Genomic DNA, 72,089 nt, shown 5'->3' with positions numbered 1-72,089 from the left:
TGCTAATGCCAGACCAGCTGTGCAAGCAGAGCTGCTGGCCCAAAGGTTATGCACTGCAGGCTTTTTTCTATAGCTGTTTTTCCTTTCTATTTACAGTTCTCCTGCACTGCATCACCTTTATATCAGGCTTACAAAAAAGTATTTTCTCCTCTTATTACCTGAAAATTTTGAAACAGTAGCTACTGTTTGTAGGTGAAGAAGCAGGCTATATATATTTGTATACACTATATACAAAAATGCTGCATTGAAGGATCTTAAGAGGCTAGAGCACTTGAGTTGGCCACTCAAGAATTAGGCAGAGCAGGATTATCTATGCAGTTATCCTTATATGAAACTGAAGTGCTGAAGTGGGTCAAGTAATTGTACCTCATGAGACTTGTAATTTATTCTCCTTTGTCTCATGTTAAACTCTGAATGACCACATTTCTGACAACCTACTGCAGACATGTACTCCATGCTGCAGTGTTCTTTCACCAAGAAAAGGCATGGTGATACACTGCTACAGAAACTGGTAAGCAAGGAAAAATACTACTTTTTTATGAGGAATTTTATGAGGTTTTTATGAGGAATTTTTAAAACAAAGTTTCGGCTGAAACGTGGTCTTTAGAGAAATCTGTCATCCAGGTTACTATGCAATACTCTGACAAAAGCAAATACAGGTTGGCAGTTCCATTCCAAACCTCACATTTAATTTTTAATTTATTACGTTCAAAAAAAGACCTGTGAATGTATTTGCATTAGGAAAGGCATATTCAGAGGTTTTAAACCCATGTCCCCTCACAGAAAGGGAGAGAATACGTGGGTCTGAGGGGACTGGGGTTTTCTTTCTTCTCCATCCTCCCTTCGTGTAAGAAAAGCATGTGGTCACTAAGGGCAGGGGATGAAGGTTTGTGGCTTCCTGCTGGTCCCTTAAAGGAAGGTAGCTGGGAGAGGGGGAGATGTAGAAGGTGGATTTCTCCAAACACCTCAAGACTGGCACCAGGACTCTGTTACTGAAATAAGTGCAGACCTCTTGCAGTGTTGTCATAGGGCTCCCCTGTGGACCTCTGCACTGGAGGTGGACCTCTGCACTGGAGGTGGACCTGAAGGTGAACACTGCTTCAAGGGTAGAATGAAGATAAGAATTCAAACCAAACACATTAACTTCCCCACCCATGCTGGACAAGGACCAGAATGGCCTCATCCCAGTTCAAAACAAAAATGTAAGTTTCAGAGAAAATCTTGGTAGGAGGAGGGACTGGATGAGAAACCTGACTTTGTGAGAGAAAATTAAAATGCTTTACATCATGACACAGGCCTGAAACACCACCATCAAGTGTGTACCAGCTGTTTGAGAGGTTTTACTTCTGAGAATGATACAAACACTTTACATGCTATACTATGGAAGTGTAAATTCGAAAATCCCTCACAGGTCCAGCATTTTTGAATAAATATTCACATTTCTGCAGAGTTCAGCTCAGTTCTGATTACATTTTCTATTCTTCCTCCATTCAAATAGAACATTATCTACTCACAGGATCAGATTATATTACAAAGCATCTGTCTTGGTTTCAACAGGGATAGAGTGAATTTTCTTCCTAGTAGCTGGTGCAGTGCTGTGTTTGGCTTTAGTCTGAGAAAGGCACTGATAACACACCAGTGTTTTAGTTGTTGCCCAGTAGCACTTACCCTGATCAAGGACTTTTGAGTCTCTCATGCTCTGCCAGTGAGGAGCACGGGAAGCTGAGAGGGAGCAGACAGAGGACACCTGACCCAAACTAGCCAAAGGGGTATTGCATACCACAGCACATCATGCCCAATATATAAACTGGGGGGTGCTACCCAGAAAGGACCAATCATTGCTTGGTGAGCAATGCAGGTGGTGAGCAGCTGTACTGTGCATCACTTGTCTTTTTGGGGGTTTATTCCTATTTCTTTTTATTATTGTTGTTGTTATGATTATATTATTATTTGTTTCAATTATACTGCTCTTTTCACAACCCACAGGTTTTTATCTTTTTATTCTCAATTCTCTTCCCCATCCCACCAAGAGGGAAGTAAGTGAGCAGCTGAATGGTACTTTAGTTGTTGTCTGTGCTTAAACCATGATAGCGTGGTTTTCATTCAGTGTCCAGTTCACTCAGATAATTTCAGATCTAAAGCTTGAAGAGCTGATTTTGCTCTAATTCTCTGAGCAAATACTGCATACTGCAAATGTCTGCATTTATGTCAGAGGTGTTTACAGTTCTGTACATGGAGAGAACCTTCACCAACAGGGAAGCTACAACTGCTTTCCAGGATCAGAAAGGTCTATTCCCTGGCCCTCTTGAAAATCCACAGCAAAATCTGCCAAAGTTCTTGGGGTCTGGAAACTAAAAAACTAAATATTGTGGAAAATTTAAGGAAAATGTTAAAGTATACAGAGAACATTGGCAATAGTTCATTATGATTTTCTAAGTTTTGAGATGTTTAAGTTCAGTTTGATAAAGCAGATTACCTAGAATTCAGGGTTTTACCCCATTTGTTGATTTTGTGTGAAAATCAGTTGTTTCTATGCTTGCATTTGTATTGACACTTCAATTATTGTTTAATTCACTCTCGCAGCAGCCTTGACAGTAAACGTAGTATAAAATAAAACAATAAGGTATAATAAACCAATACGTAAAGTGACTGTTTGTCAGATCCTAATCTTCAAAAAACAGCAATTAAAAGCAAGGTGGTGGGACAGCACATCAGATATTATCCAATCAGGTGGACTGAAACCCCAATTCTGCAGATACTAATCTCAGCACTTCAGGAGACAATTAAATACTGTCTTTCACAAAGATGGAAAGCTGTCCATGCAGCTAGGTGATTGTCACCAGTGTGACCTTAGTACAAGCTGGAGACATTCCAAAAAGGAGACACTCTGTGCATGTGCATCTGCACACCTGCAAGTGGTTTGAAAACTTTGGCCTGAAAGTTGTTGTTAGAAGGGATTGTGTATCTGTACACAGATCAGAGGTTTCATTCTTACTTTAACCAAATATTAGTTGTGAGAGGAACCCATAAGGGGATTTATAAGCTGCTGAACTATATGCAATTCACAAAATACACACAGTAACACACACAGATTATGGTCTGTGACTTCCACATCATCTATAGATATTTATAATTGTTCTAAGGTGTTCAATTATTTCCTTAGTGCCTTCGGAGAAAAATAAGGCTTAGGTTATTTCCTAATGGCAGCAGTGCCAGAAAAGGTCCTTTAGCTGAATGTCTCAGACACAATGCATTTGATAAAGGGTCATATTTTTTCAATATCATATAGGAAAAAAACAACAAATGTTATTCCTTTGTCTAGGCTTAAATTTTGGGGGATTTCCTGCAGATGTTACCAACTAGAAATTACATATTCTGTTGTTATAAAGGAGAATCAAAATTAAAAGGATTTAATAAAAAGAATTTAATTTAATCAAAGGTTTTAATTTGCTGGTTTTCTTGCAAAACCTTCCCAGGTAAATAATAGCTTTATTCTCTAATTTTTCAATAATAATTTTTTTCTCACTGCTGGATAACAAAATGTATATTCTGAAATGACAGTCCAGTGAAAAGAAAGAGTTGAGAAACCTCACCTCCAACAGCGAGGGTGCATTAGCTCCATCCTGGTCGTCATCCACTTGCAGATGATGAAAGCAACAAGTGGCCTCCCTGTGCTGCCTATCCTGTGCTCAGAAGTCAGGGTAACACAGCTACTACTTGCCATCTCAGTGACAGTATGTGTCAACACAGGTGTAATGGGAAAAAGCAAAGCTTGTCTGAAGTGCTGAGGTTCCTTTCATGAGTCTGCTGAGGAGCTTGTCCCTCAGACTGCCCCGGTTAGTGGAAACAAGTAGGAATGATTCTAGAATACTACTCTTAGCCAGCAATTAATCTGTCTGTTAAACACCTTTATTAAGCTGGTACGAATCAAGCCCTAGAATAGACAATGTTCTTCCAGAGTTGGAGAAAGTTTAGTCTGTTGCAGACATCTGTACCAGCAGATATGCATTTCCTGTCACTTGTCCCTTCACTCAAGAATGCAAATCAGTCAAAAAAGGCAAAGGATGCACCCACCTTCAAAAGAGGTCAGAAGGACAACATGGGGAAATACAGGTCATTCAGCCTCACATGAAAACACCCTACCTGGGCAGAGTGTAGAATGAGGCCACTTGTAGAGCATTTCTGAGCATGAGAAGCAGCTAACTGGGAATGGCTGGCACAGATTTACTGAGGATAAACTCTGCCTGATCAGCCTGATTGCCTTCTGTAACTGACCAGATTTTTCAAGAGGAAAGCAGTACAGAGTGGTAAAATCAAGTGCCACGACTCAACTTTTGACACTCTCTCACAGTATTCTTCACATTCAACATGTGCCTTGGCAAAAATCAGGTGGGTAAAGGCTGGCAGGCTGGTTCCAGGGGAGCACCACGGGGGGCTCTGCTGGGACCCATCTGCTTAAGATCTTTATCAGAGGGTGGAGGTGACTGTCCTTGCAGATGATGCTAAACCAAGGAGAGCCTAAGTGAAAGGGCTGCCATCCACAGAGGGACTGCGTCAGAATGGAGGAATAAAGCATGAGAATTGACAAGGAGAAATGCTGAATTCTGCCCTTAGGAATGAAAGACCCCTGTAAAAACCCAGCCCAGACTGACTACGGGGAGCTGCTCTGTAGCAAATGCCCTGGGGGTTCCATTGGGCAGCAAGCAGGACATGAGCCAGCAGAGAGTCTTGGCTGCAAAGACAGCCAAGGGCAAGCTGGGTTGTTCAACAGGACACAGTTGAATATGGGGAGGATGAGGGATATGAGAGGAAAAAGAAGGACTTTGAAATCTGCATCATCAGTCAAAGGAAGGCAAGAGGAAATGTGGGCTACCTGCTGAGAATATGGAAAAGGTACTCAGTGCCTTCTCAGTTTTCACTGGTACAATATGCCCTCAGGAATCCCAGACCCATGAGAGCCCTGGGGAAGTCTAGAACAAGGACAACTTACTCTCGGTAGAGAAGAATCCAGTACAAACCACAGAATTTTTTAGGTTGGAAAAGACCCTTGAGATCATCAATTCCAACAATTAATCCAGCACTGCCAAGTCCACCACTAAACCACGTCCCTAAGCTCCACATCTACATGTATTTTGAATAATTGTAGGGATGATGACTTGAGCACTTCTGTGGCAGCCAGTTCCAAAGTTTGACAACCCTTCATGGGAAGAAACTTTTCCTAATATCCAGTCTAAACTTTCCAATGTAAATTCAGGCTATTCAGGGTGCATTTAAACAAATTAGACATAAACAAGTTTATAGGACTTCATAGGATGCACCCACAAGTGTTGAGGGAGCTGGTCAATGTCATTCAAGGCCATTCCTAATTATCTCATAGGGACTGTAGTAATCAGAAGTTTCTGAGGACTGCAGGAAAGCAAATGTTACTCTTACTTCAAGAAGGGTAAGAAGTAGGACTTGGGGTGTCTACAGATTGGCCAACCTCACCTTAATGTCTGGGAAGGTGATGGAACAAATCCTCCTGAAAAGCACTTCTGGACCCATGAAAGACAAGATGGTGAAAGGGAGTAGTAAGCATGGATTTACAAAGGGGAAATCCTGCCTGACAAACCTGAGAAAATTCTGCAATGAAAAGACAGGTACCGTGGTTGAGGGGAGTGTAGTGATGTTGTTTATCTCATTTTCAGCAAGGCTTTCAACACTGTCTTACATAAAGCAACAGATGGAGGTACTAGACAAATGGACTGAGGTGGTTTGTGAAAACTGGCTGACAAATCTGTGTGTGCTTGGCCAGCAGCACGAAGTCCAGCTGGAGGCCAGTCACCAGTGGTGTGCCACAGGGGTCAACAGTGGGGCAAACACTGTTTAATATCTTCATTAAAGATACATATGATGGGATGCTGTACCCTTATCAAGTTCACAGACAATGCAAAATCAGGAAGAGTGGCTGATACACCAGATAGGTGTGCTGCAATTGAGCAGGACCTGGACAGGCTGGAGAAATTGGCCAGTGAGAACCTCATGAAGTTCAATGAAGTGAAATGCCAAGTACAAAACTGCATTATCTGACTTGAATTGCTTCTGGCAGGCCCTCATCCACATCTGTGGAAGGCAGATGGCAGAACAGTATAGATCCAGAACTGCTTCTGCAAGTCTTCTGTATTTCACAGACATCTGATTTATACACAAAAACACCCCTTGTGTATCACATTCATTCATGATCAGGCAGTAATGCCTATGTACTGGAGTGCTCTTTCAAACTCCAACAGAAGGATTATTTAATGCTTTATCATTTAATAGGTGATTACCTGATAACAACAACAAAAAAAGCCACTATTTTCCTCAGATAAACTGAATTTGCCTGCTTAATGGCAAATATAATCTTGTTCTATGTGTCGTTCTATAATCTTATCCTGTTCTATACAAACATAGACTCATAGAATGCTTACAGTTGGAAAGGACATTATGATCATTCAGTTCCAATCCCCTGCCATGGGCAGGGACACCTTTCACTAGACTATGTTGCCCAAGGCTCTGTTTGACCTGGCCTTGAACACTGCCAGGGATGGGGCAGTCACAGCTTCTCTGGGCAACCTGTGCCAGTAGCTCAGTACCCTCACAGTAAAGAACTTCTTCCTTATATCGGCTACTATTTAGCAAACATTACCAGCAGAAGGTCCCCTCATCAACCAAGGGATGAGCTGCTCAGTACTGCAGAACAGGAGACTGGGCGCTAGCACTGCACTGCACTTAGAGCATCAATACATATCTTTCCTTGTTTTCCCCCTTGGAAACTTCATAGTGAGCCTATGCAGAAAACAAAATATCATTTCTCTCCATCTGCCTTCATCATTTTCTCTTTGGCTTGATGCTTGGATTGAGTTTCTGCAAAGAGGTGCTTGCTTTCTTCTATATTTGTACAGCAATTCATTACTTGACATTAAGTATAAGCAGCTTTCCATTAAGTGTTCCAAAAACTCTGTAGCCTGGCTGCTACATTGGGGTCACTTGGTCATTTTGAGATTGTCACTGAACTCAAGCAACTGCCAGACTGCATCATCTGGCTTGTCTTTAAGGCACCATCTCCCTGCTAACAACCATCCTTCTCCAGATGGCAAAATTCGCATCCAAGTGCACGGTTTTTCTAATATTGGGGGTTTATGTTGGATATGTCATTGCATTTCTTTTCTACAGTTTTGAATCAGTACACAGAGCAAACTAGCAGCTTGCCCAAGTCCAGATCTGGCAGAAAGTGCTGCAGAATTTCCATGCTGATTCAAGATGCATAGCCATTCATTTGTTACACTGCAAGTTGGAGAAGTTATTCATAAATCAGCAAATTCAGTTGGTTCCCATCTTGTTTTAATAAGATTTCACACCTGGTTTTTTTTTCCTTCCTTTATTGTAATATTTTGTACTTTTTCTTCATTAGCAGAGAGAGAGCAGTTATTTCTGAGCAACAAGTAAATCTCTGGACTGCCCTGATCCTTCTTTTTGGCTTCTATTGCTGGCACGCTCAGATGTTACTTAATTTTTTAGTGCTTGCTAGAAATTGTCAATAATGTTCAAGAAATGGAAAACTCAGACTGCATACAGTAACTGATTTTTGATGGTGCAGATTGTAGCTAACAGCTTCCAAATAATCATCAAGAAGCAATTTTTTCACAAGCTCTGACTTAACAACTCCTATTAACCTTTACAATTTCATCTAAAAATGCTGAATTAGAGTGGTTTACAGAAAATTCCTCCAGTGTTATCAGAAAGAAATAATTGCCCCTTATCTAGTTTGTACAATCATAGATGTTTTCTGTTCCAATAGGTTTAGCTCTGTAAGGATTGAATGGTGAAAAGCAATGAGCCTCTAAGCTCTTTCTGTAGCTTCGGTCTGGGAAATAGAAGCAATTACATATGATGGTCTAAAGTGAATGGAAAGCAGATAAGTAAGATTTTCATGAAACTGTATCTCCATAGCAACACTTGGTCATTGGGTTTAATAGTGACTTGCAACATTTCTAGCTATATAGACAAGCAGTTTTCCAAGGACTGTTAATAATTATTAGTCTTCCTATTCCCTTCTCCTGGCAAGGGCAAAGACAAATGAAGTTACTGCTCTGCTTTCCTCTCATTTTTAGACAGACTTCTGAAATACTCTTTGGTTAGAGAAACAAAGAAGAAAAATGCTACAATTCCTCTGCTTAAGATGGAAGACTCCTCAGCTGCAGACCCCCCAAAACAGCAGTGCAGAATCTATTCCTGCCTCCTGCATGGTGTCTGCACTGGGGACAGAGAGCAAAATTACCCCATGCTCCCTCTGCCAGCACCAGCACTGCTGTATTTAGCTGGCTGTAAGCTGGCATTCTCACTGAAGTCAGTGCACTCTTTCCAAAGCAATTATCAATTACATCAATGGAATTGCATTCTTGAAGTAATTTTCTGAGCTGTCGCCAATGCAGCATTGTTCATTGTGCAAAGCTATACATCACCTGTTAAAATCCCCAATGACAATATAATAACCTGACATCCACTGCCCAAGCTGTTACTGATCTTTTTTTAAGAATGTATAATATGAGGTGATAGATTTTAATGTACTGAAAGCCACTTAAACACTTCCATTTAAAATTGATTTTAAAATAAACATTTTCCCAATTTATTGCTGATATTAAAGCTTTCACATGTTCAAAATGCTGTGCTAGCTCTTAATCATTAGTTGCTCAGAAAAGACACTACCCTATTTACGTAAGTCAATACTGAATTTGTTATCTAGGAGGCTGGGTGAAGACAGCTGAAGCCAAAACCATCAACAATCACTTTCTATTCAGAATAATACCAAAAGGAGCAAAGTGTCTCAAATAAATAAGAGGAGCCTTTGCCCAAATCACACATTGCATGCTAACGTGTTAGAAACTGAGCTGCATGAAAATGGCAGGGTAACCTGGGAAGTGGTGCTGCTCTGAGGCTAATCAATAGCTGAGTGTAGGATTTTTGGGCGGGGAATGGGAAATACTCAGGAAACTGAGATATTTTGCAACACCTGTGGAAACAGAACGTGGTGCATCTGTTAGCAAAGCTAATGGAGTTGTATAAAACAAGTCTGCGTATTCATTCAGCCCCAAATACTAGTAACTCAGGCCAAATAATTAACCTTCCTCACTGTATTCATGAGAAATGCACACAGCAAGTTCCAGCCACTGTTTTCACGCTGAATACCAAAGATTATAACATTTAAAGCCTATCCTAGCACTTAGGGCTCCCACTGCTGAAGACCATAGACTCCCTTTAATGATGTCCTCCCCCAAGGACTTCCATGTATTCAGTACTGCTGAACAAAAGGGCATTGTTGTGGTTTAAACCAAGTCCCCCTACTCCCGGAGAGTTAGGAAGGAGAATCCAAAGAATGTAGCCCCCACGGATTGAGATAAGAACGGTTTAATTGCTAAGGCATAACACAAAACCCCTACTGCCATTTACTACTACAAATAATAATGATACAACAAACAGCAAGTGAAAAGAATACAACACCCCACCAGCCACCGACCCATAACTCACTCCACCCTGCCTGGCCGAGCACCATGTGCTCCCTCCTCCATTTTCCTCCACAGCTCTACCCCTCCAGCTTTCTCTTTCCCCGTATGCATCCTGGGCATCACGTGCTATGGTATGGAATACCTCATTGACTAGCCTGAGTCAGGTGCCCTGTCTCTCCTTCCTCCCGGACTCCCCTCCTCCACCTGGCTGGAAAAAACCTTGAACAAAAACACCCTCAAAACATACTCAAACCATGACATTATCCACCCCTTATTCCATACCATTCACGTCATGCCCAGATCTCACATTTCCAATACACAATCACTCTTAAGTCCACCCCTCGATCATGAGACATCTCTATGTTGCATCTCTGGACTGATGGCCTGAAGTATCTGGGCCCATCAGGCTCAAAATCATTCACTGTCCCCTTCAGCAGTTCTACAGCTTGCTGCTGGGGACTCCATACAGCTGCCTTCCACCTCGAATGCTTCCAAAGCACTGGAGGGGCCCAGTGGATCAGATACCTGGCCATACTGTCCCACATGCCCTGCCACTCATGACTGTCCAGCCTTGGGAACAGTCTACTGGTGCTCCTATGTACTTGTCTAAACTTAGACAAGACCCAGACCTGACTCTGCTTAACTTTTGGGATCAGACAAAATGGTTGTGGATGGTACACACTCTGTGTGTGTGCCACCATGCCGAAAACCATCACAATCAGCAGGCAGGTCCCAAGGGCACCCAAAAGCCATTCATAACCGTCAGAACTCTCAAATGATGCTGCTGCACTTGTCACTGGGGCTGATGTAGCTGCCCTGCTTGCCAGCTCTCCCACTATCAGCTTCTCTTCTCCCGAGTCCGGATCTTCCTCCTCTGCCTTGCTGGGAAGTGCTGCCTGGTCTCCTGCCTCCTGCTGGGGCTCGGCGGGTGACTTCCGGGGAATATTCTCGGCCGCTGCAGGGTTCGGAACGGCGGCGGGACTCGGTTCCTCCTCTGCCTTGCTGGGAAGTGCTGCGTAGTCTCCTGCATCCTGCTGGGGGTCGGCGGGCGACTTCCGGGGGACACTCTCGGCCGTCGGAGGGTCGGGAACGGCCACGGGACTCACCTTCCCCACCGCCTGATCCTGCTGCTCAGCTACCGCCCTGCTCCGCTCCTCCCCCGCCTGCTCCCGCTGCTCTGCCACAGCCGTTTGGCTCCCCGTGCCGCTCTCCCTGGCAGCCTCAGCTGCCGGCAGCTCCCGGGGCCGCTCCTTCCTGGCTTCACGCAGCTCCACACAGACGACGACGAGGATAAGGACAAGGACGGCGAAGAGCAGCGGGACGGCCTGGTACAAGTCCAAGTCCACGGCCACGTCCATCCCCCCCTGCTGCCGGAGCCCCACCGTATTACAAGCCTCCGACACAAACACAAACACATCCAATCCATGCACCAAGTACCCGGTAAAATCCCGAAACAGCAAGATCCAGAGAAAAACCTCTAAAAGCCAATAAATCAGCATTGTGACAAGAGACCATAAATCCGCTCAGATCTGTTCTTATCTCAATCCCTCGGGCCCCACGTTGGGCACCAAAAATGTGGTGGTTTAAACCAAGTCCCCCTACTCCCGGAGAGTTAGGAAGGAGAATCCAAAGAATGTAGCCCCCACGGATTGAGATAAGAACGGTTTAATTGCTAAGGCATAACACAAAACCCCTACTGCCATTTACTACTACAAATAATAATGATACAACAAACAGCAAGTGAAAAGAATACAACACCCCACCAGCCACCGACCCATAACTCACTCCACCCTGCCTGGCCGAGCACCATGTGCTCCCTCCTCCATTTTCCTCCACAGCTCTACCCCTCCAGCTTTCTCTTTCCCCGTATGCATCCTGGGCATCACGTGCTATGGTATGGAATACCTCATTGACTAGCCTGGGTCAGGTGTCCTGTCTCTCCTTCCTCCCAGACTCCCCTCCTCCACCTGGCTGGGAAAAAACCTTGAACAAAAACACCCTCAAAACATACTCAAACCATGACAGGCATATCACTTACATTATAACACATGGTTAAAACCTTCCTCCTCTCTGCTGCTTGTACCCATGGCCAAGAAAACCCACTGCAGGGAACTATCTTGTAGTTTGAGTGTACAACTGACAACAGTGAAAGCATGAGCTTAATCCCTCAGCTTTAGGTGTAGTTGACCATTTCTTACAACCCATTCTGCAACCCAAAGACACACGTAAGAGGCAGGGATAGTTTGCCATTGTTTCGTGCTGAAATAAATTCCAGGCTTTAAAAATAGGCCTTTTTGCCATATGGCAGCTTGCACAAGATAAATGAAGAAGCAGTGAGAGGCTGTGATTGAGACTGTTACCTAGAGAGGAATCGAAGGTCCTCAGAAGGAAGATCATCAGCTGAAGAAACATGTGTGCTCCCAGGGAGCTGGAGAAGATACTGCTGAGCTGTAGAGAAGTAGAGCCACCTGGTTCCCCTGCAGAGGGAGATCATCTAATCCTGCCCTTACTTACATGCCATGTCTTCTGCCATTGAACCTCCCCCTTTGCACCAGCACTGCCACTAGTCAGCCAGTTAAGGGAACTGGGCTAGATGAAAACTGAGTCCTCAGAAGTCCTCATACTTCTCACTTTCTGTTTAACTTTAGCTTGTGTTGTCAAGCAATATCTGTTGAGGTAGCATCTTATTGTATTTCTGTTCCTTTGTACTATTACAAATACAACCTTTTGATTGCTGAACTGCACTACTGAAAAGAGGGCAGTAGCATAAGTGTATGAATCATAAATATGCTGAAGGCAGACATTCTTTTATAGCAAAGAGAAGCAAAGTGGATGAATACTTATTTATTCAGCTTTATTTGTTATTTCACAATATATCAAAGTACTGGCCTTCTTCTAAACATCTAATAGAGATAGCATGCACTGAAAACTTCTGCAGGATTTTTAAGCTAACATTTTTCATTAAAAACCCAAAGCCTTATGTTTCTTGCATTGACTGAAGTTTTATTTTAGAAAGATTTAAGTATTTTATCAGAAAGATTATAAAGGCTTTTTCCCTAACTATTTTGAAAAAAAAAAGGACAAACATACATATAAACAGCAATGTTCTGATTTGTATTTAGACAAACATTATAAACACAGGTTCAGTACCAGGGGTTCTCAGAATTCCTAAATGGCTTCCAGTAGTAAAAGCAATGCTCCCCTTAGCTTAAATAGTTATTTTCTATGCCTCATTAGATTTGCAATAGACATCCTGTACATGTACACCCAAATCAAGGCCAGCCTTGAAAACATCAGGCAGGGTGTGGATTTTGAATGGGATCATTATTTCAAGAATATTGGGCCAAACTGTAAACTGGTTTTAGTCTACAATGTTCCATCACTTTAGCAGAATGAAACTGATGTGGAGCTGCTAAGCCTGGCCTATAACATTTATTTATTTGGAAAAAAAAAAAAATCCAGTCTGGTTTACAAGAAGCCCCCACATCAAGCCCTAAGGCACAAAGCAGAATGTCTGATTGCATCACAAAACTCTGAATACCAAATGTTACCTGATGCCAAGGAGACAGTGAAAATATAAAGCATTTACATTGACGCTTTGATAGGTTTTTAGCTGTTCTTATTTAAGTAAAAAATATATATATTTTTTAAGAAGTGAAATGAATAGCATCAGAAATCAGTCAGTTTATCGCCACAGCGTGGAAATCTATAAACACCAACTCAACAGCTTAGCAAGCTCAAGGCATTTGCTCAGCTCCTGAGGTGGGCTTCTCTGTGGGCTGATGGAAATAAGCCAGAAGATGTACAAAATATCTGATTTGAAGGTAAATTCAAATCACAGAGTTAAATCCAGCATGTGACAGACTTGTCCTGGGTTTAGCAGCAGTCATTTTTCTCCTTCTTAGTGGCTGGCACAGTGCTGTGCTTTTGACTTTCAGCCTGGGAACAGCACTGATAACACCGATGTTCTTAGTTGCTGCTCAGTAACATTTACTCTGACCAAGGACTTTCTGAGTCTCATGGTCTGCCAGGGAGAAGGGGAAACCAGGAGGAAGCAGAGACAGGACACCTGACCCAAACTAGCCAAAGAGGTATTCCATACCACAGCACATCATGCTCAGTATATAAACTGGGGGCAGTTATCCAGAAGGGCCAGATAGCTGCTCAGGTCAGGCTGGGTACCAGCCAGTGGGTGGTGAGGTGTTGTATTCTCTTCCCTGGTTATTTCCCTTACCATTATCATTATTATTATTGGCAGTAGCAGTGGTGGTTTGTGTTATACCTTAGTTACTGGACTGTCCTTATCTCAGCCTGTGGGAGTTACATGCTTTTGATTCTCTTCCCCATCCCTCCAGGAGCAGAGGGAGGAAGTGGGGGGAGTGAGCAAGAGGCTGCTTGGTTCTGAGTTACCAGCTGGGCTTAAACCATGACAGTTCTTTGTAGTTCCCAACGTAGGGCATGAAAGGTTGAGATAACGACAGATCTGACCAGAGTGTGTCTACTCGTATTTGTGATAAGCATTTGTTGTTTCAGATTAATAGTCACCCATCACACTGCTGATTTATCGGCTCTCAAAGTTGTTGCTCTTGATCTCACAGTTTCAGCATGTTGTACCTTACTTACAGCTGGTATTTGCTGGTTTAGGGTTGTCGGCTGGAGGCCCTGAGCTAATGTTTTTGTTTCACTGTACTTCATGGTAATGACTGGTTTTGTTTTTTTTTCTTTAGAGAGGTTTTCATACAATTGATAAACCACTACACAAACCTACACAGAGCTCCCAACAGAGAGTGGATAAGGCCCTGCTCTTCCTAGGCTTAGCTCCAGATCCTTTGGAAACCATAATCCAGGGCAGATCCCAGTACTCCCACCTGCAGCCTCTGAGCCTGCTGGACCTTAGCAGCAGAGAGAGTTCTGCCCATACAGCCATCCTTGCTGATTCAGGGTAAATCAATCCTCATTTACATCCATCAAAATCAGCAAGCTGCCAGGCAATAGTACTGCAAATGTGTTCTCCTGCAGCAATTTGAATAGTAACTACATTATAGAAATAATTTAAGGGTAAATTTATATTGCAAATAGAATAATTTGAAAGATTGTCCAGCCCAGACTGAGCTACATGAGCAATGATCCTATTCCTTTACCCTGTCTTGTAGGTTGTTTACAAATTCAAGAGTAATATACGTGACACAGAAGTGCTGAAAGTTAAAGATAATTGGTCTGATCAGACTTAAAGAAAGTAATTTTCATAACAAAAAAAAGGATAAAAAATAAAATGAAAAGTAATCATAAACACAGTGTATGGAATAAAGAAAAGTAACTGGGAAATGTTCTCCTCCAGTAAGTATTCTGAAATGCTATTTGAACTTCTCTAACGTTTTTATGATTATATCTCACATGAGGGACACGATATGCTTGTATGAGTACAAAATAAAAATTAGAGCAAAAGCCTAGGTTCAGTTTTAAAACTGTTTCTCAATTTTGCCACTGAGAAAAGTCACAAATGGGGTTAAGAAAGAAGCTTATGCGTGAACTCTGGATTCTGATTCTCTGTTGTTGGAGACTTCCTGTGCCTGGAATAAAAAGTCATCTACTCCCATACAACATGGCAGCTCACACACTTGGCTCTGATGTGTTTCTTGGCTCATCTGTCAATCAGATGCTGCTGTGTAAAAGACTGTAGGACACCTTTAGATACCAATTACAAAGGCTCTGCCGCTTATTTAACATCACTCTGCCTGCTCTAGCTAATTCTTGCATTCAGATTGGAGTGAAAAACAAACCACAGGCTAACCTGATTCTTTAAATGCAGGCCAGGAAGGCATTTGCAGAAATTGTCCAGCATCAACTGCCAACTCAGGCTCTTGATCCCATGTGCATAGAGTTTTCCAGATGATCCTGCCTGACAGTAGCACTGCTCTTTGATCATCCAAAGCCCTGCTGCCTTTAGGCACAGGTTGGTGAGCCAGCTGTCATTGCCAACAGATGACAGGGGTAGACACTGCTTTAGTGTGATTGTGTCTGAACAACATCCCTGGTCCCAGGAAGAGCTGAGGCCATGCTGCTGCATATCTTGCTCAGCCCTGGTCCAGCAACCGCCCCTGTCACATCCCTTAGGGAGAGGGTCTGAAGGTGGAGAAGTGCCTTTATATTAGACATAGCAGAATAAAGAGAGGGAAGCAAATGGTAATCATATTCCCTCCATCTCACCTTCTCCAGCAGGCAATGAAGTATTTTCTAGCAGAGCCAGTGCATTCCAATTATTTTGGTTTCATCCTCTTTGTGGCAAAAACCCATTTTGCCTCCATCACTGGGGAGACCTTGAAACATTGCAAGGAGTCAGAAGTCTGCTTCTTGTAAGTTTCCACCACATAACATGGTATCTGCATAACACACTGGCCAGCCTTTACCAGAGCTCAGCAAAGGCAGAGCTGATTACATCTTCCTTCCCTTATCTAATATAACATTAAGAATTAAAAAAATGAACATAATACAAAATTACCATTATATAAATGTTCAAAATCATTATCCTGCTAACTAAAATAGTTAAAGAGATTCACTGGGTGCCCAGCATGCCCTGGAATTGTCTTGCCTCTACTGCTCTATATGTGATATGATTGCAGGCATAACAGGTGTAGAGTCTCTGCTTGTTGGGCTGATATTCCAGATGATCCATTGCCCTGTTGTCAATCCTGCTGGGATGAAAAAATAGTGCTTCTTCTTTCACTGCTTGTGTTCCAAAATGTCTGCTATTGAGAACATTATTTAAAGGACCTAACCCTCACTGCTCAGTGTAAAGGTAATTCAGGTGCCTACTTCCAGGGTGTAGATTCCCTTCATAGGCCCATACTTCAACTTTTTGGATGTGGCAGCTCTGAGGGACATAGCTCCTGAGATCTTTTTGAAACTGTCCCAAGATATTTAAGACCCATCAAAATGGCAAATAATGAAACAGCTCAAAGGTATTCTAGATCATTTTCTTCCAGTTCCTACAGTTATAACCTTTTTCATTGCTTATTATTTCCATGCAGATCTTACACAGCCACTGGAAGAGAAACAGCAAATTGGTTGTATGTCAAGAGACTGTGGCCTTTGAAGTTAAAAATAATCTCTTAAATTCAGCTTTTAAATTGCACCCTTGTTCATTGCCAGTGAAAGTCAGTTGCCAGAAGGTCAGCATCCAGACACACAATCATCTATCACAGATGACATAATGAGTGATTTGGACCTAATAGTTCTATTGGACAAAGATGGAAGAGAAGCAAAGCCTCAGTTTACTGAAGAGAATATTCTCATGGGGAAATAATAGAAAACTTTACAGCAGAATAGAAATCATAGAGAATTCCTTACTGCAGAAAATACAAAATCATAAGCAGTTTACTTTCTATACATAATTAAGCTAGTCACTGTTTTAGTTCCTGTGGTGTGTATCATAAATCATTGATAAGCAATTACAATTGAGAACAATTTTTTGAAAGCATTAAGTAAACATGAGACTATTAATTTGTCACATTAAATGAACATTTATCCAAGTACTACAGCTTAGTCGTGTGGCCTCTAGCTATTTAATACATTTTGATGTCTTTGAGAAATGACTATCCTGACAAGTTTCAAAATAGCTTAAGAATAAAAATTACACTGCATGCTCCCCTTATGCAAAATAATAAAAGCTCCAGTTGCAATTAGACTGTTCATAGATACCTTGGGAAACAGCTCTTTTTTGACTGACCACAATCAGATCCATAGAATAGTTAGGGTTGGAAAGGACCTCAAGATCATCTAGTTCCAACCCCCCTGCCATGGGCAGGGACACCTCACACTAAACCATATCACCCAAGGCTTCATCCAACCTGGCCTTGAACACTGCCAGGGATGGAGCATTCACAACCTCCCTGGGCAACCCATTCCAGTACCTCACCACCCTAAAAGTAAAGAATTTCTTCCTTATATCCAGTCTAAACCTCTGCTGTTTAAGTTTCAACCCATTACCCCTTGTCCTATCACTACAGTCCCTAATGAATAGTCTCTCCCCAGCATCCCTGTAGCCCCCCTTCAGATACTGGAAGGCTGCTATGAGGTCTCCACGCAGCCTTCTCTTTTCCAGGCTGAACAGCCACAACTTTCTCAGCCTGTCTTCATATGGGAGGTGCTCCAGTCCCCTGATCATCCTCGTGGCCTCCTCTGGACTTATTCCAACAGTTCCATGTCCTTTTTATGTTGAGGACACCAGAACTGCACACAATACTCCAAGTGAGGTCTGACGAGAGCAGAGTAGAGGGGCAGGATTACCTCCTTTGACCTGCTGGTCACGCTTCTTTTGATGCAGCCCATGATACGGTTGGCTTTCTGGGCTTTAAGTGCACAATGTTGGGTTACCTTTTTTTTTTGCAGTCTTTTGGCTAGCACCAACTATCTCAATGAGGAGATTTAAGGAGATTTAACTGTCTTGTGTGTGATTTCACCATTTCCATAAAACTGATAATTTGAACATTTTTGTTTTCATTGATTCAGTGCAAGACAGGCTTCAGTGTTATCTGATGACAGAATTTACAGCTATAGATTTATCAAACCCAGGAACTGCCTTATTCACTCACAGCTAATTGTAAGAACTGGACAGAGACCTACCTGGAAAGTCCAAAGAGGCAGAGCCATAATGCACCACAGAGGACTCACAGCAGCTCTTTAGTTGACTCCTTTACTCTACCTGAGCTGCTAGAAGTAAGGAAAGCAGTAGGCTGGCATGTAAATCCATTCAGGCATAGTCTATAGATAAAAGCTATTCTGCTGGCAGTGAGTATGTGTGGATGTACTCAGGAACCTTCACAGTGGATTATGCTGATTTCTGTTTGAACATTATGCTACTAAAGCCTCCAAAATCCATTGATGTCTTTCCAAAACCCATAGATCCAACTGGAGTAGCAATTTTTCAGTATTTTTCATCTCTGTAAAAGCTTGAACCCAGCGGCTTTGAGGTACTAAACAAGGCAAACCACTGGATAACAGAAATGTATTAGCCCATTTTACAAGAGAGAAAGCAAATGGATTGACACTTGCTGAAAGTCCTATGTAAAAAATGGAAAACAACGCCAGTAAGACCCGTGTGACACAAACCTGACACTTTTCTTGTCTTTTTATGATGCTAGTTATCATACACAACAGTGCGATATCTAAGGGACATGTAGCAGGAAAGAAGAGGAGGAGGTGCAACTTGGGAAGTAAAATGTGTATCAGGAAAAAAAGTAGAAGGGTTGGAGAGCAGGAAAGTGTATCAGGGGAAAAAAATCAACTGAGAAGGAGAAAAGGAAATGATAAAAATGTGTGAGGAGAAATGTGCACAGATCCACACTGTGGGTATTCAATTCACTTCTGCAATATGGGAGTCCATTGCACTGAGTGGGTTTGCAGAAAGGGGAAGGGCAATCTCTCATACAAGGGGGACTCAGACTTAGTTTCCCCATATATGGTAATAAACTGGAATGGAGTAAAAGAACACAAAAAGGATGAGGAGAGTGCTGCGTGGAAGGAGTGTGCTGTGATTATGGAGTATCTGTGAACTAGCTTGGGATGTAATCAACATCACAAAATAGACCTTGGCCTGCAGAAGACACAAAGGCCAAGAACTTGTAGGTTAAGCAGGAAAGCATGGCAAGCAGAGGCCATATACCCCAACTAAATTATCTTTTAGTTCATACATAGATTCACATTTAATCAAGTTATGATATTGTCAAGCCTTTGGCACACTGCCTCCTGTATAAACATTACTGGCATAGATACGTAATTCTATTACAGACTTATTAATTCAAATGGAGGAGCAGGCAGGCATGAAACCAGATAGAAATTTCAACTAAAAACCACCTATAGGTTAAACAGAGAAAAACAGCATGCTAAGGTGGAAGAGTTGCACAATGGTATCTTTGCTCACAGGAGCCACCCGAGGTCTGTGTCCATGTCTTTAGTGTATTGGCAGTCAAACAGCCAAGTCTGCCTTTTATCAGCACGACTCATGATCATTCCCCATACAAGAACAACATCATCTGAGCTAGAAGGAGCTGCTCTTGGATTATTAGGTTTGTCACTTGTGGGATTCAATTATTCCTGTATTATTTGTCTAAGACTAATGCAAAGAGGCTCCAGCTAAGACCAGAACTCCACTTTATGAAGTACTAGGAGCAGTTTCTTTCTCAAAAGGGGCCTGCAGTTTCAGCAGACGATCTGCAGACAGAGGGGAAACAGAGGCACCAAGGAGTGATTTTATTATAGTTGCACATAAATACAGCAAACAGACAGAGACTAATTCTAAATGTCACTTTTATATTAAGGAATATCCAGTTAAAATGTAACTACATGCCTTTTCTTGATTAAAATAGAAGCAAGGCCATTTTAGACCTATAACATAAATAAAAAGTCATATAAAATTACAAGGAAACATATGTTAGAGATACAGAAACGTTATACTTTGGAAGCTGAGGAATGGAGAAAAATATTTTACCACCAGAACTGGAAGAGTCCTTAATTCATACCTCTCAGCTGTGCCATTGTCCTGTGCCATTTCTAACTGAAAGGGTATGTTTCGATTTCCATTAAGGAAAAAAAGTCAGACTGGAATCTTATTTTAGAATCTATTAAACTACAGAATCAATAAAAAAGTTCATAAGAGTTTAGAATCAGTTTTTTGTTAAAATTCATGCTCTTGATCATTATTTTACTAGTAATGTCCTTTTACTGTCACTGAGAGTGAGTTTGTGTAATTCCTATTTATACTGTACTGTGGTGGAGAAGATGAAGGCAGCATTTCTGGTATACTAAGACCAGGAAATCACCTCTTCAAAGCAGGATACAGTAGGTATTTGGCTATTACATGCCCATCAGATTTTCTAATTAACAGGTTTCTACCTGCCAACCCACAATGTCAAGCGTTCTTTTCAGAAGTATTCTGAAGACCTGTTAAAAACTCAAACATTTATCAAGTATATACTGTAAAGATACCATGGATTTTCCTGTGTCCACTGGATTTTGAATGAGAAAAGCCCTTAAGACCTATGGGATAAAGCAGAATAAATTCAGTGCAGTCTTGTTTCTTGGGTTTCTGTTGTTAACTTCCCTCATAAAGTACTAATCATGAAACAACACAGAAATAAAAATGTCTTTACTCCTTTCCACATTTTTAATTAATGTATTTTTAATATAAGCTTCCAACAAATTAAATAAAATATATGTCTTAATCTGTTTCTCCTTTTTGCTCAAGGCACCATTTCAAATTTCCCCACTGCCTGGCCTTAAAATTGTCTGTTCCATCAGCCAAATGCATTTGTACCACTCATATTACTCACCCTTGAAGCTCTTTTCCTACACTTCCTGGTTACTGAGTTCATAAAGATGAGTTTAGTGTCTATTTCTTTTAAAGCTGATAATGTGTATGTCATATATATACATACAATGTTTATACATGCATATGTATGTGTAAATGCTACATACCTGTAGAAACTCTGATATCTCCATCAGTGATGAACTGTCTGTAGTCTGAGAAGAAACGAGTTAAAAAAACATTGCATGGCTGAAACAGCTATATTTGCATTAACATATTAGATTTTAATGAAACCGTATTTTTATTTCTCTTTTAAAAGCTTGTTTATACAAATTCAACAGCCTAGTCGATGCTGCACTCAACTGCTGTCACCCCCCTCCCCGAAAACCATAATCATTCTATCACATTGTTTCAGAAGCCCCCAAATTGTCCTTTATAAATAAATCAGATCCATTTTAAAATTCCTGGCACATACAAGGTTTATTCACTATTTGAGCAGCCCTTTACTCTGGGAAAAAATATTGCCTTCATTTAAGATTACTTTCTTCCCTTTTTTAACTAACTGAAGACTGGTCTTAGAAAGTAAACTTATTTCCTGATTCCTTAAAGACATTTATGTGACTGATGTTACATAATTCTATGGCCAGGGTATCTGACTTTACCCAAGCCAACAGAAACCAACGTGCTTGCATTGCAATGAGCAGTTTGCTATTCTCTCTTTTTATCCTGAAAGGTGAGAGATAACAATGGTTTCTGCAAGTAGAAGCTGTCTGCCTTCCCCAGTTTAAATGCAAATAAAGATCCTATTGCACTTTAGGGAAAACATTCTAAATTAACAAGGCAAATCATCTGAAGATCCTAACAAGCAATTAAGCCAAAACAGTGATATCAGAACTATCAGTTGTTTGTAATACACTGTTTTCACTCACATGAGAATATTAATTATAAGCAAGTAACACTAAGTACAGCCTTTACCCACACACAATTTTACTATACAAGATAATCCTATGTATTTTCCTAATGTTGTGTAGCTAATCAATTGTAGATCACACACCTATCACAAGATTAACAAAATGCCTTTATGTAGGTAGTAAACACTACTTGATATTACTCTATTCAGCAGACAGTATTTGAACTTAATATATACATGAAAATTCCACTTTTCTTACAAAGAGCCCAGTAACCTTACTGAATAAGCAGTTCACTGTACCTTTCACAAAAGCTCTTGATGAGTATAAGGATGAGAAACACATTGAATAATCAACTGATATGCAGGCTGAGAATCTACTCACCTGATGGCAGCAGTGATAAATTACAGAAAGGTCTAATAATGAAGCCGAGAAAAGACAAAATATTCACTTTAAAGGGAAAATATTTCAAGACTGTATTTTCAGACTTCTGCCTGTGTGCTGTTTTAAATGCAAACTTGTATTGGGTCTGGCTGAGGTAGAGTTAAACTTCCCCACAGCAGTCCTCATAGTGCTGTGCTTTGTACCGGTAGCTAGAAAGGTGTTGGTACCACACCACTGCTTTGGCTACTGCTGAGCAGTGCTCACACAGCATCAAGGCTGTCCCTCTGATATTTCCCAACACCATTAGGCTGGGGGTGGGTGAGATCTTGGGAAGAGATGCAGGCAGGACAGCTGACCCAAACTGACCAAAGGGATATTCCACATTGTACGACATCTGCTCAGCAATAAAAGCTAAGAGAAAGGAGGGAGGTGGGAGGGCATCTGTTATTTAATTTGTCTTTTAGAGCAAGCAAAAATTCCCTGGAAAGTGGCTGGACATCACTGGCTGACGGGAAATAGAAAATGAATCTTTTGTTTTCCTTTGCTTCCACATCTGACCTTTTCCTGTGAGAAGAAACTCCTACAACACAAAACTTGTGTTCTACAACACAGATCCAAAAACGTAGTTGTCAGAAATTTTCTTGCACGTGTAGCACTGCGCCACAGTGTAACCTTGCATTTGAGAAGTTCTATCTTCCCGCAAGCATTAAAAGCCACACTATTGCAATTTAGACCAAGTAATGAGTGACTAACACAGATTATACACCAGTATTATGTCATAGTTATGTCAATAAAGTAGGTTGCACATTACAAAATTGAAATTACAGAAAGAAACAAGGTAGTGTCTTTCTCTGGGAAGAAAGACTTGAACACACCTAACCTTGTACGAATACTAGAGCGTGGACAACTGGTCCAGCCTTTTGTTTCACAACTCATCTGAAGGGTGTCAGTGAGAGTATACAATCTTGTGTTCCCATAAACTGTTTCAAAAATAACCACAAAGTATTAGACAGGCGTTTCAGAAATCCCACTTATGCCTGGATCTAAATAACAGTGAGATTAAAAATTAGGCAAGAAAGAACCATAAACAGACAATACAAAATCAGAACATAAACACATAATAACTCACTTTTTATTCCAATAAAGAGATTAATCTTAACATAAATAGGAATTAGACACAGTATCTGGCCATAAAAAAACCTGTATGCACAGGACAAGAAAATACCACAGTACAAAAGATGACTTCTTGAAAAAAATTTTAAAATGTTGGCACTCTTGAGAATAATTCAGATTTCCATACTTACATCTTCTGTGCAATGTACAGCAATCCAAAGTACCCATATCCTGGAGGAACATGATGTGCAAATTAGCATGTCCAGCCACTTGCACAATTGGGCAGCATTTAAGGAGGGAAGTCTGAATTACCTTTTTAGACTTGGTTGTATCATTTCTGTCCACAAACCGCTTTTCTTTGCAGAATGCAGCACTATGATCTTGTAAAGCTCTGACAAAGAGACAGTCTGCTCACTTGAATAGCTAGCTATCTTTGCATTCCTATCATCATCTTCTTTGCAGATTACAAATTTATTGGAATGTCTTGGGCAAAGATGATTGTTTAAAGGTAAGTTGTTGCCTGAATATTTCCAAGAACATATAAATTACTGCTTCTGCTGTTACTCTACTATTTCTTGTCTAAGATGAGTACATTTGGTCAACATCAGTGCATTTGATCCCGTAATATAGTAACAATATACATCTTGCATATTATATAAAATATATAGATCAGAGATTTTCACATCAAATGGCACCAGTATTTTGTCACACAGATGCAAATTTACTTTGAACACTTATCCCCTGTGACCCAGGTTCATGGCATGGCCATGTCTAGGGCAGCGTAAAGAAAACAAAACAGATAAAGAAATGGAGCTTTGGAGAAGGAACCTGAAGGCCAGAGAGCTTCTAGACATAACTGGGAAATTTCTTGCAGATGGAAGAGTGATAGGAGATGAGCCAAGGTCAATTCATCTGCAAAAGGCCAACAACTTGAACTAATGAGGGAAGCTGGAGCCGTGCTGGACCAGTACTGCTGAAAACTGCAGAGGTTTAATGGACATTAAGACTGTATTCTGAAGGAATGCAAGGAAGGCAGTTTTATGACCACGTGTGGATACAGGGCTCAATTTTTTATATAAGGGAATGTGTGATGATGAAATAATAATAAAAAAGTAAAAAATCCTAGAGTTGAGTCAAATCTTCAAACTGATTTGAAAATTAAATTCTAGCAAGATTACATGAATTTATCTGTACACGCTAGCAGCATTTATTTTAATATGTGCTTCCATGCTACACAGATGCCCTGAAAAACATTCTAGTGACTTTAAGAAGGATCATTCACATTCATAAAGAGTCAGTGTCCTGCTGGCTTTTTAGCAGCGTGCTTCTAGCTCGTAATTCCACAACTATACAGATGCCCTCTCCCATGGTGGTAAAAGCAAGTGTAAAACTTCTGTCCTTTTGCAGTGACACTGAACAACCTGACTCAAGTGACTCTTCATCCTGTATTACCATCTCCTAGCCCTACTGCTATCTAATTAAGATTAAAAAATGCTACTTAAGAAAAAAGACATGATGTGAGGAACTGCAATCTTTTAGATGACTGCCTGGGCCATTAGAAACTATGATTTTATTTCATGGAAAGCTAACCAAAACAAACTCCTTGGGTTTGTAACTTTTCTAATTCAATATAGCCCTGAAAATTATCGTATTGCTGGCAAGCAAACCAAGTATGATTTTCTAATTTAACAAAAACATTTTGTCCTTTACTTACATGCAAATCCAGTGTTATAATTCCATGAATATTTTTTAAACTCCTTCCAGTGAGAGAAAAATTGTTTTGAGACAGCCACCACACAAAAATAACTCATCTCTAATACGAAACTAATTCCTTTCCCCCAGAAATCTATATCTGAAAAATCTCTACTCTTCTCACCCCATATTTGCTGTTAATTTCACTGTCCCAGCAAAAAAGTTTTAAATTTAAACTGGCTGGTACATATGCGATTGATGGGGTCCTCAGTGACTGCTGGGGATTGGCATATACTTGATCAGTTAACAGCCAGCTAGCCATGGAACCCTGTACTTTCCAGCCCCTCTTACTGAATAGGCCTCCTTATTCTGCAGACTTCCAAAAGCTGTGGCAGACATATCCTTCCTTTCTTTCTTTCAGCATGGGAACACTTCTAGTTAGCTCTTAAACACCATCATGCACTTGCCCATCTGGGATTACAGTACGCTCCACGTAGAACAGAGTTAGACAGAGTCAATGACTCAGTTTAAAATATCCTGCCCCAGGAAGTAATACCATTACATATCCACTGACTAGCCTTTTCTGGCCTCCAGAGTGCCATTTATTTATTGCAAATTGTATTTAATTTAAAACAAACAAACAAGCAAAAAACAAACCACAACCAAAAAAATCCAGTCTACAATATTTGACTTAAAATTTGTATTAAAATTATTCTGTATTTCTGTTCACTTCAAAATTTGACCCCTGTAGGGTCTGGAGAGAAGAGTCACTGTTTCATTGATTTGTAGTTTTGGAGGAAAAAAGCCAAACACCAAAAGTTATGATTAGTATGCCAGATGAGGGTGTCATTAAAATGGAAAAAAAGAACCGGTAGAAGTAGGAAAATTTAACAGCATATCTAAATTATCTACAGCAAAAATCCACAAGCTTGCATAATATTATCAAGCTCATATCCTTCTTCCTCTAAACCTTTTTTTTATCTTTGCAATAAGGCCTGGCTCCAATGGTTACACTACAAGTAGATTCTTCTTTAGTCAGAATACAGGCTGCAGCCAAGTTGTACGCAAACTCAGATTTACTGAAGATCTATGCTTAACTGTAGGACAGAAAAGAACTGGCTTTAGTTGTGAAAATCATTACATTCAGTATGACTCATTCTGTTCAGTACCTTTCCACACATTTAGATCGACCATATTGTATCTATGACCTCTAGAAAGAAAACTGGGAGGTATTGGTACAAAATACGATTTGTTTTGAAAAAGAATACAAAATATTCAGAAGATGCACTCAAGATCTACTTCTCCAGAAATTTTAATTCACTGTAAGACAATAAAATATTCTGTCTTCAGATGCGAGAAAAAGACAGTACCATAATTTAAGCTTCAGCATAAATGAAGTATGGAAACACATTTTTATATATTAAAGACTTGTTGACTAATCAACAACATTATTGTAGCTCTGCTCCCTCTTCCTTGCATGGGTAACTATTGCAGTGTAAGCACCACACACATGGAGAAGCAGAAAAGTATGTGGCCAGCTTAGACTATTCACCCAGAATTCCTTCAGCAGGGAAACATGCATCTTCCTTAAGATATTAATAAAGAATGTAAATTTTAAAATGGTGAAAAATCAGACTGTCAGTTTAAATCAGGAAAAATGTGTTTAATTTACACATGTGCACTTATTCCCACACTCTGAATTATGTAGAGTAACAGCTTGATAACTTTGACAATTTTCTTCTTATAAGCAGTCTTGTCTTGAAAGTGAATTCTGTTTCCCTGGACTCTCCTGCTTAGAACAAAAATTATCCCAATATGCAGAATCCTCAGGTGCGACTGGAATACCAGATGCAACTAAATCGTCAAAAGTCAGTAATGTGAACTGAGGCTGGTTAGGCTCCATGGAACATACCTACAGAAAATACGTATTAGTATTACATGAATCAATATATCTCAATTTTCTTCCTACAATATTCCCAGGTCAGTTTAAACTATACATTGCTTACTGGAAAAAAAAAAAAAAAGAATACTCCAGTTGAGACCAATGTCCCTAATTTAGGCTATATAGTAACTAATGGAAGTATGTAACAAGCCACACAGAAAAAGCAAGTTTTTCTTAGAAACTCAATTTAGAAAATAAAAAGACAAACGACAGAGAATGCTGCAAATACCACAGAATGAGTGTTTTAAGTTCAGAAAAAGGAAAAAAAAAAACACCAACAAACAAACTCTACTTCATTCTCAAGCAGAGATGTTTATTGGAGATAACAGCATGAGGATTTATTCCACTAGAAGTGTGCATATACATACGCTTTTAATACCAGCAGTCACTGGGGTTGTGCATACTTCTCTCAAACTCTTGCTATTTAAGTACAAAATGGTCACAATCAACACAATTCCCTGTGTTAAATCCAGATTAAATGTACACTGAGATATGAGAAATGAGTGTGTCATGGTCCCTGTGTTAGTTCCAGCACTTGAAGAAAAATTACATTTCAAAGAAAAAAGGGTCTGGTTTTCGTGAGCACCTGTTACTGTGCTGGCTCCTGTATGCTATCTGTAAGCATAATTCTTTCCAGACAGTGAGACGAATTGTACGGCTCAATGAATCCAACATGCATATAGCTGATCCTTCAGTCCAGGGTTGTGAGCCCTCCTCCCTGTCCTCAGGATCCATCTCAATTTCACTGTAGCCAAGGCTGCCTTTTAGCTTCACATCCCCAACAACTCCATTGTTGGCGAGTAGGAGGTCTGGGAAAGCACCTCTTCTAGTCGGCTCCTCTATCACGCAGAGGAAGTTGTTGCCAAAGGACCACAGGAGCCTCCTACACTGCTTATGTCTTACTGTGTCTCTCCAGCAGATATTGGGGTGAAGTCCCCCATGAGGGGCAGGGTCTGCAAACAGGAGGCTGCTTCTATGTGCCTATAGAGGGAATGACCCACCTGTTCTTCCTGGTGAGATGGCAAACAGCACACTCACTATCAAATGACTCCTCATCCACCCCAACGCAGAGCTCTGTGTACTTCAGCTCTTCTCTCACATATGGGACAACTCCTCTTCCTCATCTTCCCTGCCTATCCTTCCTAAAGAGCCTGTACCCCTTGATTGCAACACTCCAATCATGGGAGCCATCCCACCATGTCTCCATGACCCCAACAGGATCAGAACCTTTCATCACGTTTTTTGCCCACACTATATGCACTATCTTACAGGCATTTCAGAAAAGTGCCCCACCCCAACATGCTGAGCTCCTGAAGAAGGTTTGGAGGATTTGTCTATAACAGTGCTTTGTAGGCGCTTGCTTGAGTTCTGGAGGTGACCTTGTCTGAGGTCCATTTTGTTGATTTTGTTATCCCTTCCTGTCATATCAATGAAGGTAGGTCAGTAAATATGTAAAAGAGCAAAAAGATCTATTCTCCAATTCAGTATCTGAGCAGTAAGCTACTGTCAGGAATAACTGCAGAGATAACAAAATGGTCTGTGTTTGTTGTAACAGCACAGCAAAACTCAAAGTTGTCCAAATGCAGACTGAACACTAAAGTCAATTGAGCTGTCACTTAATATCCTCACACAAGTGACATGGTGTTGAGACATTCCTGTTGATCTGGCATTTCGAAGATGAGGTAAAGCTGCAGGAACTGTGCCTAGAGCCACGCAAGTGACATCACAGATGCAATGCAAACTAGGCCTCAGAGCTATGAAGACTGTTAACAGAGGTACTGTGAACTTCTGCATGTTTGTCTGAAGGCAAGAGCATTCTGATTGAATTAATCAGAAGTCCTGTGAAATTTAGCACATGACAGACAAAAAGAGAGTCTTGTGGCCTACATAGGAATTATAAAGAATTATAAACTTAGCTATCTTTCATTGAGACTTGCCTCGGGTAACTGTCTAGATCTAGGTTAAGAGTGCAGATAAATGTTCCGTCTCTTCAAGCACATAGCAGTCAGCAGCAGACATTTTGTCAAGATTCTTGACAACTAGAGAATTTATATTATAGTATGTTAAAGTAACAATTGGTCTTTCCTGTGACTTGTAGCTACTTGCTATCAGGTTGGGAAAAAAGCTCTGAAAGTCCATAAATAGGACATCGTGAATTATTCCTGTGATAGCACAGAGGGAACAGAAACAAACACTGACGTCTTGAAATAGTTGCATGATGTTTACACACTCTATTTTTTTTAACTAAGATTAAGAACACCTTTTCCTCTCAACACATATAGCAACACAGAGAATCCTTTCTTACCATTCTGCAAAATTTAGAAAGACAGAAGGCCAGTTTTAATTTCCTCCACATTCATGTCAGAGTCGTGAAAAAGCATATTGCAATAGTACTTTTTAGTACAGAAATTTTCACTTTATTTCCATACTGGGAATTACAGAATGCTCACTTGTCCTATTTAAAATGACCTTTTTTTTTTTTTCGGTGAATTGAGGTAACGAAATTTAGGCCATCACAAATTTGTCCGTGGACAAGTATGCCTTTGACACTTTCTTGAGTCAAAAACTTCTCAACATAACTCATGATGCTTGTTCTTTCTTTGATAATTTTAAGGTGTGTAACAGTGATGGTGAAAGCCAACAATTAAAACTCCTGGATTTTTGTAGAATACTTAGGTAACTGTCTTTAGAAACATGGTCACCTTCTTTTCACCTCAGACACATTTATCAGTATTCCTGTAGAAAGGATGATATGCAGCACCACTGGAACTTAAATACGTTCCCTCAAACAAAATGCACATACTTTCTTAATATTTCAGCACTGATATACCACAATAAATCCTCAAAGGTAGCTTGTACCTGTTTTTTTCAACCTAAGCAACACTTAATTAAAAGGTCTGCCTCTCTGTACTACCCATAACACAGACTCAGACTTTATGACCATGACAGATATGTACATGACCACTTTCTTTCATCCATGCATGTACTAATTATTGTTTTCTAGTTTCTGACAGAACCTTTTTATGTAAATAACAGAAAACCCATTTTCTTGTGAGCAACTAGAACACTACAGACAAAACTGGCAGTCTGTCACACTTTGCTTTGCTGTCTGGCTATTTCAGCTACAACTTGCCAGTCTGCTTCAAAATTGACTTTTATGGCTATTTCCATGACCCAGGTCTTTGTTAAATTACAAAGAAAATCCTTGTAAGTAGCTTTGTTGCTTCTCTCAATAGACACACATGGAATGAAGACTAACACTGCTGTTGCTCCCATCTGTTGGTTGTTGCTTGTCTCAGGGGTTACCTTGTCATAATGGTGTTTGAAAGATGGCTCTGCTCTGGGATACATGTACTGACAAGTTCCCTACTAAAATCAACTTGGTGAAGTGCTGTGATAGGTTAGCTGTCCAGACTGGTTCACTGTCTCCATTTCCCTCTGCAAAAACCATCTTTCCCACATAAGTACTATCATGCTGTGACAAAAATCACTTGATTTACTGTTCAGTGAACATGCTGAAACACTAACATACACATTCCAGATTTGACATTATCTGTCACTGTCCTCTGAAACCATTTCTTCTTCTCATATCTGTCCTGAAAAAAGGCACAACAGAACTAGAGGTAACAGTTCAGTAACACTCTGGTTAATACTATGCTTAAGATAAGCTTTCTCCTTGGCCCTACATCTGAGATAACACACTTTTAGCTACAGCATCAGACTAAGTTTATGTTCGAGTGATTAGTTACCAAGAACTGAAAATATTTTGTAAGTTCTTACATCAGAATGCTTCTGTACAAATCCCTCCTGTTTCCCAAGGGCCACTGCCACGTGATGATGGTCATCTAACCGGGTTTCCTAGTAAAGACGAATAATAGCAATGTAAATGTATTTTCTTTATTCTGTTTCCAGCAAAGACTATAAATGCTTAAGAGTATGGTTCAGAACAAAAGCAGAGCATAATATAAAATACTATAAAGTAATTATATTCAAATAGAAATAGTCCTTTATAGCAGTGTATTTACTATGAAGTATTTTACTTGGTTTTCCATCCATTTACTAGGGTAGAAGACAGAAAATAAAGAATGCTACCTCAGGTTTGAGGAAATCTAACCACTTGTACACATCATGCACATTTCTAGAACTTCCTTAAAAACAGACTATGAAAATTAGATGTCTGATCAAATGCAGCTGAACAATTTACACAGTTCTAAGGTGCAGTGCTTTGTGTTCGTCCAGACGGAAAAATTGCTACATCCAGTTTTTACTCATGTATTTCCCTCCCTCCTTTCATTTTCTACATGTCCAAGACTTTAAAGACTGATCAGAACAGAGGATACAATACAGCACATTCAGCAGCACCCTACATTTGAAGTCATAAGTTCCACCTCATTCACTTCACATATCCTTTGCGATCACAAAGGAGTTTTTTGCATGCTACAATAAAATATAACAAACTATGCTCTTCATCTTATCTTTGCTGCTTCAGAGAAATAAATGTAAAGCCAAACCAAATACAGAGGGGAAGGAGACTTCTCCTGGTCCCCACCAACAGCCAGCAAAAACCTTAAGGCATGGAGTTAATGAAACATCCTGAAACCACAAAAAACAGCAAATCAGCTTGCTTACCTGTTCATCTGGGGATACTGCTGTACCAACTTACACAATAAATCCAACTTCTAAATGGAAATAGATAATTAAACAAAAAAGAGAAAGAGGACAATCATATAGAATTCCTCTGAGGTAGTTTGTTTTGTTAAGATTCATCTCTATAAACCAGCAAACATAATTCACCAAAATTTGTTTTGCTCTGCACAGAAGCAAAGTATTACCAGAGCTGTGCAAGCTACAGGCACGAGACATATTTCATTTCAAAGGCTCAGCAAAGTGATGTGTCTGGGATTCAATTTGTTCTGGATTTGCTCAACAACAGACAGCTTATGCAGAAGCTGCACCTTCCCAGCAAGCAGAACTGACTGTTATGTGAATCCAGTTGGATTAAATGGTCTTAGAAGTAAAAGTTTTCATTCATATTTATTCCTGGTGATACAACAGGATTAACTTCTCTTACTGAGGCTGAAAGACTCTGTTATAGTTGCATACCAACAGCAATTACTAAATAAGTTTCAAATTGATCCAGGTAACCTCAATCTGAAATTCATATTCTGAAAGTAATGTATTTGCATATAGACAAACAAAGCAAATATTTGTTTGGAAAAATACAAACAATTACAGGTGATTTTTAAAAGCAAATGAGGTTTAGGATAAATTAGGTGCTTTCTTTATAAACTGGCTATATCCAAAATAGAGGTAGGGATCCAAATAGAAGGGTCTTATGTCTCATTTAAGATTCTTCTTCAATACAGACTCCAGTAAGTGTTATCCAGTCATTCTTCCTGACTAATGGTGCAAAACTGGGACCAATAAGGAAAAAACCATGAGTACTTAATATTTTGCAAATCAGTAATTAGGATTTTTTTTTCCACATACAAGATCTGCTACAGACACCTATCTTTCACCTTTATTAAAATTAACTGGTACTTCATTCTTGTTGCGGTTTACCCAAGCAGGTCACGAAACACCATAGAGCCTCCCTTCTGGCAGGCCAATGTAAGAAGCTGGTGTCCTTGACCTGGTACAACAACTAAAATATAGATGTGTTATCAACATTATTCTCAACCTAAATCCAAGACACAGCACTGTAGCAGCTACTCGGAAAAAAAAACAAAATCTATCCCAGCAAAAACCAGGGCAATTCTGTAAGTTTATTTTCTTCAAAATAAGTAAATGAGGCATACAGAATTATCCCAAACCTAATTTATTATCATCATCGCTCCATCCTAAAATAACAATCTGACACAAATACTGTATCACTTTTCACCGGGCTAGCTAAATTTCTATTGCTAAACAAATTCACCTTAATAAAATGAGGAAAGTGCACACTGCCTTTGTGAATAAAACATATTAAACACAACATATCCTAAAATTAGATTTATGTTTTTAAATGAAGTTTTACTGCAGTTTTTCTTCTCCTTCCAAAAACAGTTGCTGGGAATCTGCCTACCAATCTCTAGAGTACTACATGAAAACAAGTGCCTAAAGCTGAACTGATCCAAAAAGATCAAACAAGAAGAAACTGTTTCGGAGCTACTGCTGTCTATCCAAGCTCAAAAATACATGAGGAGTAGTGAAGGAAGGGAAAGACACTGAACAAAACTTGGTAAAAATTCTCCTTGGAAAAGGGGTCACAGTCAACTACACAACAAGGTTGTTCATTTGGTGTTTACAATGAAATAACAGAAAATTATTATTTCCATGCTCACAGAAAATTCTCTCTGATATGAAAATCCTTTGCTCTTGTGAACAGTTTAGGGTGTCTGAACAGTGTCAACTTTGATTTGCTTCGATTCACTGGTACTTCTCTTGACCTTTTAGTATGACAAGTATAATATGGTAGATCTTTTTCTAATCTTCATGTTCCTAAGTTGCTTTTTTTCACATTGCATAGTACTTTCTAAAGGATATCTCAGAATTTCTATGTAATTTTAATAGATAAAATCCCCTTTGCTTCCCTCTTCTGTTTTCAGTAGAGTATTTTTAAAACTCAAATAAGAGAATCCAAAATCACGTGTTAATTGGCTTTTACAGCCTTGCTCTCTTTGATCACTTCTATCATAAAGATATAGGAAGATCTGAAAAGTGAGGTAATTATATTTTTTTATTTGCTAAAAAATGTTCACTCAAACAAACTCAGCACAACACGGAACACAAGGAATACACTATAGCAGTAATATGGAATCTTACAGGTGATTCTTACAGATTTCTCTTGGTGACTCTTCAGATTTCTCAAAATCAGTAAATTATTGTTTTCAGTTAACAAGCTGTTTCAAGAGCTAATGATGAAATAAAAAAGGACTTCTGTCTTTGATGGGCACAAAACTAAAAGAAACTTGGGAGAAGACTGAAAAAGGAAAGTGATGCTTAATTTTAGGTTGGGGATTGGTAACTGAAAAAGTAATTCTTTTTTTCCAATTTCAGCTTAATAATTGTTGATATTTAAATTAAATTATAGTCCAATTGAGCTTGTATTAAATGAAACTTGATAATAAATCCATTCTTTGTTACACTGCAAACTGCCTTGTGATAAGGCTGCACTCTTGGGAAGCAGAAGGGCAAGCATGGAAGAGGAGACATTCCTCAGACAGAAATTAAATTAAACTTCTAGCAGTAATTACAAAGTAATAAGGAAAAATCAAATAATTATAAAGCATTTGAGTAATGCAGGGAGCTATCTACATCATCATCTTCAGGCTATTTTAGTCAACCAGACACAGGCATGTCATCAAAGACCAAAATTAGGATTTCTAGAACTCAGCTGATAGAAGTAGACATTTCCTTGACAATGGCATACTGTTAGCAGCAATACAGAATGCATTCCACTAAAATGCATGTCACAGTCTTTCCCAATTTGCCAGTCTGTAATTCCCCATTAGCAAATTTCATACTCAATTGCTAGAGAGTATGGCAATGTTAGTAAGAGAGCTGATTTAATATGGGTAGGCTTTTAAAAAAGCATAAAACCAGATGTGGCTAAGAAATACGAAAAGGAATGCACTGTGAACAGCCCAACTAATGCTGTAAGTTAAATGTTATTGGTGCATTAATTCTTTTTTACTACATGCACATCATACACATAGTTTGAATCCTACAAAGAACAAGCATACAGCCAAAATCTGTCATTTAGACAAGCTCTACTGGAACTGTTGTCTCCAAAAATGTAGATATTTTCGAAGTATAAACAGGTATTGTAAATCACTCTTACTGAAAAAAATGCACTTGACTACATACCAAAAGCACAAACTTATACCAGACTGGAACAAGGTGCCCTTTATGGACAATTTTAAGTCAATGTCTTTTGCTTTTCAACTTTTGTTTTAAGCAGCTGGGTTAAAACACCTCTGGGATGTAGAGAAATGGTATTATGACTTATTAAATTTTTTAAGCTTGGTTTCTTAGGGTAACAAAGTAATTTGAGCTCATTGTACAGCATCATAAGGATGGAAAAAAGTCTCAAGTATAACCACTAACCAACATTATTGAGCCCACCACTAAAACATTACTCCTATTAGTTCTTTCTCTCTCTAACCTTTAAACTAAATTAGATGCTATTGATCATTTCCTATCAAATCTAACAGGATAGATGCTTAGGTGATACATCTTAATAACTTTTAAGAATAATAAAAAAAAAAAAAAAAAACCAAGCCCAATGTTCTCATAAAAGGCTGAGCTCAAACCAATGCTCAAGTTAAGACAAGATTTTTGTATCTCTCCATTCCCACAGACAGCAGCTAACCAGTACACTCTAACTTCATACCCACAAAAGCACATTTCTACCAGTTTGTATGGACAAGTAGCAAGAAACCCAAACAAGTTGAAGAAAAGCTCTTTCATTTCAAACATTTAACACAAACACTAAGGGGGTTAGTTACTCACTAGTCCCATTCTAGACCAACTGTTGAAGAACTGGAAAATCTTAGACACTGTTCACAAATCAGGTCTGCATATGCTTCAGTGAATTTCCTGAACTCCCTAGGATGAATGTAATTGAATGCAAGAAATATACTTGAGGAACAAAAAAAATAAAAAAAACATTACGACAAACAGATATCTGGGGTGGTTTTGTAATCATCAAAAATATTTTAAAATGCTGTAGATTTCTATCCCTAGGTTTTATTGCTGTACATTCAATGTGGTTATACAGAACAAAGGTGTGAAGTTGAAATAAATTAAATAAATAAATGAATGTATGATGCAACCATATGGGTGTTGAGACTGTTTCCCATTACTGAAAAAATAAATTTCAATATTTCTTACTTCAAATGTCCACTCTTCTTCTTCATCTCCATCCAGAAGCATTTTTGTCTCCTTATACACCTTCCCTATTTCCAGCTGCAGTGGGGACACATTAAATTCAATTCTTTGCAAGTTAAAGCCAATTCCTACTCCAATAGCCTTTAAGAAGCTTTCCTTCAAGGCCTAGAACACAAAATAAATGTATTTTATTCATACTGTTTTTTCTCAAACTGTTTTAGTTCTGTGCAGCACTAAAGACCAAATAAATGTAAGACTTATAGTACTGTAAATGTGAGGGTAGAATGAGGCAATTACCAAAAAAAAAAAAGTTACCACTGTTATTAATACCTTGCCTAACTTTGCTGCATTATAATGAATATGCAAGCAAAATTACCAAGTGTACACACAGATATGAACCCTTTACCTTGCTCTGGGTATGTGTTTAAAACTATAGTTATATATCTTTCTAGAAAACTCAGCTGTACTATCGTTCTCAAAGTTATTATAACATTTTAAAAAATCACTAAAATATAAAATTAAAGTAGCATCTCCAAAAGAACGAGAAACTATAAAAAGTATACAATTTTACTATAATGAAAATAGTAACAATATATATCAAAAGAAAACATGCAGGTTATAGCACTATAGTCTAAATAGAGAAAAAGAAACACTACCCAGTGCCGATGAAACATATCCAGCTGCATCCATTCATTACTCATAGACTTGATTACACTCCACTCTGTTTCAGTGAACTGTCTCTTCATGATGTGAAAGAAATTTGGAATTGAGCTACTACCTGTAAATTTTTCAGAGATAAGTTTACAGAAATTTTATTTACAGAAATTTTAACAAGAGTAATAACTAAAAGCAAATTAATTACCTCATATTATTGCTCTAGAAATAACTCAGAAGGAAAAACATTATGAATTTATATAACCTCAAAGCTGTGATCCTGATGATTGCTCAGGACACTATAAAAAAACCCACTCCCATAACAGAATTACTGCATTAAAGTGTGAAATCAAAGTAAAAATTATTACGTACTTTCAGCATTCTCTAAAAAACAAAGTATTTAACCAGTACCAATAATATATTAAAAAATTGTATTCAGCTATAAAATCAGCACACACAGTCTTTGACATCTGACAGCTTGATCTAGTGAAATTTTATAAACAGCATGCTGTTTGTCAGAATTCATCAAGCTACTCTGTCTCCTGCCCTTGGATGCTGAGAAACATAAGAAACTTTTTTAAGCACATGTAAAATATAATATCCCACATTTATCACATGATATTAAGTCTTTTGGACTATTCTGCAAGAAAAATGGGGGTAGGAAGGTGCCCATAATTACAGTAAGAAAGATATCAAGGAAAACAAACAAACATGAAACACCAAACCTACAAATCCTTGGATTAAATTTAAGCCTCCTCTAAAAACAAGCACAGCTGTGTGGCACTGCAGCAGCTCTTCAGGGGCTACACCACTAGTCTAAATTTACTTTGCAGAAGACACGACAGACTGTGTGGTTATATTGATGCATGGTATTTCTACAATATACTGGAACCTATGGACCTCATTCCATGCATGGCTAATCACCCACAGCCTCTATCATTAGTCAGCATACCATGCAATATGCCCAATAGGGCTTACAGCTGGCTAAACAGACAGTGGCAGAAAGCCATCTATTTTCTTTAGCAGGGATAATAAAAGACTGGATAGAGACAATTCAACATACTGAGACAAAAGTTTTCATAGTTTATGCAATGTCCTTATTAAAATGTTTGTATTCAATTCAAAACATTGTCTCCCCTTCCAATACCTCACTACTCTTAAGAACCCACCATTAAGCAATTGTTTAACAAAGATGCAGATTTTAACCCTAGCTCCACTGCTGATTCTGTGTGTGACTATGGGCAAGGAACTTTCCCTCTCCACATTAACGTTCCCCATCTTAAAACAAGGATAAGGGTATTAACCCTTCTCTACAATCTGGTTGTCTTCTACAGATATCTAAGCACTATATAAAAACCAGGTATTTGCAGGAATAGTAATTGATCTGATCAAACTAATGTCACACTAAAGCACACATTCAGGTTTTTCTGACAATTTCTGTATCATACTGCAAAGTGTAATCTGACACACAGAGAACACATGACATGGCAGTGACATTTCAGAGATGCCCTTGATCTCATCTATAGACTAAAATGAAGAAAACATCTTAAGATAGGTATTTTGTTGACAGTTGCAGTAGCCAGCTAATGGAATGATCCAGAACAATCTAAGGAGAGAACTAACCTTACCCTCCGAAGAAAATGATAATGCTAAAAAAGAAAAGCAACTACAATGTCAAGCATATTTTGATAGATTACAAAGGCAAACAAAATATCCATCTGCTTACACAATCCAACTTCTCTGAAGCAATTAAAAATAACAAAATTATTCAAGGGTCACTGTCTTTCATCTCTGAGTTTATATGGTCAATTTTATGAAAAAACTAACTATGCTGAGACCTGCTCCAAACAACTCACTTCCTTATTTTTTCTTTCTCAAGTATTTAAGACAGCGGTGGTGAGCCACCAGCCTCTCTAAGGGCTTCAAACTACAGAACATTTAAGAATGTCCTAATGTACCTTTTCTCCTCCATTACTTTCAGAGTTCTCCTCTTTCAATAAATCAAAGAAGACTATCCAAACTACATGACCTTCAGCATCTAGAGGCTCTTGCATTATCAGCCCTTCTGCCATCCAAACGTTATCACACATAATGAATACACTCAATACTTAAAACTGTTTAGTATACCAAATGTATATTCAAAACCATACTGCCTTTTCACTCCTTATTTACCCCCTTTTTGTCCTAGGTTTCTTCAACTGTCTAGTTACCCTCCTTGATATTTATGTTCAAATTTGCACAGGACTCTCATTTTCTTCTCAATACAGCACAGTTGCTTCTCTCTGAGGAATGGATTACAGGAGCCAGGACTACTACTCTCCACAAATTTCAAGCAGTACAGCAGCCTGCCTGGTCCATTTCCTCATATTTGCTTCAGTATCAAAGGCAGATTCACAGAACCATGGAACAACTTAGGTTGGAAAGGATGTCTGGAGATGACCTCGTCCAACCTTCTGTTAAAATCAGAACCTTATGTCAGGTTACCCAGGGGGTTGTCAAGCAGAGATTTCACCCCTTCTCTGGGCAATTTACTACAGTGTTTTGTTGTTTTCACAGTGAGAAATTGTTCTAATGTGGATTACACACAGTATAGTCCACAGATGATCATCTGAGGCACAGAGCAAGACCAGGATCCTTTACTGGACAACTAAACTTATTCTGATGATAACTTTCAAAGACCTTTTAAACAAATTTTCCTGCTGTTTATTGCCTACCCTGTAAATTTTAGGCAAATAAAGAAAAGATATGCCTTAATATTTCAATGATTTTTGTGAAGCCTCAATTTTTTCTACAAGGAACATACAAAGATCATGTAACAGAATACAGAAGAAACTTCAATGCAACTTGGAATTCTGATAGGAAATAAAGGCAAGACAAAGAAGTATTTATAAGGATTATCAACCAAATTATTCTTAAAAAGTACTTTTAAAAGGTGCTTCAGACGATTTTTCCCAAGACTTGCAAAGTATTCACCACAAAAAATGATACAACATGATAAACATAGCCAGGTTTTGGCTTTACCTTCAGACTTTTGTTAACTAACTAAAAATGAACTTATTATCAGCACTTCACAGTTCACAGTGAGGTAGTTTCTTCTTTACAAGATTATACCAATTTTCTTAGAGAAATTTGGCTGCAGTGTACACATATGTATTTATGCAAGTGGAGTTCTGGTCCATAAATGCTCTAAGAGCAAATTCAAAGAAAAGTCTCTAAAAAAAGAAAAAAATTAATTATGAACAGGACAAGCATGCTAAAAATTATTTCAGGAAAAACATGAAGAAAGATTGTCTGAAGGAACAAATGCTTTTGCTGTGATGAACACACACAATCCAAATACTTCCAGAAATACTGTCTTTACATTGTCAATGATCAATGATAAAGCCAGGAACTCACTGAAACTTACGCAGTTGTACTACTGTTTCTTATTTAACTTGCAATGGTAAAGAAAAAAGATTCCTTTAAGATATGCATACGCAGGCTGTACAAAACTGCACATCTGATCTGTCTGTGCTTCTGAACATCTACACACTAACAAGCTCCAGAGCAGATGCCACACAGCTGGGTACACACAGTACCAATCCAGCACTCCTTTCCCAATGTTTAGGGTTATTCCAAGAAACATTTAAATACTGAGCCAAAAAATTAGCAGGGGATATAACTATGTGGTAAAATGTAATTGAAACACTCAAAACTGCATTTCAAATATTTCTTCTTGTAAACCATTTCACAGCTTCTGAAAAATCAGAATTTAGATTCTAATTCCGATAAATCCAATATACTTACAGTAATCTTGCCCATCTCAGTGGCAAAGGGAGATTCCTGTAACACAATGTTCGTACTTCAGAAAAAAAATATTTATGGATGCATATTCCTCATTTAAATTGGTGAGCACCAGGAAATTACACAATATTTATCTAACTGAGCATCTGGCTAGGTGGGGGTTCATCACTGAAATGGAATAAATTAAACTTTCTGATTTTAGGAATACATAAGAAACAGACATGCTTTCATATGAGATTTCAAAAATAAGCAGGGTTGGTAGCACAGAGAAATAGGAAGCTTGTTCCACAAATGGCTTATGATGTGTGGTTCTGTTGATACACTAGAGGGAAGGAATGCCATTCAGAGGGACCTTGACACACTTGTGAGGTGGGCTGATGCCAACCTCATGAAGTTTAACTATGACAAGTGCAAGGTCCTACACCTGGGTCGGAGCAATCCCAGGCACAGCTACAGGTTGGGCAGGGAAGAGATTCAGAGCAGCCCTGTGGAGAAGGACTTGGGGGTGTTAGTCAATGAGAAAATGAACATGAGCCAGCAGTGTGCACTCACAGCCCAGAAAGCCATCTGTATCCTGGGCTGCATCAAGAGGAGCGTGACCAGTAAGTAGGTCGAAGGAGGTGATCCTGCCCCTCTACTCTGCTCTCGTCAGACCTCACTTGGAGTATTGTGTGCAGTTCTGGTGTCCTCAACATAGAAAGGACATGGAACTGTTAGAACAAGTCCAGAGGATGGCCACGAGGATGATCAGGGGACTGGAGCACCTCCCATGTGAAGACAGGCTGAGAAAGTTGGGGCTGTTCAGCCTGGAGAAGAGAAGGCTGCGTGGATACCTCATAGCAGCCTTCCAGTATCTGAAGGGGGCCTACAGGGATGCTGGAGAGGGACTATTCATTAGGGACTGTAGTGATAGGACAAGGGGTAACGGGTTGAAACTTAAACAGCACAGGTTTAGATTGGATATAAGGAAGAAATTCTTTACTGTTAGGGTGGTGAGGCACTGGAATGGGTTGCCCAGGGAGGCTGTGAATGCTCCATCCCTGGCAGTGTTCAAGACCAGGTTGGATGAAGCCTTGAGTGATATGGTTTAGTGTGAGGTGTCCCTGCCCATGGCAGAAGGGTTGGAACTAGATGATCTTGAGGTCCTTTCCAATCCTAACTATTCTATTCTATGATTAATGTGAAAAGATACATATCCCCATTAACTATTAAAACTCTTTGAAATAAACAGTCACTCACCTTTTGCTTCTTTAAGAGAATAAAAATTGTGATGGGAGTAGATGTATGAAAATATTGGATAAATTGTTTTTTAAAAATTGTGTTTAATTAATGGTTTAGATTCTATAGGGAATTGAGATAGTGCATTTCAGCACACAGAAAAAACAAACCAATGGCATGGAGGTTATTAAAATGACAAAGGGTGGGAGGGTAGGGATGAGATTTTTGAATTAAACATGAAATCAAACTTGCCTAGGTTGAGGGGATTAAAGAAAATAAGCTCCATGGTGACTGAGAGTTTTCTTGCTTTCAAAGTTATTGTATTGACTACTGTAAGTATTTTGTAAAAAAATCTAACAATATCTCTTTTTATAATTACCCTCTATTAATACCTTAAAAATAAGATTTTTATTTAGTATAGAAGCCTAATCATAAAAATGGTTTTTTTTAATAAAGGTACTTCTTCTTTTCAGAAATGCATGTATCAGTTCAGTCATCAACCAAATAACTTCACTATAAACCTTATGAAAATCAAAGTTAACAACTATGAATTTTTAATGTCACAATTCCTGCAACTGTAAACTTTAAAATTACTTCCTATGCTTCTGTATAGATAGTTCTTACTTGCATATGCCACTTAATTTCCTAATTTACAGTTAACATACTGTTCAAAATGTACATAGCTTCTTTTAAAGAAAAACTGTGAAAATAACTCTAATTCTTTTTAATACTCATGAGAACTATATTGCCCTTTCCCTCACTGGAAAATGCATTTTCAATTCTGTATGTTTTTATAGTTCACTCCTCACCTTTACACAAACTTATGCATTCCTCCTTCTTGCATTTGCTCACAATGGATAATATTGTGGAAGCATTTCTCTAGTCTACGTTAAACTCCACACTTGAATTTTTTTTGTTACAAAGCATGACATCCTTTAAATATTGGAAGCTTTGGTAATACAATGTGTACTTAACAAAGGTAGCAATTTTCCTGTTATATCTGAAGTTAGCAAAACCACCATCCCTGGCAGTGTTCAAGACCAGGTTGGATGAAGCCTTGGGTGATATGGTTTAGTGTGAGGTGTCCCTGCCCATGGCAGGGGGGTTGGAACCTGATGATCTTGAGGTCCTTTCAAATCCTAACTATTCTATGATTCTATGATTATATGCCTTCTGAAATATAGTGAGAAGAGTAGATGACTGACCTTCCCCACTAAGTTTTTAACAGTTTTACAGTGTGCAAATTGTTGTGGTCAGATACAAACTAAGAAGTTTATACAGTGACATACATCCGAAACGATGGATATGGAAAGCTAAAAGATACTACTGGCAGTTCATTGATCAACTAAGCCCCTGGAAAAAAAGAAACCTAAATTCTAGAATGTTAACAGACTCTGACTGCTTGAACTGCATGAAAGAAGCAGATTAGTGATCAAGAACTAATACCTAATCAATATATATCAATTTACTTTCAGATGGCAAATTGGTGAAGCGACAATGTGAAATGTGCTACTGAAGCAAAATGAGCTACTGAAGTATGAACAGATCAATCTACTTAATGATGTGAAAACTGGGCTAGCTATAAATCCTATAAACTAACAAACTGCACAGGATTTATATGTTTTGAGTCCCAGACTCTTGGGCTGACAGTTCTTTTGGTGTAGAACACAGGCCATATTTTACGATATTTTACTATCTCTAAGGGAAACCAAAGTAAACTAATACAGAGAAAACATTTTTTCTGCAACAGATGCCCAAATCTTAACTGCTTATTAATACCAATGAACCATTGTACAGATGTTTAGAAACTGACAAGATAAATATCAGCTAGATAAATTACTCTCTTAGAAGAAACAGACAGAACAAGGCATGTTTTTTAAATCTATTATCTCACACAGCTTTAGTGTGAATTGGAAATGGGATTTTCATTCTGTGCCCCCTCCACTTTTGGCCAGCATCCCACAATTCTTTGAATCATAGAATAGGTAGGGTTGGAAAGGACCTTAACATCATCTAGTTCCAACCTCCTGCCATGGGCAGCGACACCTCACACTAAACCATATCACTCAAGGCTCTGTCCAACCCGGCTTTGAACACTGCCAGGGATGGAGCATTCACAGCTTCCTTGGCCAACCCATTCCAGTGACTCACCACCCTTACAGTAAAGAACTTCCTCCTTATATCCAAACTAAACCTCCCCTGTTTAGGTTTTAACCCATTACCCCTTGTTCTATCATTACAGTCCCTAATGAAGAGTCCCTCTCCAGCATTCCTATAGCCCCCTTTCAGATACTGGAAGGCTTCTATGAGGTCTCCATGCAGCCTTCTCCTCTCCAGGCTGAACAGCCCCAACTTTCTCAGCCTATCTTCATACAAGAGGTGCTCAAGTCCCCTGATCATCCTCATGGCCCTCTTCTGGACTTGTTCCAGCAGTTCCATGTCCTTTTTATGTTGAGGACACCAGAACTGCACACAATACTCCAAGTGAGGTCTCACAAGAGCAGAATAGAGGGGCAGGATTACCTCCTTGGACCTGCTGTTCACAGTCCTTTTGATGCAGCCCAGGATACGGTTGGCTTTCTGGGCTGCGAGTGCACACTGATGATATGTTCTATCTTGGTATACCCCAGAGAAGCAGCATTAGGTTCAAAGTGTCAGAAAATGTTGAGCAATTTGTTGAATTTGTTGAGCAATTTGTTGAATAGCTCCACATTTCCCAGACTGTAAAAATGGAAAAGTCATAAAGAGACTAACATAATTTGATAATGTTTGATACTTAATCTTCATCTAGAATTGTTAATCTCTGCAATACTAGAGAAGCTGCTAAGGTTTCAATCACATTACTGCAATGTGGTCCAACAGCAATGATGCATAGCTATGCAACCTGCCCTGATAGTCAATGTTAAACACAAGAAAGTAAAGAATCAGAATGTATTACACAGCTCTACCTCCAAAACTTAATTAGAGATATCACAGTTTTGACAAAGAAAAGTCACAAGCTATTACCAGGATACCTCACACCTGATCAATTTACAGACAGGTAGTATATGGTCTGAAACAGATATTTGCTTTTTGTCACTGTTCTGAATCTAAAAGAAAAAGTCAGATCTTCTCAAATTTTGTTCAGACTACAGCACACTTTTTTATGTTCTATCCCAAACATTTAACTGCAATATATACTTGCCATTGAAGAGCTTACTGACATCATCATACCTGCGTGCAAGGGCATGGTTTTAGCTTGCTTTAGAGAAAAAACATATTTAAAATACACGGGGTCTTAATCACTAAGATGATTCAAGAACCTCGAGTCCTTTTGATGAAATGGACTTAGCTATAACTAAACAATAATAGCAAAAAATATAATGAGCAGTAATAAAATGAGAACCCCCTTCTTAATTTGTCTACATGAACGGCTATACCTTTTACTTACTTAAGCTCTTTCCAAGACATTGTATGACCACATTTAGCAGAGCTTAAAGCAGCCACAGCATTTCAGCAAAGAGGTAAATTACCCCATGGAAATGGCATTTTAATCAGTTTTTCACTACAGAATATATGAAACAGTTATAGCATGCCATTTTGTCAGAGCAGCAGGAACTCCAATTCCTTTCAACATTAATTGAGGTTACAATGCATCACACTAAAACCAAACACAAAACCCCAAAATCTAAATAAATATCAAAACAGATTTTCTTTTATAAAGCCATAATGGTTGTGAGTTGTGAGGACAGAGCTATAGATGTTAAAAAAAAGTCAATAAAGTCAAACATGCTCAGATCTCTTCAAAGGTAACAGCCATTTAGGAACACAACATGTTTTAATGGAGTTAAATGATCTTCTGTTGCTCTTTAAAATTACAACAAAACCTCAGGATGTTGCTAGTGCAACAGCACCTACATATAAGATACATGCTTGACCATCTATAGCTTTACACTACAGAAGTATTATCAAGCCACCAGATCTCAAACATTTTATGAAATAAATTACTAGAGGACCTTTCTGCACAGAAATATTATGTTGACTGACACCTCTGATAATTAATCCTTTCCTTAAAAATAAGCATTTTAAAGAAAATCTACCATTTCATATCACCTGGTATTCCCAGAAAAAAAGACAAGCAAAAAACCCATTACTATGAGGATGACCCCTCAATGTCAAAACTGGATCACTTCATTAATTTTGTTTAATTAACTCTCACACTATACAAAATATGTGTGTGTGCATATACACGTGTATATATACACATGATCTGCGTATATATATGCATACATATATTCAGTGTTGTTCTTAGATGCATAGTCAAAATTCCAGCAGAATGGGGATGATGCCCAGCTTCTATCTTTGTATTGAATCAGATACACTGCAAGCTAACATTATCCTCCAGGTATCACTAATGGTTGCTACTGAACAGTAATAGTATTAACATAATGGAAGGAAAGGGTAGGTACTTTAATGAAAATGTGATTACATGAGAGTATTCCCATCTCTAAGAAACTAGTACCACTGCAGAATTTGGGGTGCATGGGGATCTGCTTGGTACTTGGTATACAATGTTATATTGGACAAAAAAGGGGAGGGAGGAGGAGTGGAGAAATGCCAGTGCTCAGTAACTAAGTAATCTTTATCTTCCACATGAATTTGACTACATGATTCACACTTCCTAACACCTCCTTGCTTTGACTAAAGCAATTTCCCAACCCCTCTTCCCCCCCAGGAAGCTGTGTGACCTTAGAAAACACAAGCTGATTCAAGCTGAGATGGTTTCTCTGAAAGAGTCCAATGATAGATTTCTCTTCTAAATTAGGTGTTTGATGTGGAACTTGTCTCAGTATTGAGACACACACACTCTGGGACTGTGTTCTTCCATATCATATCCTGCTGCAGTAATGAACCCACGGAACAACTGAGCTCCTCGTGATGGCCAATGTCAGGATACTGTGCAGAAGTCTGTCCCAGAATATTAATCTCACAGACAGATGCTGTAAAAATGCCCCTTATTTTCATACTTAAGACATTCCCACTTCTGTGTATAGACTGCCCCTCCTTTCCCCTTCAAAATTAAGTCCAAAAAACTCTGTAAGATGACGTAAGTACCAGTGTCCTATCTAATGACAGCAACCATGTAAGAACATGCTTTATAAAAACCCTTGTAAAGCTATTTGTTTGGCTTGTCAGCAACTGAAAGACCTACAGAGAAAGCAGTCAGGCAGTCATTCAGCATGCTGTCCTCACACATCCTTCTCCCCATCAACACACAAGTCAATTGTTGCATAGCTCCAAATCAGCCACTGCAAGAGCTTTTATCCAGCTAACAGGATACATAAGAAGAAATGCCAGAGGAAGATTAATAGATTATAACTGACAAAAGCAAAGCATTGCCCATAACTGAAAAACTTATGAACTTCAATTGTTCATTGACCTGTATCAGTTATATCTACTTTTGTAGACACCATCTCCAAGTGTTTCCTATGTTTTTACTATGTTCTATTAAATAGGGTTTTGCTAGGAAGAAGATCTATGTATTCAATAGAAATTCCAAAAATTTTAAGGGACAGGAAAACTATACAAGGCATGGAACAATATTTTAATGCACTAGAAGACTGGATTTTTCATCAAAATGCAAAACAGCACATAACTCCTAAAAATTACAGCATCAACCACATATAAGGCAAAATCCCAGCTACTTATAGAAGTAGCAAAAGTCTCCTGGTACTAAAATTTCCTGAAAACCTGACATCACAACCTCACCTTAAGTGAGGAAAATACAAAAATACCTTCTTAAATATCAGAATTTTTCTTTGCAAGGAAATGTATCAGGGAAACCCAGTTGAGGGGTGGGGTTTTTGTTTGTTTTGGATTGATTTTTTACAGGTTTTTTGTTTGTTTGTTTCTGGGGGGAGATGTTAAATATTTACTGCATATTTCTACCACTTCCAAAAGCAGACTAAAACCCTGCAGATCTCTAAAACATTGCCTTCCAACCTCAAAACTAACATGAGCTCCAAACTGTTATTCTTGCACAGACAACATCCAAACAAGCTTTTAACAACACAGTGTAAAGACAGCTTCTATTTTCTGGCTTTTGCAACAACTCTATCTGTAGAGCTGAAGCTATTGGAAATGGGCAGCGTTAGCAAAAAACTCTTCAAAGAGCAAATTCCTAATATGTACAGAAAAATTACTTAATTTTGGGCCTCCTGACACATCTTTCTGCTAAACTTCCTTAATTTGGAAATCCAAAGCTTACTGTAATTAGTGTGGGCTGAGAAGTGCTCTTAGTTCTGTTAAAAAAAACCCAACAAACAAACAAACAAAAAACAACCAAACAAGCAAACAAAAAACAACCAAACAAGCAAACAAAAAAAAACCCAACCCAAACCCAAAAAAACCCAAACTCCCAAAGACACAAAAAATCCCAAACAGAAACAGAATGCCCCTCATTCTGAATGTATAACTTCATTTCCCAAAAGACCAATTAAGGAATAAATTGTGATTATTGTAAATTCAGTGTGCAGAAGGATATTTCAGGAAAACAAAAACAACAACAAAACCACTCCCAACCAACCAAAAGAAATCCCAAACCCAGAGAAGCATTCTTAAAGCTTCTTTTTGTTCTACCTCTTATTTTTTTTTACTAAAGGCTCCTAGTTTAAGTCGGATTTTTTTTCTTTCTTTCTTGTTAATATATCCCTCATTTTAAACATGTTTATTCATCAGAAGTTCTTGTTCACTGTTCTACATTTTGCTATCAGTTTCTATATTAATCCCAATGAGTTTATGTTTTCCTATTAAGAAACAGTCATCAAGTTTTTTCTTTCTAAAAAGCCTATTTCATCTCAAAGAGAAGATTCAATCAAAGTATCAAATTTTCCTTTGTCATGGTTTAAACCAAGTCCGCACAGCTTGTGCACTCACACCCCCCCTTGCTCCCCCGACTCACAGAGAGTTAGGAAGGAGAATCCCAAGAATGTAGCCCCCACGGATTGAGATAAGAACAGTTTAATAGCTAAGGTATAATACAAATCACTACTGCTACTACTACTACAAATAATAATGATGAAGCAAACAACAAGCGAAGAGAATACAACACCTCACCAGCCACCGACCCATAACTCACCCCACCCTGCCCGACCGAGCACCGACTGATACCTCCTCCATCCCCCAGAGCTCCAGCCCTTCCGGGTCTCTCCCGGTTACCTCCTGGGTATGACGTCTTATGGTATGGAATACCTCTTTGGCTAGCCTGGGTCAGGTGTCCTGTCTCTCCTTCCTCCCGGCCTCCCTCCTTCCCTGGCAGAGCATGAGGCTCAGAAAGTCCTTGGACAAACCAAACATTTGAGCAGTAACTCAAAACATACGTGCTATCAGCAACCGTTCTCAGCCTGAAAGTCAAAACACAGCACTGCACCAGCTACCAAAAAGGAGAAAAATGACTGCTACTGCTGAACCCAGGACACTTTTCACAGTTTATCAAGCATTGATATTTAATGAATCACCAGAATGTGCCAGTATTTTTACAAATGTGACACTATTCCAGCTTAAAACAGTGTTATAATTGTGACTAAATAAAGCACAATAATGAAACTGCTATATAATATGTATTCTTTAAGAGCATGTTTAAGATGGCTGTTTCTCCCTATTTTCAAGTAGAACAAGAACAAAGAAATTCTCTCTGTTCACTCAGTGTAAGGGCATATAACCACTATGATTTGTTAGTTCAACAAGAAAATTAGTTAGATGTTCTAACACTACTTAACATCTAAAAATGTTTTCATCTTTATAAATTCTGACTTCCATAATTAATTAAAAGCAATATTTAACCTAAATTCTTTGTTAATTTCTTCATCCCAAACACTGCAACTACATAGCTAAAGCTGTACCATTAGCTAATAATTTGGCAATTATCTCTTGCCGTAGAAGATTAGATGTTGATTGCTGCTAAGAGATTCACTGAAATACACCAGTAAAACCAAAGCCAATTAAAACTTTGCATAAGGTGAAGTTAAGGCAATATAAGGACAAAAAGCACCACAAAGAATAATCTCCTTCAGTATTTCTTTCTAGCTCAAGAAATTCTTACTGCAAAAAGCCAAAAAGCATCAATTTAAAAAAGTTCAAAAAAGCCTGAACATGTCTGCTAGATAAAAGACATGCCAAATATCTTGACTATGATGTAGGTGTGCCTATGTCTCAAGTTTAGTTTATGACTACCAAAAAGAAACGCACAAAGCTTATAACTAGCTAGAGAGAGAGAGCTTTCCTCCAGTAGCTAGACTGAAACATGGTATTTAGTGTATTTGCGTGGGACTTGGATACTCTGATTCATGTGCGACATCTCTCTGAAGATCTCTTTTATTATCTCACCTCAATGATGAAATAATAAGAATAAAAAGAAAAAAAGTGAATCAATTTCAGTTCATTTTTTTTGCCTCAGGAAAAAAAACAAAACATCAAACAAGCAAAACAAAAAAACCCACAAACAAAATCCAAAACCAAAACAAATATTTTTCAGACAAGACAGTGTTTGTACATGATAACCTGCTTTCTTAAAAAAGAACCCTGGGAACTATTTTTAGATCAAATTAACTTTCTGTAAAATTCACGTGCAGAAAGTTTACCCTTTTGTGTCTTTTAATAAGCAAACCTAGAAAAAAAAACAAAGATTAATGAGAAAAACTAATTTTATTGCATGTCAAGTATTTAATTCTGGAATTACATTGAGATTGGAGATGACTGGATCAAAGCAACTGTAATCCAATAGGTAAGAAAGATTGCAGGCTGATTATGAAAGATCAGGAATGAACTATTAATTTACCTGCTTTTCTAATTCCATCTAAGTTCACTCTTGAACTTAAGACCTACATTTTGTTTTTTTTTTTTAAATTCTCACGGCAATCTTTATTAAACTATAATTATATCCTAAGTCTCTAAAAATGTCCTCCTTTACAGAGTTCAAGTGACTGGCAAATCAGCATCCCACACACCATTCAAACCAAGTTGATAGGATGCAAAACAGCCTGTCCATAAGTTACAGGTCGAATACATTAGCACAAACTGAGTTTTCCCCACTGAAGTTAACAGTACTACAAGAATCCTCCGTATCTCCTTTCTGAATGTGTTAAAATAATTTCATATGCATTACATCTCCTGCCAAATTATGTCCACAATAACTTCATTAACAACTTTACAATACAGTGTGCATTTTCCCAAGTGACTCAAGAGCTCATCTTAAACTGATCTAAGGAAAAAAAACAGCCAAACAAAAAAAACCCAAACAAAAACCCAAAACCATTGATCTCAGTAATTCTTCCAAACCAAGTAAATTGAAAGCCTGATTTAAATCTAGAAAACTAATCTGCCAAACAACCAAAAAGCAACAACACACAGTACCTAAGGAGGACATCTTTTTCTATCATCACTACATTATTTTGTTCAATATCCGAATAGAGGGAAAAAAGGTGACTGCTAAGAATAGCTTCTTGTGTGGTCTGCCTTCACCTATGAGGAAGGCTATGTCTTATAGTAATTTTATTTTTCAGATTTTAATAACGCAGCAAAAGTTATATGGAAAGAGATGGCTTCTTATTGTTCCTAAGTACAATAAAAATAGGCAGCACAGATTAAGAAGTGGTGTAAAATGCTTATGTGCAGGTCTCCTTGTTGCTTGCTAGCACACAATTTAATAACCTATTTCTCAAAACTTCCAGCTGCATGATACTGTCTTGTATATTCGCACTGCATATTTTGTTCACTGGCTGAATGATCAAGGAGTGTAAGAACTAGGATATTAAAAACCTCAATCAAGATTCTGTTGGATAACATCACAAGATGAAGTGTATTTAAACAAGCATCTGAAAACAAAACAAAACAGGTCTTCCGTAATGTACTCTGTGCAGAGGGAACTCTTTGTCCTTGTAGCTGTTCCATAGAAAGATTTATAGTGGACTCACTCTCAAAAATAGAATATACTTACAAACTACAGATCAAGAGCACCACTCAGTGGAACTATCAGATAAAACAATATTGGTAAAGTCAGTCTAATATTCATAGCACAGCAGTAAAAAAAGTTCCAGGTAATTTTACTAAGACAAAAATCTTTTTCAGAAAAAAACAGGTGAAAATACTGCTAGCTTTAGTTCATATTACAAAGACTATAATAATTTAAAATTTTATTCTTAATACTGTTCATTTTTTGGCTCACTTTCCCACATAAAATTACTATTTTTTATTACTATTCTACTTCTTTTCCAAAACCACAAATTATAATTCCAAAAAGGAAATGTATAGACATAAACAAACCCTCTTTAAAATTTGGAACCTGGAATTGTTTAATCTATAAATATTTGTTTAAAATACATAATGTGGAAAAGAATTGCATGACCAGATGCTGACACACTTATGACAGCCTATTTCTTCAGATCCATGTTGTTATTTGGAAATCCTAGGGCAGGCAACTAAAAAGCCACATGACAGAAGCAAGAAGAGCAACCAAAACTTGATTGATAGAATGAACTCAAGAGCATTTTCCTAAACTTAGTCTGCTAAAGTTGACATATATTCCAACAGCCTAACTTTGATTCTACACCTGCTACAACAGCAGTGACTAGGGACACTGAACGAAGAGTACACACAGACACAAGGTGGAAAAACCTTGATCTGTTCTGCCAGTAGAATAAGCAGTAGATCAACGGATATTTGAGTTATCCGCTACTTAATTTCACATGAGAGAAATGAGAAAGGAATAATGAATAAATAAGTAAAAAAATACAAGAAAAAGGAAGACATAGAAATTATATTTTTTAAATAAAGCCAGCTAACATTGAAGTGAAAAGATTTTCTATTAACTGGCAAAGAACTAAGAATACGTCCCCTTACAAAGTTGAATGCATTACAGAATGGAGAAGAATACAAGAGAAGAGAGAGAAGAATGGAGAAGCAATACAAAACCAGGATTCTAAACCTAAACATAAAATTAAACCTCTATTCTTCACAATTGTTTCCTACTTTCAGAAGTAGAGTGTAACACATTTTGTAAGACTTGTCAGCTGGATATTGGCAATGTGTCTAAACTGCCAGTTACACTTACAGGTGCATAAAATGACAGCAGAGGATGAGCTATCCCTACCTCATATATAAGTGACTTTAAATTTTTAATTTCCAAAGAAAAACTTGTAATACAAATATTTGAAGGTTTTGATTTTCACTATTTACCTACTGAAACAGGAAAGCTTTTTAAATTGAGTAATTGAGTACTTCTCCCTGCGGAGAAGGACTTGGGGGTGTTGGTCAATGAAAAACTTAACATGAGCCAGCTTCAGTGTGCACTTGCAGCCCAGAAAGCCAACCGCATCCTAGGCTGCATCAAAAGAAGTGTGACCAGTAGGTCGAAGGAAGCGATCCTGCCCCTCCACTCTGCTCTCGTGAGACCTTGCAGTATTGTGTGCAGTTCTGGTGTCCTCAACATAAAAAGGGCATGGAACTGTTGGAGCAAGTCCAGAGGAGGTCCATGAGGCTGATCAGGGGACTGGAGCACCTCCCATATGAAGACAGGCTGAGGAAACTGGGGCTGTTCAGCCTGGAGAGGAGAAGGCTGCCTGGAGACCTCATAGCAGCCTTCCAGTATCTGAAGGGGATCTATAAGGATGCTGGTGAGGGACAAGGAGTAATGGGTTAAAACCTAAACAGGGGAAGTTTAGATTGGATATAAGGAGGAAGTTCTTTACTGTAAGGGTGGTGAGTCACTGGAATGGGTTGGCCAAGGAAGTTGTGAATGTTCCATCCTCGTTAGTGTTCAAGGCCAGGTTGGACAGAGCCTTGGGTAACATGGTTTAGTGTAAGGTGTCCCTGCCCATGGCAGGGGGGTTGGAACTGGATGATCTTAAGGTCCTTTCCAACCCTAACTATTCAATGATTCTATGATTACGGAGTCTTGGGGTAAGGCCTTCGGCAAGCCCAAAGTGTTTCCAGGGTACTGGGCCTGGGTGTTAATTTTTAACATAGCAGCCTGCATGGCACTTTGCCTAGAATAGTGCTGAGACCACACAAGTATCAACAATGTTTGCATGGCATCAAGGCCTTCTCCATCAGCAAATACGCTGAGGGTGTGCAAGACAACAGGAGAAGAAACAGCTAGGACATCACTTTGTTTTGTTTTGCCTGGGAGAGGTATGGTAAGCACCAGCCTCGAGCTTAATCTGGTATTTGGGCCCTGCATTACTGAAATCCCTTCAGGGGAGTACCTGTTCCAGCATAGCCTTACCACAGGCCACAGTTCCTCCACGAAATATACAATTGCTCTGATGTGGAGTCCTCCACCAGCTACAGTGTTGCCTCACATGCTGACCACCACCTTTAGACTAAGGGTCTACCGCAGACAAAAATGAGTTACAGAAGATTAGACTACAGTAATTTCTGTGCATTTTAGCTAGACATGCCAAGCTAATGTACACTTGTAAAGATCATTAAAATGGTGTAAAGCAAGCAAAAAGGAAGTTATCCTGTCAAGGTTTATTTGAATCTTTACCTTACTACACAAATTATTTCACAGCATAAAATGCTGGGCAAATTTAATATTGTGAACAGAGATTTTCTAAGAACACAGCTATTACAGTCATATCTGGTTAAATATTTGTGGGAGAGTCTCAAAACCTAAAATTCCAGTAAATCATAAATACCAGTATGTTTCTTGTTTAAACCAGCCATACACTGATGAATATTTGCGAGCTAAATGATCTCCATAACACTGTACTTAAAAATACACTTTGCTACAACTCTGATTTATAATTGGGTCCTGAAGTTCACTAATAAAGTCATGTTAGTGAAGCATTTCATACAAGTAAATAGGCCAATAGCTAGTTAGTGAAGTTTAGCCTTTTACCAGGGGCACCTCAGATGTTTCCTCCTCATGATCTCCTCTCACTGGCGATTACAAATCTCCGATGCCAGCCTGCTTACAGTACTGGGCCTTGTGCTGACACATACAATGTCCACACTTATGGGACAAAGGAGTAACACTCAGAGATTATATGTTTTCACAGGGACTGGTCCCACTGTTCCTAGTTGGAAAGCTGTCCCTGCTTCTACCTAACAGACACCAAACCTGTAATTAAAATAGGTGCAGATGCCAGTCTTGCCAATATCATAAAAGGATACATGACCTTATTTTTCCAGGGTTCTGGTTTCCTAAACTGGAAATATATCCATATCTGGCATAACAAAAACCACAAAATAATCTATGAGGAGTGCATTTAATAATTAAAATAGCAAATATACAACATGTTCATACTCTCTCTTCTAATTACACTATATTCCTAGGACACAGATGGGTTCTTTGGGAAACGTTAAAGTATTCAGCACTTAAGCACTAGAGAATCCACTTTGGTCACCATAATGCATTACCTGGCAAATTAGTCTTCATGATATCGATGCCAACTTGAAGCTCAGGCTCAGCTGCAAGAACTGCATAATCTCCTTGATGAGAGACGTTGAAGCTGTAATTCGAATAGATACTAAGTACGTTATTTGCCAGGAAAGGTTTTCCTTTCGATGTCCTTTGCAAGTGTATTTCATTCCAAGGTATGCACAACTTCTCTGCAATTAACTTCCGCATCAGCAGGCGACCAGCCTATGAAATAAAATGAAAGCGATTCATATGGAACTATTATACTATGTGCAAAATATCTGTGGTTGCTAGAAAAAAACACTTTATTTTGTAAGTAGCTTTATTACTGCTGACATAAATTAAGAGCATATTTTAGCCCAACCATTTAGATTTCTCTATTTTATAAATGCCTGCACCAAGTAAATTTAACCAATAGAGTTCACAAGACTAAGTACGGAATACATTTGTTATCGCTATTAGGACAGAGACAACCCAATAAAAAAAGCTAACCCAGCCTAGAAGAATCACAAAATAGTTCCTTCTCAACCTTATTTAGGATACTTTATTGCACAGATGAATACTTTTTATACCACACTGAACAGTAAAACAGTCTCAACAGCTTTCAATACACTCATTAAGTCACTTTGGCACTAAATGAAATTCTCAGCATCCGAAAGTGACGAGGAATTTCTTACAGGTAAGTAACATTAGTCTGTATTATTGTCACGCTGTTATGTGAGACTTAAAACCTGAATTATGTAAAACAGCTTTACTTTCTTACACACTACACTACTGTCTTCATGTATGTCTCCTACAACACCGGTTTTGTCTCCTGAGTATCACGACATAAACCTTGTTAAGTCTTTCAGAATAACTAGCAGACTGCAAAAGTCCCCTCTTCCTCCTAAGTGAATGTGTAAGTGGAACTGACAATTAATTCTCTGTAACGCATTTACTGCTCTGAGATGCCCCTGCAGGCTGTATTTTCCTCCGAGAAGTACTGAATCCACTGAGACAACCGCGTCCCCAGGGGAAAGAGCCGGTCCCGGGGCCACGAGCGGCGCCAGAGACAGCTCCCAGCGGAGTGGTCCCGGGCAGCCTCCGCCACAGCCCCGCGAGCAGCGCCCGCAGCAGCGGGACAGAACAAAGCGGAGGGTCCCGGGCGCTTTGCATCCAGCCCATGGAGGAATGCTACCAGCACCGAGGAGGAGAACCCGCCCCGCGCCGTGCCCCCCCGCCAGCATGTACCAATGCGGCTTTGGCATCGCGGGCAAAGACAAACTGGCCGATGCGGTCCTTCTCCTCGGGCTGCACCAGCCGCGCCGCCAGCAGCCACTCCTGGCGGCAGGGGCGCCAGGCGGCACAGGGGAAGGCCCAGCGCACGCTGCCCATGGACACCGCAGAGCGACAGGGTCGGCCGGGCCCCGCTCCCGAACGCCGTCAGACAGCAGAGCTACCCTCCCCTTACTCCGCCCCTTCACCGCTTTAGGGCCGCTGTGACGACCCGGGCCAAACCGTGCGTGCGCCAATCGGCGGGGGGCGGGACCGGCTGCCGAGGGACAGCTGCCAATGCGGTGTCAATGTGCCCCGCTAGCGACAGGGAATGCGCCAGGTACCGGCGTATCAGGGGAAAGGCGGAGCCTGCGGCTGAGCTGCACCCGCGCTATCGTCAGAGAGGAACTCGCTCCGGAGGATGGGCGGGCTTTCACTCGGATTGACTGCAGGGAGAACCATTCCGAGCGCAAGAAGCGGGAGAATGACACCGGAAGAAGCCAATCTGCTGGCGTTGCTGCTGCGGAGGGTGGGCCAGAGCGGTCGGTGAGCTGCTGGTGTTGGCTGCAGGTGGGTGCGCGCTGCTCGGAGGGAGCGCTAAGGGAGGACTAGCTCGGTTGAGGACAGGTGGCAGCGCTGGGCACCACCATGTCCCGTGCCTGGGCTCTGCGGGAGGAGGGCAGCCCGTTGCCTCGTCCTACTCTGCCCCCCAAGGATTAGTCCTCCCTTAGAATAAACGGAGCCGCAGGGCGCAAGCGCGGGCTGGATGGGCATGCGCAGTAGGTGCGCTGAGGCCCCGTCCTCCATCTGGAGGGCGGAGCGAAGGGTGGACTTGATGGTAGCAGCAGCTGTTCGTGTGGCTGCTGCTGCCGGCCTGGGCCTTATTGTGAAATGTGATTTCCCTGTCACTCCTGGCTGCCCCTGGCGTTGTGCGAGTTAGGGCCCTGTTTGTTCCTTGGGTGATTGCGTCCGTCGGGGTTTCTTCACAGCAGCGTTATTGGTTAACGGCTGACGATGCCCCCCTCTCCGGTGCCGCTGGCCTCATCTTTGCCAGGGAGTACATCCATGCTCCTGCATAGCCGGTCCGTGGCGGCCTGTACCATTCTGTGCTTATGCTGGGTGTTAGCTAGAGGAGCCGGCTGTTCACACAGCAGATGTGCTGCACCGCCCCAGCGTGATTCTGGCTTCTAAAGTGTGTGTCTAAGCAAAAGCCGCCTATGTCCTGTGCTTTTGGTTTTGCTAAGGGCTGTAATGGTTGTCAGAACTGGGTTCTGCTGTGCTCTTGCAGGCCATCTGTAAGTCATCAAAAGATAGTAATTTTGTTTACCCTTTGGTTTTGAAGCTAAAAATTTAGGGTCTGTTTTAAAATTTATGACCCTCCTTTTTGTTGTTTGCGTTTAGAAATACTTGATGTTTTAAATATTCTACATTGACTGCCTACAGATAACGCAGAAATACCGGAAATTACATTTTCAGGTATTTCTTAGAATTTTTATTTTTTTTGTTTTGTGGGTTTTGTTGTTATTTATTTTGTTTGTTGGGTTTTTTTTGTTTAGCATTCCCAGCTCCTAATTTTGAAAAAGCACTATTTCTACATAAGCCAGAACTGCTGTCTTTCAGCCTAAAATAAGTCTTAGTTATAACTGAGCATAGGTTGGTGTTTGCAAAGTATTTTAAACACAAAAGTAACATTTGGCAAAAAAAAAAAGTGTTGCAGCAAGGAATCAGAAGTGTAATTCACTGATTTTTAAATACGGCTCCCATTTTTCTTTGTGACTTGGTCAAGCAAGGCATGTGTACATACTCTCTTATGCATAGCCCAAAGACAGAGACTAAGTAAACTGGCAGAAGGAGAGGATTTGGCAGTCAACACAAAATCTCCAAAATCCCCAACCAGCGAGCCCCCAGGAAAGTGTTATTCACCACTATCAAACTGTCGCTGAGACTTAAGTTTCAAGTATTGTATCCTGCACACTTTGAAGAGGAAGCTGTGGCCATGTGTATGTTTAGTTACTGATATGTGATAACACTAATGCAGTGTGGATCCTACCTAGTTCTAGAAAAAAACCCAGGTTTTATTAATAGGTTTGACTTGTCCATTCTACTTAGACTATAAGCACGTAGCAGTTTTTTTCACTAGCAGATTTTTTAATCTACATCATGTGTGAGTGCAAACTGAGGTTCAAGATGCACTGTGTAATACATAATTATGAATATATTTAAGATAAAATCATTTTTATTACAAGTAAAACATGCTATGATAATAACCTATACTAAATTATAAGTATGGTCAATATTGCGTGTGTGCTTTGAAAAAACCACAATAATCAAATACAGAAGTGACGGACTACAGAACTCAGTAAAAGCAGTAATTTACTCTTCCCAAATGTGCAATTATTATTTTTGTCAGAAGTACAGCATGGCAGATTTAATTCTTTTTCCCCTGAAAATTAGAATTACAGTTTTTGAACTTTTTTAGCTAAGAAAATAATTTCCAAAGGAACTTGATGAATTCAAGAAATACAGCTTTAGGATAAATTCCAGTCAGTTTGAGTTCTCCTAAATTATTATTTTCTTTATCTTAATGGATTCATGCATTTGTGAGAAGATACACAGTTAAAGATGACTGCTTCGAAAGAGGAAATCTTTCACTTTTGGGATGCCTTCAGGAATCAGAGCAGTTTCACAGGTTCCTACTGGTACCATGCTGGGTTTTTTTTCCATGCTGTTTGGTTGGTTTTGGTTTTTTTCAATTACTTCTAAAGAACCCAAAACTTTAAAGTCTCTGTGTCACCTTTCCTTCTTAGAATACTGTCTCACATGTATTATTGATAAATGCCATTTTTGTGGATTAAATGTCTTAAAATGTCAGGTGCATCTTTTTTGGTTGTCTAAAAATGATTGACTGGATATTCATTTTCCTTGAAGTTCAGTTATTTAAGAAAAAGCTGTGGGATTCAGTTGCACTGAAATTTACAGACAGGAACCTGGAATTCTGTTGCTGTCTGTTTTCAATCTTAAGACAGTATTTATATTTTAATTATATTTCAAACCACTCTTTTTAGTTGGCAATTTAAAGTGTCACCAAATTAAAACTGTCACCAAACCCTTTATATATCTGTTCTGCTCATATTCATATTGCTGAGTATTAAATTAGGTGCTTTTAAATTAGATGTGGAGAGTGGTGTCTTCAAAAATTATTAATAAACTACTAATTTCTCCCCTGTTTGAATAGATACAAGTGGAAACAGCAAATTTTCTTGATGGCTATATAGTAGACTTTAATTCTATAATAACTGGTTTTAATATTAGACTTTTTAAATGCTGACCTTGATCTTTCAAAACTTGCATTAATTACAGTGACATTTTGTTTGGGAAAAAAAAAACCAACTTCAAAACTTCTCTAAAGAAATGTATTCAATTTCTGTATCTTCATTGGGCTTTCTTCCTTCTTAATTCTTTCTTCCTAGGTACATAAAGTGTGCTGTAAAATACCAGCATTTAAGATTGCTTTTTTTTTTTTTTTAAATTGTGCTCTTTAGTAAGTTATACTGTTCAAGTTGGGAGAAGGTTGAGTTACACAGGTGATGTTCTCTTGAAGAACAATTTGTAACTCAACCTTCTCCCAGCTTGAATAGTATAACTTACTAAGCAGCAGGATTTATAAGAATTAATATTCTTTTTATTGGTGAGTTATATTGTGTTTTGAGATAAAGCAGATAGGTTGCCTTACAATTGTAAAGTACCAAAGGTTGAGTTTAGATTGGTTTTGCCAACTGTGTTGGTAGAGAACATGTACACACAGAATGTTATTTGTGCTGTTTGAATGCATACATGCCTCATGTGAGATTGGTGTCTGTTGTGCTGGGAACATTCCCAGGCTTCAATCCCATTAAAAGGGTTTTGTCATGTTTACCGGCAGGCAGGCTTGGCCCTAGCATGCTAACATGACAAAATCCTAACTTTCCTACACATGATACTAAGGTACGCTCAGTATTGTCACAAAACTACATCCCTATGGCTATTACAAAGTCACACACTTGTATATACATTTTTATTGCTATTACAAAATGATCAAAACGTATTGGTGTAAGTCTTCTCCAGTGTTGGTCTGTACCCTGTGTCCTCATCTGGACATTCATGCTCCATTATTACAAAGGCTCTTGCCCTTCCTTGGTGAGTAATTTTGCTCAGTTATTCACTTAGAATTAATTGCACATCTAATACCGTTTTCAACTTCATTAGCATATTTAAACTTCCGTAACCATTTTGTCTGTCAGTTGCAGCACTAGGGCTGTTTTGACTGTTGGTTTAGCAAAATCTTTTCAGCAAAAGTGTTTAGGAATATATGTACTTTATATAAGTATATTTTGATTGATGCTCTGGTGAGAACTACCATAGACCCTGCACAAACAGAAGTTCATGCTCAAAGTTGCCTTCATAGTTCTGTTTGCTTTGTTGTCTCAAATCTGGTAGAATGGATGTGAACACCATTTCTAAGAATCATATTGCAGTGGATATGATTTTTGTGTGTGCCTCTTGAGATACTCTGAAAATGGCTGTCCTGGATGTTTTTGGATTTCTTTATGTTTAACAGTATACTGTGTTTACAGTCTTTTAGTGTAGTATCTAAGATTCAACAAATATGAATTGATACTCAAAAGGGCTGCTGGACTTTCTGAAGGATAACTATAAACAAATAAAGTACACATTTCAATTACATCCACACAGAACTGTAAGTACATCTAAGAAAGATTGTTTATAGTGCCAACTGTTGATGGTGCCAAAAGAAAATCTTTATAAAAACATTATGTCTTGTAACTTTCTTTGGAAAGGGAGCATTAACATTGGTGAAGTAAAATTCCTCTAGAAATACAGTAAATGGTTTTGGCAGCTGTTTGTTTGGTATCTAAGTATTAAGGTCAGTTAAATATTTTCTTGGAGCTTTTTAATAACAGCCTAGTTACTACTGAAAGGAATGTGTGTCTGTCTCATTTTTCAACTATGTGCTTATCAGACTTTTCAATGTGGTTACCTGGCATCTAGGTCAATGAGCTCATTATGTTCTAGGCTGCTCCATCTCCATCCCTTATCACGTAGGAAAAAGGACAGTGTTAAAATAGAGGAGTCTTGTGAACAGCAGAACTAATGAGGTCTGGGTCCTTATTAATGGACTTCGTGATAGACCAGAAGAATGTTCTTATTCTCAGAGCTCCCAGGTGGTCCCTAGTTCATCCCCTGTAATGACCAAAATTAGCTAACCCAAGTTCCTTCTCTTCAAGTGCTAGCTGCTTTATGGCCCTATAGGCCAGCCATTTTTTGCCACTTAACTGTCAAGTGTGCAAAATGCCTTATCTCTCAAATGGAGATCTGCACAGATAGCTATGAGAGATACACATATCTCCCCAAGCATGTATTATGTGGTATGTACCTTGTAACTATAATGGCCAACAGACCACGTGTTTGATGTGACTTTCAAGCAGAAAAATAGGGGAAATGCATTAACTTTAAGGGGATTTGGAAGGGAGAGGGTTTAGAGATTTGTGTTGTTTTTTTTTTTAAACCAGTCTGGTAGTTAACTAGGTGTTCAGCAGTATAAGATGTATAAACGTTCAGTATGTGAGCAGAATTTTGTCAAGTGATAGGGTTGCTTGAATTTGGTCGTATCAGAGAACACATCTGATCTCATACAGGAGATACCCAGTCACATACACTAGTACTCAGGGTCTGGTGCGTCACATTACAGATGCTTGAAGGCTGGTTGTGTGACCAGGCACCCAGTGCGTCAGGTGATGGACAAGGGTTTAGGAATACAGCCTTTACCTGACATGATGAGAAGCTGTATGGCACAGCGATATGTAATGAAACAAAAGTAGGAAATCCCAACTCCAGTGAGCTATCCACTGGAGTTTGGTTCTTGGTAATCCACATAAGAGACAGACTGTAACTAGAATCCTATGGGAGTAAGTGGAGCAAATACAAGGAGGGTCATTCCCCAGCTTTTCCAAACTCCAGACCTACTCAACATACATCTGAACCCACTGTGTTTTGTACCCTTTTGGCAGCAACTTCATCATATATTTATAAATACAACTATTGATTAATTCATATTGCTTCATAGAAGAAAAAAACAATTAGCATGAAATAATTATAAATTATTGTTGGTGTTGTTTAACATACCAAGATTTCACTGAATTGTTAAGATATTTTGGCAGGCTCCAAAATCATCCACAGATCCAGTAAAGTGATAACTTAGTACCAAAAATATCAAATAAAACAGGGGTTGGCTAGAAGGGAGATGAGAACTGAAATTTTTTAAATTTTTATTTTTTTAATGGAATGGAGGGTAAATTAGGCTAAGCCATAGCACAGTATTCATTAGTATCTTCCTTAATGATGGACAAGAATATTAGAGGTACACTGCTGAAGTTTTATTTTAATAAAAAATAAGAAGACATTACAGATTACAGATTAGGACTAAATGCGTTGGATGACCTGCAAACTGGAGTAGCGAGACAGTCATGAGATCTCAACTGTAATGCTATACAACAAATTTGTTATCTGTGAAAGAAAAATGAAATCATATGAGTGGATGAAAACTGCAAGAAATAATAAGGAAAACAAAAATTCAGTCTTATAAATGGATCTCAGACAGTTTGACAGTTGTTCATTTTAATAAATGTTGAGAGAAGATATCAACACTTGATAACTAGAAAAGTAACAAAATATACAGACTGAATATACAAAGGAAAATGAAGTCAAATGCAGTTTTGAGAGAAGAACAGATTTATGTAAGCATTAATAAATTGATTGTGTAATTAAAAGGTTTGCAGTCTTGGCACCAATGTACTAGGATAGTCTTTCTGTGGAAATGTTAGCGTAAGAATGTACACATAACCACCAGAATGGTTGTATGAGGTGCTTTATTGCAGTGCTGGGAAACCAGGGGCACTCGCCCAAATCTGGCTTCAACCTTGTCACATCACATTCACAATTTATACATCAAAAGTTTTGCAATGAATGCATATTAAACCTAAATTGCTACCTTAACTAATACATATGCATTAGGGATTGCCTCATCAGTCTATTACGACATCAGCCTCTTCTGTGCTTGCGTAGTCCCCCTCTGGTGGTCGTCCTGATGAAGTAAGGAGTCTTCCTCGCTTTGTCCTTTTCACCTGTCCGTTCTTTGGACAGGCCCCAACCATTATGTGGATGCCAGTATTCTCTTGTTTTCACTTGGCTGCCTCTGGTCCATCTGTATGTTCTGCTTGGATAAGGTTTTACAATACTTTCTTAAATCCACCCATGCCTAAATTACAACTAAGGTACAGAACAGCAAAGTTACAACTAAGGTACACAACAATTAACTAAGGTACAGAACAGCAAAATTACAATATATAAAGGCCTTCTATTGATTTACAAACTTTCAAATATAATTATTTTTAACGTAAAATTTCACCCTTTTCTGACAGAAATAGTGGCAATACAAGAAAAGTCACTGAAACATAGATTGCTTTTATGAAAGTGATTATATGATGTCTTTGACTAAACTAGCAGAGACAGACTTGATGACATTTTTCTGTGTTTATTGTTCAAAGAAGACTATTAGTGAAATTGGTAATTTTACTAATAAAAAACAAGTTGTAGCTTGGAGCTTGCTGAAGAAATTACATTTAAAAGGAGAAAAACACCTACTATCTATTATCAATTGCAGAATTTTGTGAAGAGGTTTAAATTTCCTTTAGAAGTGTTATTTTACATGATACCAAATAAAGTTTGAAATTCAATCACTTTTTTTTAAAGTTCATTCAAATACAGGAAACTAATTGTACTGAAACAACTCTGGTTTTGAAGATTGATCCTTTTGAGGAACAGGCTTTTGAGTTCATAAGAAAAGGGTATTTATAGAATTCTGACATACTTTATGATTTATGGAGTTTGGTTTATGAGGCCATACATTATCAGAATAAATGGTGGTCTTGTTCTTCTGTATTTCCTAGTTCCTCAGGCTTAGAATGGAAAGTGTGAATACGTGAGATTGTCGGGCCATGGGAAAGAGAAGATGCGTGCTCCAAGGGTGCCAGTGCTGGCAGCAAGATCAATGGATATCTTCTATTCCAGGAGACATGGAGGTCTATTTGTGGTTGGAGTAACCTGACTAGATAAAGTATAGATCAGTCTGCTTATGAAAGTACCTCCCATGAAGAAGACCGCCTGATGGCTTAGTTTCCTCTGAATGAATCATGTTACCAGATAAACCCTTTCTATGAAATTAAAAACAAAACCCAGTATTTTTCTGGTTTCTGGGTTTCCTTGGAAATTTTTATCCCCTTCTTTGTCAATTCAGGTGGGCCATTATCTGTTGCTAATTGTAAGTGGAATTGTGAAAGCAAAATCCTGCAATAGAAAAACCTTTGAGTGTTTCCTTAAGCTTTAAAATAGTCAAGCTTGAAATTTGCAGTAAGGGCAGTTAATGCATCTGTAGGAATACAAAAACTTGTTTAAATAGGTGTAAAAATAAATATGCTCATATTTCAAGGTTTTTTTTTTTTATGTTAGCAGAGTGGAGTAAAATATGTTTATTGTAAAAAAAAGAGGAGAAGGCCAACTTACCATACAGACAATGCACTGCAGGATAGGGATTTTCACCAGAAAAAAACTTGTCTGCTGAAAGGGATATTGCAATGTCTTAAACGACTCTGAAGCCATGAAATGAAGTTCACTGTGTGCAGCATAAGCTATAGGCAAACACAGCTTCCTAGCAGGACTAGAGGTAAAAGATGAAATCGGTACCAATTGACTGAACGCTCAAAGTTCCTCTGTCATCAAAGCATCTCCAAGCGAGCCTGTTTTGTCAGCCTTAGCAATGATTAGGCCAGGCTATCAGTGTTTGTATTCTGTTATTTTGGTCTGGAGTACCTAATGGAAATTTACTTAGAATGCAGTATAGTAGCCTGTATCTCCCTTCCACTGTAAGCTGTAGAAAGACCATTGGTTTGCTTTGAGCTTTGGGGTTTGTAGTATACAGATGAAACTTCTGGAATCTAAAAATATGTAACAAATATTTCATTTCCATCTTCATTTTACATGAAATTGTAAGAATTTGTGGGTTTTTGAGAGTAAGCCTAGGGCTAGTCTTTCTCTTCAATAACCATTAAAAACTTTAACACGTTCCTGGGTGTGTTTCCTGTGAACCTTATTGAAAAAATTCCTACAGGTGGGTACTATTTGTAGAATTGTTCTTTGATGTATGTCAGCTATTTTACTTGTCAAAGTATACTATGTGTATATATTTTGCAAAGTATAAGTTGTATTATCAAATCTAATTAAGTGTAAAAGTAACTTATAACCCAAATTTATAACTGTGCATAGGTCTTACAAGCTAAATTCTATGCTGTGAATTTGTTTGGTTTACGGTATATTGATTTTTAACTTTTATTTTTTAAATAGTAAGACTGTAGAATCAACTACTTATCTTTCCATTTCAGTTTCAGGAACAGATTGAAGAAACCATGGCCAATCAACGGGATTACATTAGCAGACCTATTTGCAATGGAATTTCTGTTCCTGAAAATAAAATCAATTCCTTAGTGGCTGAAGGTCATGGACAACAAATTCTGAAAGTACTACAAAAATTCAGAGAACAAAATATATTTTTTGACTTTAAAATTCTTGTGAAAGATGAAATAATTCCTTGTCATCGTTGTGTACTGGCAGCGTGCAGTGATTTTTTCAGGTAAACCTAATTTTGGCATGAGTTTTCAGAAAATGGATTGTAAATTCTCTGGGAGGGAAGGAAGGAATATAATTACAAAAATTAAAAAAGAAATCTTCAGCTGAATATATGTCTGCAGAGTTTTGAGGAAAGCGTTTTAAGGATAGGGAAAAAAAAACCAACAAAAAAGTGTTAAATGCCTAACCATACCCCAAATACGTATGGTTTTATTTCTAAAGTGACACAAGTTCTCTATGAATCTGAGATTCATACGTATTTCAGACTCTGAAATACAAATATCAAACCGCGAATTCATGGTTAAGCTGTTAGGTAGAATTGACACAAGGTGTGTACCTTTAAAATGTACCTGTTGCCTGTATCTGTACTTAAAGGTCTGCAAGGGTATTGCTTGACTTTGTATGTGACAGTCTACGTACTTTGACACATTTGTATTGTGAAACATAAGTTAATTACATCTTGCATTGAGCAATTTTGGATAAGTGGTACGTGGTTTGGAAAGGTGCTGGGTTTTGTTTGCCTAAGATGAATAGTCAGCACAGTATTTTGTTCATAGTTTGTCTTCAGAGGTATTTAAACATATTTTTTTTTTCTAAACTATAGATACAAGCCTTTCAACATGAAATGGATCTGTGATCTTCCTTCTGGTGCTTAAAGCTATGCATTTTTAAGGGGCAGAAAGACCTTTCACATATATACCAATTTATGAAGAGCCTTAGACTCAAACTTGTGATTTCACCCTTAAAGTTTGTTTCTAAATACAGTTTAATAAAACACAAAGCTAAGATGCTCTAATAATAAAAAAATGGGCTCCTATAAATAAGTTATTGACCTTAATTCAAGTGACAAATGCTATTTTCAAATGTCCTGGAGCATCCCACAATCTGTGGGAGTCTGTCACATATGGCAGAGTATACAGGCTAGATGTGTTCTTAGGACTGCTGAAAAAAGAAGAAATGCCAATGAAATAAGCTCTTTCTCCACTGTAGCAGCAGATTTGTTTTTCTCTGACACACAACTTCTAGCATTTCAAGTGTTTACAGCTTGACAGCACAGAGATGCTCTGGTATAAGGGAAGAAATTTTCCAGTAGAAAGGTAGAAATTAATGAATTCTCCTAGAATACAAGGCCCCTCTATTACCTTCAGGGAATAAAAAGTACCTAAGTCCACTAGATAAATTTTTAAATGAAACACCTTTGTTTTCCTTGGCCTTTGAACTTCTAGTTTTGCTTTTATTGCGTAAACCCAAGATTCGGCAACATTTTGCTCCCTCCATGTTAGCTTTTAGAATCAAAGCTTCTGCCCACATTGCTGTCCTTCTACTAGAATTGTTCAGTTGCTATTTTATACTGTAATTAGAGATGTGTATCACAGCTCTTGGGTTAATAAAGAAAAGATACTGATGATTGTCATTTAGTACACACAAAGATCTTTGGGACAAAAGTGTCTTAATGCAGTTCTGTGTTCTTGTTCAGGAGGTCAGACAAGTTCATGCTTCACCTAATGTTCACTTCCCAAAAAGTATGCTATACAAAGTGACTTTTTTTTTTCTTTTTAGCTTGATGAAAGTATGGGATTTTAAAAATCACATACTATGCAAATATTAATTGTATACCTGAACTATGATATAATACTTCTTTTTTAATAGGAACTATCTATGATATATTAATAATCCAGGTTATATACTTAGTATTTGGTGATTTATCTAAGTCTTTCTCCACTATCATTCTTTGTCAAACTCAGAAGCTGTTGCTATCCCAGCATAATGCTTAGACTCTGAGAGGGTCGGGCAAGTGATGTTGCAACACGATTCTGTTGCCAGAACTTCCTGGCTTGAAAAACTATCTTGCCATGTTAGATTGTGTGAAATAAATATTATTAGCATTTATCTAATATTTATTATTATTATATTTAGTAACTATCAAAGTTGTAATAAAATTTGCACAAATCTACTGATCAATAGCTTGTTCCACTATTTTCAACCATCGTCCTTGTATTCAGTCATAATCTACTTTCTGCACAAGTTTCACTGTGTCATGAAACTGTCAAAACTGCATTTTTTTCCTGACATCTCGCTGTATCCATACTTCTATCTGTCAACTCTAAAGCAAGAATTAAGTTTCCTTACATTTTTTTCTCCTCTTTCACCCGCACCTACTTTCATTACTTAGGAATGCACCCATCATCTATCCAGCCTTTTGCTCAGCCTGCAATCTGGAAGGCCTTTTTTCGCTTAATTTTCTGTAATCATCTACAGCGCATGACCTAAATCATGGGGCTTTTCTGCTATATATTTTTTTAAATCAGCCTTTCTTTCTCAAGCTGTTGAAACTGATGCTGCCCAAACAATTTCACATTTTCTCTCATAGAGAGCTGCAGACTTCATCATGCTCTGTGAAAACCCATACGAACCACAGGTGCTGCTGTCATTTTCTGAGCAATCACTTTGAATATGTTCTTATCACCACTCCTTTTTTTCCTCAACCATATCAAGCAAATCATGCATTGCTCTCAGGTAGAACTGCCGCATTTTAGACCTTTACAGCCTGCCTTATTCACCCGTAATTGTCTCCTTTCACACCAATGTTCTCTGCTGTTTGCTCGATCTTTAATTTGTGTGTGTATCTTTATTTTATCCACAGAGCCATGTTTGAAGTTAATATGAAAGAACGAGATGATGGCAATGTTACTATTAGTAATCTATCGCCCAAGGCAGTGAAAGCCTTTCTTGATTATGCTTACACAGGAAAAACAGAGATAACAAATGATAATGTGGAAATGCTCTTCCAACTATCATCATTTCTTCAGGTTTCACTCCTTTCCAAAGCTTGCAGTGACTTTCTAATAAAAAGTATTGACCTTGTGAATTGCTTACAGTTGCTTTCTCTATCAGAAAGTTACGGTTCCGTCCGCTTATTTGATCATGCACTAGATTTTGTACAGCACCACTTTTCCTTGCTGCTCAGATCAAGTGATTTTTTGGAGATGAATTTTGAGATACTACAAAAATGTCTCGAGGCTGATGAGCTAAATGTCCCAGAGGAAGAATCAGTGTTGAAAGCTGTCCTCCAGTGGACCAAACACAACATTGAAACACGACAGAAATATCTGCCTAATCTAATTAAAAAAGTGAGACTGCACCAGTTACCTGAAAAGACTTTGCAGGACTTTCTACATTCTGAAGAACCCTTACTTAAGAGTGCTAATTGCTCAGTAATAATCAATGATGCAGTTAAAAGTGTGCAAAACTTTAGCGGACTGTTTCCAGATGCACGTCCTTCAACAACAGAAAAATACATATTTGTTCATAAAACTGATGAAGATGGAGAAAACAGACATACATTCTGCTACAACATCAAAACAGATAAATGGAAAGAACTACCACATACTCACATGATTGATCTTCCAGGGTCAAGCTTATCTAGTTATGGAGAAAAAATATTTATAACTGGAGGATGCAAAGGGAATTGTTATAGGACTGTCAGGCTTCATATTGCTGAACCATTTCATGATGCCACTGACCAAACCTGGTGCTACTGCCCAGTCAGTAATGAGTTCTCCATAGTGTCAGCTATGAAAAAACCAAGGACAATGCACACATCTGTTGTCACCTTAAATCAGCTGTTTGTAATAGGTGGAAAGACCAGGGGAGCTCAAGAAACCCGAAGCCTTTTGGATGTAGAGTCATATAACCCTCTTTCCAAAGACTGGAAATCTGTAAGCCAATTACCAAGAGGTATCTACTATCCAGAAGCAAGCGCATGTCAGAATATAATTTACGTCCTTGGCTCAGAAGTAGAGATTACTGATGCCTTCAATCCATCTCTTGACTGTTTCTTTAAGTATAATGCTATGACTGATCAGTGGTCTGAGCTTGTAGCAGAATTTGGGCAGTTTTTCCATGCAACTCTAATCAAAGCAGTTCCAGTAAACTGTACATTGTACATATGTGATCTCTCCACCTACAAGGTCTACAGCTTTTGCCCAGAAACCTGTGTTTGGAAAGGGGAAGGATCTTTTGAATGTGCTGGCTTTAATGCAGGAGCAGTTGGGACAGAAGACAAAATTTACATATTAGGTGGTGATTATGCTCCAGAAGAAATCACAGATGAAGTTCAAGTCTACCACAGTAGTAGGTCTGAGTGGGAAGAAGTTTCACCAATGCCAAGAGCCTTAACTGAGTTTTACTGTCAGGTCATTCAGTTTAATAAATACAGGGACCCCTGGTCATCAGTATTAACAATTTGCTCTGGAGAATTTTGAAACTCCTGAGTCAAAAGAATCTATTTAAAGGCACAAGTTTTAGAACAGATTTTTAGGTATTAATTTACAGATGGAAAAAATGTACTATTTTATTTAAATCTTCAGTTTAAACTGTATGCTATAGAATTGCTTTTGGAAGAGTCCATTATCATTCATGCTAGTCAATATATAGAAAGTATTAATTTTATATGCAAGTCTTCTCTGTAATTATCTGAATCATTTGCAAAATTGTATTACTTTTCAGAAAAGCATAGTCATGAGGAATTCATTGTGTAATATGTGCCATTATTTCTGTAATATTCACAGTTGTCCCAGTAGACAAATTGCTGAGTGAGAAAACTGACTGTGATACTGTTTTCCCTATGTAACTGAAGTTTAGAAGAAATTTACATTAGTGGTGTTTTAGTTCGGGGTTTTATATTCATTAATATATTCATATTCAGGAAGTCCTTGTCAGCTTTATCTTATTAGAATGGCCTTAGCAAGGTCAAGAGCCAAAGTGACCTTCACAGCATTAAACCCAGGTATCTAACTTGAAGAGACTGATAATTCCTGTCATCTTACTTCAGCTCTTCGGTTTTACCACTTTTTCTCCATCCTTGTGCCTTAGTAGTAGCTGTACTTTCTGTTTTCATCTCATCAAGTGTGGCAAGATAAACTTTGATAACATACTGCACAGCAAGCAAGATTTCTACAGGATGGATGATTCATATGGTATCTTTGCTTCACTCATGCTGTTAAGTAAAGAAAAAACACTTCAGGATATTTTCTAACAGCAGTCTTCCATCTCTGAAGTTTTCAGTGCTAGCTACTAAGCAGCCACTACAGCAGCAAGCTGTGTATAAACTTCAGTTGGTTGCTTTGGTTACCTATGGGAAAAGTTTGTATCTTGTGATACATCAAATACAAAGTTACCAAAGAAAAATCCCCACATTTAAAGACAAAGTAAATTGTATTTCTGAGGTGAAATAGTTCCTTTATTTATTTATTTATTTATTTATTTATTTATTTATTTATTTATTTATTTTTAACTTCTATAGTGTTTTAAATGAATCAAAATATTTTATCTTGTATTCCATGGTAAATTTAAGTGTTAAAATAATAGTTGGTAAACACTACACAATATATTGCTTGATAAAACTTCAGTACTCGTCTATTATAGTGTTAAAATTGTAATGGACTTTTAGGATTAATATTAGTGTAGGCATACAGTGTGAAGTAAATTAGCATACAGAGTGGGACCTACGTCTGACAGGAGGACACTGAAATTAGCTAGGTTTCTTCAGTTCATCTGTAATCTCCACAGCCTGAAAATTTTCTTTCTTACCAGCTATTTGAATAAGATATTGGGAGCCCTTATATTTCATATAAGTACTGTTTAAGCAGTAAGGTAATCTCATTCCAACAGAGTAGTTCTAAACATCTAAGCATATCTTTTCCAAGCAGTTTAAAAATTAACAAAATCTAGTGAGGCATCTAAAACGTCTTTCATATGGTTTGAGAGGACCATCTTAAGAACATCATCACATCACTGCTTCATGTACTTTTTGCAAAACTCAAGCTCAATATTAATGCTTAAAGCTTTATATTGCCTAGCAATATACCTCTGCTTTAAACAGTAAACAATGGAAAGTTCCAATTCTGTGACAGACTATAAATTGTTATCAGATACCTTTATAAATCCAATAAACTTTTACTGTAAATATTTTCATAAGGAGGAAAACTAAAAGGATGCACATTTGGAGAACATATTAACAGAGTCCTCCCACTCAATAATTTATTTGTATTAAGATATGTGTCAGTTCTATAGAAGTGAATAGCTTGTTGTTACAGTATTTCAGGCAACTTCCACATTTATTTTGCTCTTTTCATAGTGAGTTTCTAAATCATAACTACAGTTAGCTAAGTAACCTTTACAATCACCATACTGAAATGCAATTTTTTTTTCATATTGGAATACAACTACTTTTTGTTACTGCAAAGAAAATTTATTGAATAGTATAGGAGAGATGGAGAATACTATTCCTGCTTGCTGAAACAGTAGG

The 72,089-nt window shown here is 38.5% G+C and overlaps 2 protein-coding genes across 2 annotated transcripts; one reads left to right on the top strand and one right to left on the bottom strand.

Moving 5' to 3' along the window:
* Window positions 1-23,239: 23,239 nt before the first annotated feature.
* Window positions 23,240-56,434, bottom strand: AASDHPPT (aminoadipate-semialdehyde dehydrogenase-phosphopantetheinyl transferase). The gene is made up of 6 exons (XM_005149814.4): window positions 56,021-56,434; window positions 54,790-55,015; window positions 36,393-36,514; window positions 35,740-35,901; window positions 30,646-30,723; window positions 23,240-26,835 (listed from the first exon to the last, which is right to left on the bottom strand). The coding sequence occupies exons 1-6, from the start codon at window positions 56,162-56,164 to the stop codon at window positions 26,665-26,667; spliced, it is 903 nt and encodes a 300-aa protein (XP_005149871.2). The 5' UTR covers window positions 56,165-56,434; the 3' UTR covers window positions 23,240-26,664.
* A 152-nt stretch (window positions 56,435-56,586) lies between these two features.
* KBTBD3 (kelch repeat and BTB domain containing 3) lies at window positions 56,587-70,282 on the top strand. Its single transcript, XM_005149730.3, has 3 exons — window positions 56,587-56,614; window positions 65,542-65,783; window positions 68,424-70,282. Exons 2-3 carry the CDS (start codon window positions 65,560-65,562, stop codon window positions 70,042-70,044), a joined length of 1,845 nt encoding a protein of 614 aa, XP_005149787.2. The 5' UTR covers window positions 56,587-56,614; window positions 65,542-65,559; the 3' UTR covers window positions 70,045-70,282.
* Window positions 70,283-72,089: the final 1,807 nt, after the last annotated feature.

This window comes from Melopsittacus undulatus, chromosome 2, assembly GCF_012275295.1.
Source record: "Melopsittacus undulatus isolate bMelUnd1 chromosome 2, bMelUnd1.mat.Z, whole genome shotgun sequence".
Classification (NCBI taxonomy): domain Eukaryota; kingdom Metazoa; phylum Chordata; class Aves; order Psittaciformes; family Psittaculidae; genus Melopsittacus; species Melopsittacus undulatus.
This window is presented reverse-complemented; position numbering and strand designations above follow the sequence as displayed.

Excerpts from the sequence above, each read along its gene's own strand:
- AASDHPPT (XM_005149814.4), bottom strand. The coding sequence starts at position 56,164 with ATGGGCAGCGTGCGCTGGGCCTTCCCCTGTGCCGCCTGGCGCCCCTGC. Across the intron at positions 35,902-36,392 it reads ATATGTTTCATCGGCACTGG|GCCTTGAAGGAAAGCTTCTT; the intron begins GTAGTGTTTCTT and ends TTTGTGTTCTAG. Across the intron at positions 30,724-35,739 it reads AAGAAGAGTGGACATTTGAA|GAAACCCGGTTAGATGACCA; the intron begins GTAAGAAATATT and ends CGTCTTTACTAG.
- KBTBD3 (XM_005149730.3), top strand. The coding sequence starts at position 65,560 with ATGGCCAATCAACGGGATTACATTAGCAGACCTATTTGCAATGGAATT. Across the intron at positions 65,784-68,423 it reads GCGTGCAGTGATTTTTTCAG|AGCCATGTTTGAAGTTAATA; the intron begins GTAAACCTAATT and ends TTTTATCCACAG.